General features: G+C 41.9%; 5 protein-coding genes across 6 annotated transcripts in view; 1 reads left to right on the top strand and 4 right to left on the bottom strand.

Annotated features, from left to right (window-relative positions):
• LOC122063044 (GTP-binding protein 4) overlaps positions 1-8,357 on the top strand; it is a 29,414-nt gene extending 21,057 nt beyond the window's left edge. For both annotated transcript variants that reach the window (XM_042626700.1, XM_042626699.1), the window contains 2 exons: positions 7,259-7,465; positions 7,933-8,357. In XM_042626700.1, the coding sequence (XP_042482634.1) occupies positions 7,259-7,465; positions 7,933-8,010 (285 nt within the window). In that variant the 3' untranslated portion in view covers positions 8,011-8,357. The remainder of the gene's footprint in view (positions 1-7,258; positions 7,466-7,932) is intronic.
• A 473-nt stretch (positions 8,358-8,830) lies between these two features.
• Positions 8,831-10,854, bottom strand: LOC122063042 (pentatricopeptide repeat-containing protein At3g29230-like). Its single transcript, XM_042626698.1, has one exon. The coding sequence runs from the start codon at positions 10,828-10,830 to the stop codon at positions 8,902-8,904; it is 1,929 nt and encodes a 642-aa protein (XP_042482632.1). The 5' UTR covers positions 10,831-10,854; the 3' UTR covers positions 8,831-8,901.
• A 14,742-nt stretch (positions 10,855-25,596) lies between these two features.
• On the bottom strand, positions 25,597-36,799 carry LOC122063047. The gene is made up of 3 exons (XM_042626706.1): positions 36,243-36,799; positions 34,651-34,704; positions 25,597-26,106 (listed from the first exon to the last, which is right to left on the bottom strand). Exons 1-3 carry the CDS (start codon positions 36,636-36,638, stop codon positions 25,924-25,926), a joined length of 633 nt encoding a protein of 210 aa, XP_042482640.1. The 5' UTR covers positions 36,639-36,799; the 3' UTR covers positions 25,597-25,923.
• On the bottom strand, positions 27,753-34,379 carry LOC122063046 (pentatricopeptide repeat-containing protein At1g32415, mitochondrial). The gene is made up of 2 exons (XM_042626705.1): positions 31,615-34,379; positions 27,753-27,882 (listed from the first exon to the last, which is right to left on the bottom strand). The coding sequence occupies exon 1, from the start codon at positions 34,091-34,093 to the stop codon at positions 32,057-32,059; it is 2,037 nt and encodes a 678-aa protein (XP_042482639.1). The 5' UTR covers positions 34,094-34,379; the 3' UTR covers positions 27,753-27,882; positions 31,615-32,056.
• Positions 36,800-69,435: 32,636 nt separating the features above from the next.
• On the bottom strand, positions 69,436-71,727 carry LOC122063048. The gene is made up of 4 exons (XM_042626707.1): positions 70,875-71,727; positions 70,774-70,784; positions 69,913-70,662; positions 69,436-69,609 (listed from the first exon to the last, which is right to left on the bottom strand). The coding sequence occupies exons 1-4, from the start codon at positions 71,725-71,727 to the stop codon at positions 69,436-69,438; spliced, it is 1,788 nt and encodes a 595-aa protein (XP_042482641.1).
• Positions 71,728-72,089: the final 362 nt, after the last annotated feature.

Raw genomic sequence — 72,089 nt, 5'->3', positions numbered from 1 at the left:
GCTTCCAGTGGTCACAAGGATGGATCTTCTTGACAACCGGTTTCAAAAATTTGAGCATGTTGTCATCACAGATATCCAAACTACACTAAATGCATGAACAGTCTTCTTCACCATCTATCCAAAATACAATCTTCCTCTTTGTGATCCACATCTTATCACTGCTCTGCAACTTCAAGTCTAGATCACAGGTGCTCTACAATCCCTTGATGCTAAGGCAGCAACTCTTTATTACCAGATGGTCTACAGGCTTCAAAATCATGCTTTTGACCTTGTTACAGGCCATTGTTCTGATGCTCTCCTTATCAATGTAGACTCCCAGCAGGTTCCTACTGTTACTTATGTTCCTAGACAGATCTCTCGATTTGACCTTGTGAAGTTATTACCTGAAGCATGGCTTACTACGTATGAGCAGCGAATAGAAGCTCAAAATTAGACACAGTCTCAACCCCTTGTGTCGACAGATCCTACCTTTTCTCGACGACCAGATGGTCAAGTTGAGATTCGTTTTCCTCCTCCAATTTCAGCCATTCTGCCTATTCTACCTCAGCAATACCGCACTGAAGAACTCCTTTCTGTTCCCATAGCAGCCTATAATGAACATGGAGATCCTGTTTATGAGTTTCAAAGTGCTTCTGGACATAAATGGTTTGATGTTTGTACCTGCCCCTCTTGCTCCTCTGAAGAAAGTGATGATGAACAGAGTAAGCCTAAAAAGTCTAGAAAGAAGAAAATCTCTCAGCAACGCCTCTGAGAAAGATATGAGCTTAGAGACCTTTTGTTGGTCCTTTGGGAGAGGACAGTGGTAAATATCAATTCCTTATGGAATATAGACATTCCTCCTCTCAGACAACAACAAAATTCCTCCCCTATCATATGATTCGTCCGCCATTATCACCAGCCTCTAGTTCTTCTTCTGTCCAGAAAGATTTCCCATCTACCATGGATTTTGAAGACAATGAACATAGACAGCATCAATGGAAGATCCATTCCAGAGTTATCTAGTCCAATGGACAACCATCTCCTCTTTCTCCAACAGAAGCTGCTTTGAATTGGCAAGCAGAAAATGCTTTAGTCCAAAATCAATACCTGCAGCAAATTGCCCAGAATCAACAACAGATGCAACAATCCCAAGGAGTACTGCAACAATCTGTTTCTACCAATTCTTGGATGATAAATGAGTTAAAGGCCGAGATAGAAGAAGTGCACCAACAACTATTGGGAATTGTGGCTACTGTTTCGGATTATAACCATGCATATCATCTTCTAGCAGAAAAAAAGGAGAACAAGTTTTTAGAGACCCAGCTTAGAACCCTTCAAGCATCCCAAGCTTTTCCACAAACCTCTTTTCTTCCATCCAAAACCACTCAAACTTTTACCCCCACACCCTTTGTACCTCCTTCCAAGCCATATGAGAATTTCTATGATGCTCATATGAGTATGGGTAACCCTAGTGTAAGGCTTTTGCCTACAACTGTTCCACATAACTCTTTTCCTATAGACATGTTAAAAGCTGTCCAAGATCAGCAGCGCCAATTAAAGCGGACCCTAAAACCTAAACCCAAGCCAAAACCCAGCTATTTAGGCCACCCTCCTTTTCGTATTCCCTTCCACCATATACTCCTCCTTCCTCTGGCCCTCCTTCATTAATCCCCTATGTTCCACCTCCTCCGTCATCCTCACAGCCAGCCCCAACTTGTGGTCCTATAGAAAACCCAAACATCCTCTCTTCCCTCCTAAAAACATTAGCCTCTCAACCTCCCCAGCCTCAGGTACTATCATCTCCAGATGTTTCTGATGAGGAAAATTACAAGCTTGCTTTCTTGAATGAGCCCCGAGATACGATGATGGTTTCTGAGCAACAAGATGGTGCTACAGTTATTGACATGGGTGAAGATGAAGAGGAAGGTGAGGGTGAAGCAACCGGTCCTCAACAGTACTCAAGCAGTGGTGGTGGTCCTAATCCTTATCATAACCAGGATCCCAAACATTTTTTCACACTTGATGATGTCCCCATAACCAAATGGCCGGATAGAATTTCAGAATTTCATGTTTGGCTCACTTCTGAGCTACTTGTTGAAGGGGCTACCCCAAATTCTGTTATCTCAAAGTTTTTGGCAAGAACACAAGGAAGATTGAGAGAATGGTTCCTTTCCCTTGGAGGATATTCAACTAGTCCAAGTTCCTATGGTTGAAGCTTTTTTGGTCATTCTCCATAATGAGTTTCTTGGTCCTCCTCAAAATCTTAAAGACAAAATGAAGGAAGAATTCTTCCAAATGAAGTGTTGTTCTTTTCAAAAGAAGGATCTTGATAAGCACTATAATCGAATGTCTTCCCGATTTTATCATATTGGTGGACCTGATGACTCAACCCTCAAACGGATCTTCCTTAGTTCCCTTCATGAACCTCTTGGAGATGAAGCAACAAAATTATGTGAACAACAAGGTATTACTATTGATCGCCTCTCTCTCTCGGTGAATTTATCAAAATGCTCTTTCTGCACTTGAAAATTTTTGCAATCAAAAGCAGTTTCTCAAGGAATGGGATAAACTTTCCTCCAAGCTGAAGAATGCTTGTGACAAGTCCCATTTGCAAATCAAGTGCAAAGATCCACATACTTGTGACTGCTCCACAAAAAAAAATAAAAAAATCACTACAAATCTTTCCGAACCTACAAGAAAAGATTTGGAAAAACTGGACGACAACCTTCTCACATGAATCAGAGATGGAAGTATCTTCGTAAGAAGAAGGTTCACAGAAAGAATAGTGATCGTTGTTATGTCTGTGGAAAAAAGGGACACTTTGCAAAAAATTTCCCTAATCGAAAGAAGCGGGACAAGCTAATTCATATGTTATCCCAATTCCAAGAGCCATATGAGGTCTCTTTTGATGAAGACATTGAATCAGTCTACTCTTTGGATGATGAACTTTCTCAGGATTCTTTATTTGCCATTGAAGCACTTTCAGATCTACAAGAGTTTTCCTCCTCCTCTGAAACTGAGTCCGAGGGATTTGAACCCCTCTACCAGTTAGATTTAGGGTATCCAACTCCTCCACCGGTATATACACCACCAGTTACCCTAGTCCACCCCAGTTATCTTCCATTTGCTCCAGTTTACCTTGTCCCTTCAGCCTATGATCGACCTATCAAAGCAATTGCTTTCTTTGACACTGGATCTGCAACAACCATTGTTAATCCAGACATCCTCCCATCTTGGTGTTGGAAGCCTCACAAACAAGAATTTCGGGCTGCAAATGGTCAAACCTTTATTGTTGACAAAATCTCTCGCGCTCCCATCAAAATCAAGATATTACCCACTTTGGTCATCAACCATAGAGTTCTAGGTTCTTCCCTTCCTGCCAAGGATATTCTTCTTGGATTTGATGTTTTAAGTCAACATTCTGCCTTAAAATGGACCCGTACAGGATTGAGATACAAACAGTATTTTCTTCCATGGACATAGGTTACTAACTTGTTTCTTGTAGAATCTCTGTCCACCTACAAGGAGCATCTTATAGCCACTTCTTGTGTGGAAAATCACACTGAATTCATGCAAAAATGCTCTTTTCCATTATGGCAGAATCCAAATTTCTTCATCCAGCTTCCTTTAAAAAAGAATGAAGATATCAATCCCACCAAGGCAAGCCATTATGGGATGTACCCTGAACATCTCGCTCTAGCTATTGGGGAACTCCAACAGCTCCAACAACAAGGGTTGATTGAACCAACCACCTCAACATGGGCATGTAAAGCTTTCTATGTGAACAAAAGAGCAGAGCAAACTAGAGGAAAGATGAGACTTGTCATTAATTATCAACCTCTTAATGCTTTTCTTGCAGACGACAAGTTTCCTCTACCAACAAGGCCAGTTCTTTTATCCCAATTACCAGATGCTCGAATTTTTTCAAAGGGTTTGATCTAAAAGTAGGGTTTTGGCAACTTGGTATTCATCCAGATGATAGATCAAAGATAGCTTTCTGCATTTATGGCTATCATTATCAATGGAAAGTCGTGCCTTTTGGCTTGAAAACAGCTCCATCCATCTTCCAAAAAGCTATGATGAAGATCTTCTCCTATTGAGAAATCTGCTTTGATTTATATTGATGATATTCTTCTCTTCTCCAAAGACATGGATTCTCATTCCAAATTGTTGCAAGAATTACACTCTGTTGTGCAAACCCATGGAGTTATGCTCTCTTCGAAGAAATTGACAATTGGCATCTCTGAAATTGATTTTCTTGGTGTCACCATTAGAGACGGACAATATCAGCTTCAACCTCATATTGGAAAATCACTACTCCAATTTCCTGATGACAATCTTACTAAGCAGCAAGTGCAGCAGAACTGAACAACCAAAGGCATGTTTGTGGTCATAAAAGTGGGCAGTTCACTCCAGCAGAAAAAAATTACCACAATATATTCAAAGATATTCTGGCTGTGAAAAGAGGCATTGAGAAATTTCAGTTCCACTTAATTGGTCATACTATTCAAATAGAGATGGATATGTCTTATCTCCCAAGGATGTTGCAGTTCAAACAGAAGGCCCTTCCTCATCCTCAGTTGTTACGATGGGCAGACTGGTTTGCTAAATGGTCTTTTACGGTCAGGCATCTTAAAGGCACCAATAATGTTCTTGCAGATTTTCTTTCACGACCAATCTAGCCACCCATTCTACCCTTAATCTTTACCCTTACCCCTGGGGAATCCTCATCTTCCCAATCCTCTCATTTCCCAGTCCAAGCCTCACTTCCTGAACTATTCTCATCCATTCTAACCAAGACTATTGTTTCCTATAGCCATGATATGTATAGACGTCTCTTGCCTACCCTTGTGTACAATTATGGTTTGCAGTATGACTGGGTTAAATGCCATCCCTCTTTGAGTTGCACTCTTGGACGTAGATAGTCCCTAAGGAGGGTACAAAAACCCCCCAAGTTGAGAGGATTTTGACGGCTGGTTGTGGAGTTACAAGCTTTCTTGATTTTCTGACCTAGGAGAGAAAACTTCAAGATTCTTCAGAACAGCTGGTCGATGTCAGATGGTCTTCAAGAGAGGATTGATTGATCTTCTAAAAGAGTAGAACCAGTCCCCAAAAGGATCTGCAGACTAGATCTCAGACTTTATGACTCCAACATGGAATAGGACTAACTAATAGTCCATATAGGACTTTACAACCAACTAATGGCCTAATGGGACTTTATTGAATTAAATAGCAACTAATTAAACTAATGACTTAAATCCTGTTTTCCTTCCTTCTACCCATATTTTAGGTCCATTAAAGTGGCCCATTTCAATGAAAACTCATGAGACCAAAGCCCCAACACATACATAACACAACCTAAGGCTTATTTACAATAAAATAAGCCCAAGTGACTTATCTACATCACATAAATTCAGAAATCTAGGGGAATGTCAGACAATCATTAAAGATTCGAGTTGTGCTCTATTTCTTTCTGAAATGATTCCCCCCCCCTCCCCACCAACCAAATAAAAAACTCCCCTTTTCCAATTAACTAGGTATATTCATTTGGAGTAAGTATTGGGAAAAGACAGCCAATGTTACTCACTGACCAAGATGTAGAAGAAATTAACAATCAGATTAACCTTTATGCTTTCTTTTGAAAAAATTCATTAGCCATCCAAATTAAGTAAATGAGAAATATTAATCATATCCATCTTTAACATGAATTGGATCTAAGCATGGATCAGAACCATCTTTATTATGGTCAATGGAGTTGCTGATGATTAAATTATGGGCAACTGCTTCCCTTCATTTTATAGACATATCTAGGTACCTGTATTTTATAGGGTGTATGAAACTTATGACATGAGGCCTTACTTTAAGTGAGCCTAAGTGCACAGACTTGTTAGCTCAACCCCTTCAAGTTCATCTGTGATCAACGGTCTTATGTAGGTAAGTGAGCCATTCGAACCAGCCAGGTTGGTTCAATTTTGATCTGGTTTTTCTTTGGTTCAGTCTTTCCATCAAACCAGACCAGAAACCAGCCTTTTAGGTTGGCTGATTGATGCTTCTAGAAGGCCTATTACTTCCATCAATTTTGGCACAGTTGGGGTTCCTTGTTTCTTGTGTTGACTGGTCAAGACACGGCTTTGAACAACTGTTTAGCCCTTCTAGAAGAAGTTCTCAGTCTGGAGAAGATTCAGCAAGGAAGATATTTTGTTTCTATTTTTGTTCTTTTCTTAGGCAGAAAGTCATTTCTTTTGTTAGGTTTCTTGTTAGGAGATTCTAGTTTCCATTTTGGTTTCTTTTATTTGTTAGACAAAGAAGTAATTTATTAGTTCCTTAATTAGCAAGAATAGGAGTTTTATCTCAGTTTGAAGTTCCCTATTTTAGAAGTTTCCTTTTTGTAATCAGTTGTAAGGCTATATATACGGCCCTATCGATTGCAATAGAGAGAGATTGATTAATGAATTTGTTTTGTGAGCTATGCTTACTACTTAGACCTGTGAAAAGTCTGTTCATCAACTAAGAGAGTTGAGGATGAGAGACCCAGGCTGAGACACCCATTCCTTATCCTCCTTTTTTTCTCCATCAATTCTCACCCTCTTCCCTTTCTTCCCTTTTCTATTTATCCTATTTTCGTGAGTGTGAGCGATTGCATTAAGCCTATTGAAGCCACTAAAGACCTGCAGCAGTTTGACTTGAAGAACAGCCCAGATTTCCTTAATCGACGGTACTGCAGAAAATTGGATTTCTTGGAGAAGGGTCGATCATCAGATATCCCTTATCTGAAGTCCATTCAAATAGCCCTTTTAGGGTTTTTTGCTGCCTCCAAAAAGTGGCACTCGACCAGCAGATAGAGGAGAGGCCTGGTTTGATCACAGCCAGTTTTCTCCCAAATTCTGGAAAAACCCTGATTCAGCCTTGGTTGTGAGTATATGAATATTATTCTATTTCAGCCCAGAATTTCAGATCCTGCCTGGGGTTAGGTCCCTTGTCTTAGCCTGACATCACGTGTGCTGTTTTAAAGTACAACCTTTTAAAATTGTTTTTTCCTTTGTTTTTTGAGTAGGATTTAGCTTGGTTTTCCTATCACTTCGTAATTGTGGTTCATTATTTCCATCCTAATATCTAATGATGTGAATTGTTGATGGAAGACCATTATTTATCATATGCAAATTAGGGGCCCTCAGGCTTGAGCTCCATGTCTTATACACTAATGCCTTAAAAGTTCTTTCCTTCTGATGCCACCCAGTCATGGATCTTTTGGTAGCTTATATACGACAATTGATTGCAGTTTATCATATATGAAGAGATGAGAGAAAGGTTCAGTAATCACCTTTGGCTTGATGTTGTCTCCAAGTGTGATCTGCTGCAAGAGTCGCCTGTCATCTTCATCACAGAAGATGATGCTGCTGACCACCAAGAGATGACAAGGTATAGGAAAATGGGACCTGATGGAGCAATCCGCGTATCAGTGAAGAGCGAAGTGGGGCTTGATGAGGTTAATTACATGACCACCTTTTTGGCTTTACTCATTTTATTCTTTTCTTTTAGTGACCTTCCCCTGACTTAATGAATATTCAGACATGAATTCCTTGCCTGATATTAGGAATGGGAAATAGGAGTTGCCTTTATGTACCAATGACATTGTGGTGAGAGAATGGGGTTGGAACCCACTATTAGATTGTTACCGGGAAGTACTAGGTCAGACTCTGTTTTGATGTAATTGATTATCATAGCAATCTGGCCTGTTAGTAACTCCTAGACAGGACTCTCCAACCTGATGGAATATTGGTACCTGGGATCTCCAGTGGAGGGACACTTTGATTTTTGGTCCCCTAGCTTCCTGTATTAAGCCTTTCATTCCTCGTGGGAAGAACAATGAGTGACTGTTTTCATAGTCTACCTAAGTCATATCAAGTATGGAGCACCAAATGTTGAAGTTGTGTGTAAACTTTTGATGTGCAGCTGAAGGGTAGAGTGCATGACCTGCTCCTTTCTCAGTTAACCAGGATCAAAAGCCAAAAGGAAAAGCAAGAATGCTAAACTACTTACGGGGGGGTAATCTTAATTCCTTCGAATATTGCAAGCTGTGGTGCAATTGAGTGAACAAGCAATTGACTGTTAAGATTGTCTGCACAGATAACTATAATCAGAAGCAGCCTTTCAATAATTTTCTCACTCAAACCCAAATTATCATGTATCCTCACCAACTACGCATTTGAATATTTAATTCAAATATGATTATTGACCAATTTCCTGGCAGTGCGCAAGAGTTGGTTGACCAAGTTTTGTATTCTGGGGACATGATCCCCTAACCAAATACCATATATTTTGGCAACATTGTTTGTGAAAACAAAAGGAAGAAATGAAAAGAAAATTGGTCTGTATAATTCTTTTTTTTTCCCCTCCACTTTTGTTCCTGCATTTGGATGTCTAAGCCACCTTGTTGAGACTCAAGAGGGCATCTTTCAAATATTGATGCCACCTTTTTAATCACATTCAAATATTCATTCTCTGTTATGGTACATGTAATCCAATCTGTGTGCTAGAAAAAGACACTGATAAACTGGATATTTTCAAGAATCTCTTAATCCCCCCCTCCCTCCTCTTGGATGAATATATCTTAATTTTGAAATAGTAATTTGGAAGCGAAAAGAGAGGCCTTTTGAATTTTTTTTACCATCAATAGCTGTGAATAGTATCCATATTCCACCATTGTTACCACGGCTAATCGGTTAGATCCTTTTGAACCCTAGGTCTTAGATCAGTCCTTGCAGGGCTAGACCAAAAGGTTCACATCCAGAAACTTTGGGACAATAATTAATTCCTATTAACTGATAAATAAATAAAATTAAGTGGTTAGTGACCAAGGAAATCCTTCTTTGGCTATACACTGGGACCAAAAATTACAGTTCCAGGTTAATTGTTAAGCCATTATAGAATTTTATATTTCTCTGTTTCACCATATTCTCTGCATGACAGCTTCATCTGAGTACCCATCTCAGTTAACATGGAGTACATCATGCTCTTCTTGTGGACAGAAGTATCATCCACAGTAGACTCATAGTCAGCTCCACCAAGGTCAACCAGGCTACACCCTGCAGCTTTGTGTAACCCTCTCTCCCTAATCATCTTCCTCACCATCTCAACTTCATCCCATTTACCTTCTGCAGCATAAATATTTGATAACAGTATATAGGGGCCAACATCCTGAGGTTCCAACTCAATCAGTCGCTTGCCCAAAATTTCTCCTAATTCGAGATTGGAATGTGTACTACACGCTGACAGAAGAGCACCCCACAAGGCTGGACCTGCCTTCATCGGCATTTTCCTTATAAGCACTTCCGAGTCTTTCATTAAACCTGCACGACCAAGAAGATCAACCATACAACCATAATGCTCAACCTTGGGTTCAATCTTGTAAACTCTATGCATCAGATCAAAATGCCACCAACCCTCTAATACCATCCCTGCATGGGTGCATGCAGATAAGACACATACAAAGGTAGCATCATTTGGTGTTTGTCCTCTCTTTTCCATCTCCAAGAATATCTCAAGTGCCTTCTCCCCTTGACCATGCATGCCATACCCCATGATCATAGAATTCCATGACACAACACTCCTCTCTGGCATCTCATCAAACACTTCTCTCGCAGAGTCCATGGCTCCACACTTCGCATACATTGTCAATAAAGAGGTAGAGAGCAACACATCAGGTCTGATCTTCCCATTCTTTCTAATGTAGGAATGCACCCACTTGCCTCTATCAAGCATACCTAAGCCTGCACAAGCAGTTAAAACGCTTACAAGAGTTGCCTCATTTGGACTTGTCTCTCCTCCACTTGCCATCCTATCAAACAGTCTGAGACACTCATTGTAATCTTTGATTCTCACATAAAGTGCCAACACAGTATTCCAGGAAACTATATTTCGATATGGCATCTGATCAAAAAGCTCTCGAGCGGGGAAAACATCTTCAGTCCGAGCATACCCATCAATCATAGAGTTCCAAGACACAACATCACTAACCGGCATCCTCTCAAAAATATCTTCCGCTGCCTTCATATCTTCAGCTCCTACGTAACCAGCAATCATCGAATTCCAACTCACTATATCTCTCTCAGGCATTTCATCGAAAAGCAAACGAGCAGCACCAACATATCCATTCTTTACATACCCATCAATCATAGAATTCCAAGTAACCAAATCCGAATCAGAACATCGATCGAACAACCAACGTGCATCTTCAATTTTCCCACAAACTGAGTACATATGAATCAAAGAGTTCCGCACAAAAAGATCCGATTCTAAACCAAATTTCAAGATCTGGGAATGCGCTCTCTCCCCTTGTCGGATCGAACCAAGCTCGGCCGAAATCTTAGACAAAAGAGGGAATGTGTAATGACTGGGGGAAACACATTTTCCGATCATATGCCGATAGTAGAAGCCAATTGCACTATCTGGGTCATTCAGGTTCACATAAGTTCTGAGAATGGTGTTACAGATAAAGGCATCGGGTTCGTCGAGGTGAGAGAAGATAGAAACGGCATGAGGAACCAAAGAGGGAGAGGTACAAAGCTTCCTAATGGCTCGGCCGGCGGCTAACGGGTGTTGGAAGAGGCCGAAGACGAGGAGTTGAGCGTGAATTTGGTTGAATTCTTTAATGGTAGAATTGCAGGAATCGAGGAAGCGTAGAATGGGGTGGCTGAGCTTCAAGGTGGACAAGCCTTCGTCGTCGAATCCATGGGATTCAGGTCCGAGTCCCTTCCAGATTCTTGAAGGAAAGGGTTTGGAGAGGTTTTGTTGGGTCTTAAGTATTTTCTCAAGGGAGAGGGATGTTAAGCGTACAGTGCTGACAGCCATCTTTGGATTCTTGGCGGGAAGGATTAAGCGCTTATTTAGGTAGCGTTATGCTGGTTTATATTTTATTTTTTATTTTTTATTTTTTATTTTTTATTTGAGGGTCTGCACCAGCACAAAGGCCAATGAAAGCACACAAGGAAACATAACAGGGTGGCATTTGTGGCTTTCATTGGGGGTGGGATGGTCATATTGTCCCATCCTAAGTCTAGGCGTAGGCGCAGGCACAAAGTTATCTGTCCAGGAGCTCAGCCCCTGCACTTGGACAGAGGCCAATGAAAGTGTATAAAAAAACATTAACAAGGGAGGGAAAATTTCGATGTGTCATGATAGTACGCTAAGTATTTAATGTTGTATTGTAAATCATGTCATAAATGCTAATCCTATAAATGGGAAAAGAGTTATGATCATTTTCAAGAGAGGTTTGAGGGTGCGTCTAGCTTTCGATAAATTAGAAACATACAAAAGAGGATAAGGAGGTTCTTCTAAAGAGAGAGGAGAGAGAATGTCACATGTTAAGGCACCCAAGGCGTGCCCAACCTTTTTCTGTTTTTCATTTTCAGAATTCTAGAAGACCATGGGTTGAGGTCATAGTTTATATATCCATCGGTCCCCGCTATGTTTCAATAGAAATTTAGTTTTTTGCGCTTCCAATTTCATTTATAAAATTTATTTTATAATTTTTTGCGGTATATATATATTTTTGGTAGAAAAAGACTCATGCATTCAAATCATTCAAAGGAAAATCAGTTACAGTAGTAGCCTCCCTGCTTAGCATAGAAATGAGCCAAGGGTCATTACAAGGAAACTCAATTACACTGGAGGAAGAGAGCGCCCTGCGACAAAGGGAGTGAGCAACAATGTTTGTTTCACGGTGGCTGAAATAGAAATTGCACTCCATAAACGAAGAAGAAATGTGGATGATGTAGTCCACAACTGAACAAATATCAGCATTGAAGCTTCTAGAGTTGATAGACGAGATAAGCCGTTGAGAATCACTCTCGAAGATCACTGAAGGCCAACCTTCAAAGGTTGTGCGAAGTATCGCTGACCATAGAGCAATTGACTCAACAATCAAAGGAGAGGAAAACAAGATAAGCTCAGAGACTGCAACCAAAACCTCCCCAGAAGAACCTCTTGCCACAAAGCCAATCCCAGCCTTCTGATGACTTTGAAAGAAGCAGCATCAGAGTTGATCTTAATCGTACCTGAAGGGGGGCAAGACTAGATATCATGACTTTGAGGAGAAGGATACTGAAATTGGCGAAGTGGGACTATTGTGGCATGAAGGAAGTCGTCAAAGGAGGTTTGAGCCTTATGAATAACCTCCTCAGGGGAGAAGACCACCCTATTGTGAACCAAAGCATTTCTCTCCTTCCAAATTTGGCAGAATAAAAAGGAGGCAGGGCCAGCAACCAACTTAGCCAAGAGTCAATCCAGCCCTCCAAGCTGTTAGGAGGGACCACATCAGTTCGAATTGACAGCAAAGAACCAAACCAAACTACTACCTTGGTGAAAGGGCAGGAGACAAGGACATGAAGAGGCGTTTCAAGAACATCACCACATCTAGCATAAACTGCGTCCAGTCGCATATGCCACCTTTGGAAGCCCTCCCCAACAACAACACCACCAGCACAACAGTGCCAAAGAAATGAATGGATCTTGGGGAGAGTCCTGATCCTCCAAATGAATTTCTAGGTTTTATCCTGAATTCTTTGATAACTGTGGGTGGAAGAGGACGAAGGCTTAAGAGCAAGAAGGTTGTCTACTTAATTTGAAGCCAGACGGTAAGTTGTATTAATTGAGAAAACCCCAGTACAACCTTCGCCCCAAATGAGCCGGTCTTCACAGTCCATAATACTAAGAGAGATACTTAAGATGGCCTCCTGGATAGAGCTAGGAAAAGTGGTAGCCAACAAAGCCCAGTTCCAACAGTGATTTGGATGATCAATAATGATTGAGACTCAATTCAAAGAACATCTAGGGGGTTTAGAGGGAGAAAGCATGTTTAAAGTACAATTGAACAAGTGAAAGAATCAATCCATACGATGGGACTGAGCCTTCCACAAGGATTTAGTTATCGGTATTGGTATTAATATTAGTATTGATATTGGTTTCAGCTGATACCAATACGATATTGATTCGGATCGGCTGTATTAGATTGGTCAATATAATCTCTATTTTTCATAAAATGTTAGGTTTTTTAAATATTTTACCCCTAGTATCGATACAATACCCGATCCTAGATCTACCAGGTATCAAGATCGGTCTTAATCGATACCAATACGATACAGCGATATGGCCGATCCATACCAATACTAAAACCATGGCCTTCCATGATAGTATATATTTTTTTTTCCTAGTAAAGAATATCAATAAATTTTGAAATGAAAACTTTTTTTCAAAATCATATATTTCAATAAAATAATTTGTCGATTTAAAGTTTAAACCATTACAATTTCATTTGCTGTAAAACATTTTCTTTGTAGAAAGAAATGAAGCATTCATTGGAAAACTTAGGAAGTATTTTCAAATGCCAAATGAGATTTCAATTTGGCAGATTAAGGCAACCCAGTGCGTTACGCTGTTTCGACAGTGGAAGTGATACGGTAGAATTTGTCACCCAATAAGGCAAAGACACGTGGCATCCGAGGGAGGAACACGTGTCACCCATCCGATGGAGGCCGTAAGGCTTCAAACGATGTGAGGAGAACATGCCTGAGGGAGGTTCCCAAAACCCTAGGCCAAGAAACCCTATAAGAGGGAACCTAAAAGAAACCTGGAGAGAGGTACGTCGACACCCACCATTACTCCTATAAAAACACTATTCTGCCGGTCACTAACTTGGGCATCGGAGGACTAATCCCAAAGATAACTCTGGGCCTCTGCCTTCTGTACTTGTGTAGGGCTGGCTTATACGGATTTTAGGCAGTAACAGATTGGCGCCTCAGTGGAAATGACAGTAATGGTGGGAAAAACCTACAATCGTAAGAAAACCAGAGCAAGGCCGAGTACAAACATGGATGAGGGGGAAGCTTTAGGAGGGCTCCTCCCTATACAGAAATTGAAGAAGAATGGAGAAACAATGATCGAAAAGGTTCCACGAGGGACTAGCGCTAGGCCAGATATTCGGTACACGGAGATTGTAATCTTCCACCCCCTCCTAGTGTACAGGAATATGTGACAAGGGAGCAGTTCGACGCCCTTCAGGAGAAGTATAACCGAATGGCCGATACAATGAAGGAGGTCTCCAAGGCCATCTCTCAAAGGACCGGTGGAGCACCGTGAGGCTCCCATGTCCATCCAGAGTGAGCCCAAGATGAGGGCCGGAGTAGTTCAGGATCGATAAGGTCTAGCCGAAATCCTCGAAACCAAGCCATGAGGGAAAGCCCCGCACCCAAAGAAAAGACGCGATGCACCACTGGGGCTAGGCATGAGGGACCACACCAAGGAGATGGATAGACATGTGAGGACTCGGGGTTGAAGCAGATGATCCTCGACCTGAAAGATGAGATCCGAAAGGTCACAAAAAACCAGACGGGAACTCATGAGCCGGACCTCACTAATGACATAGCTCTAGTCGATGAGGTCATGGGAGACCTACTCCCGGTCAGTTTTTGTCTACCCAAATATGACACCTAAGATGGGTCTGGAGACCTCGTCGATCATCTGGAAGGCTTCAAGGTTGCGATGCAGTTTCACCGAGTCTCAAAAAACATCATGTGTCACGCCTTGCCTTTAACGTTCAGAGGAGCGGCAAGGTTATGGTACAATCGCCTATCGACGAAATCGATTCACAGCTTCAGCAATTTGAGTTACTTCTTCGTGAGGGGATTCTCCAGTAGCCAACCCCTTCAGAAGACCACATTGAACCTGACCAACGTCAAACAACATGAAAGAGAGTCAGTGCGAAGCTACATGAAGGGCTTCCAGCAGGAGAAGATCACGATCAGAGGTTTGGACCCAAAGAAGAGTTCACGACCTTGTTAGGAGGCATCAAAGATAAAGAGCTAAAAAGGTCTTTGGCGAAGCATACACCGAAGAACCTAGCTGAGTTGAGGGCTCGGTGTGATAAGTATATTCAGATGGAAGAAACCCTCCAAGTTGATGAGGAAGCTGAAGCAAAGATGGGGAGTAAAAGGACCTCAAGAGATGATGACAAATCTTCCTAGGGTAAGAGACGAAAGTCTGAAAGTGATCGGACACCTAGTTTGTCGAAGAAGTTTGAGAGATATGCACGGCTAAACCAGAGACGGACAAACGTGCTAATACAGATAAAAGAAGCCTCAGACGCCGGAGTCATGAAGTGGCCTGGGAAGATGGGACGACATCCTGAGAGATGCAACATAGACAAGTATTGTCACTTCCACAGAGACCACGACCATGACACCTAAGATTTTTGGCACCTGAAAGGAGAGATCGAAGGAATGATCCGAAGAGGATACCTAGGTTGGTTCGTAGACCGTGAAAAGGAGGATACCCACGACGGCAATGACCGCAGGGACAACCGCCAAAGAGACGGTAGAGGTCGCCATGAAAGAAGGTGGTCAGCCCGCAAGGGCAATCAGGAACGGCAAAGGGATCGGACACCTGAGGAAGCTAACCATCTCCCTCATGACGATCATAAAAGCCCAACTAGGGTCATAGCAATTATCATTGGAGACCTAACCACTGGAGATAGTTCCATCTCGGTCAGGAAAGCAAAAGCCTATGCGAGAAGCGTGCATATGGCAGAATGGTCAAACAAGAGGGCAAGGATGGGGACGGTTATCTCCTTCTCAGATGACAACCTGGAAGGGGTGTAGATGCCCTATGACGATGCCCTGGTAATCACCATGACCGTAGCTAATTGCAGAGTAAAAAGGATCTTGGTGAATAACGGTAGCTCAGTTGATATCCTATTCCTTGAAGCCTTTCAAAAGATGGGTCTAGATAAAGGAAAGTTGAAGAAGGTTGAACACCCGTTGTAAGGGTTCTCGGGTGCCCCGATCAAAGTAGAAGGGTCGGTTGAGCTACCGATAAGGGTAGGCATCGGAGATCGCTAGGTAACAGTTATGATCAACTTCCTAGTAGTAGTCATCACTTCAGCATACTATGCCATACTAGGGAGAGTTGGCTTAAACTTATTAAAGGTTGTCGTCTCCACACCACACCTCAAGATGAAGTTCCCAACTAAGAATGGGGTTGAGGAGTGTCGAGGCGATCAGGAGACGTCCTGGAAGTGCTACGCCACTACCTTATGGGAAAAGGGAAAGGCGAGCGAAGCGCTCCTGATAGAAGATCTACGTGATGATACAAATTATTAGAGAGAAGAACCGGCTGAGGAGCTTTTAAAGTCAAAGTTGAAGCCGAAGAAGGGAACAGTACTTGCCAATTCCAAGTCGGGGCTACAATGCCAAGACAGCAATGGGAAAAACTCATCTCATTCCTTCGAGGCAATTCTGATGTCTTCTCCTAGTCGACCTTAGACATGCCTGGGATAGACTGAGAAGCAATAGAGCACCGTCTGAGCATCGACCCAACTAAAAAGCCGGTACAGTAGAAGAAGAGGACCTTCACCCCCGAGAGGCAACAGAAGATAGATGAGGAGATAGAGAAGTTACTAGAAGCAAAGTTCATCCATGAAATCCAATACCCCGAATGGATATCCAACGTGGTTATGGTCCCAAAGGTATATGGGAATTGGAGGATCTGCATCGACTTCACGGATTTAAACAAGGCCTGCCCAAAAGATAGCTACCCCTTACCAAAGATATACCTTATCATCGACGCTACTTCATGACATGAGGCACTGAGCTTCATGGACGCATACTCGGGATACAATCAGATCAAGATGTATGAGGAAGATGTCCCAAAGACATCCTTCGTGATCGAGGGAGGACTTTACTGCTACGAAGTAATGCCCTTTGGACTAAAAAACGCGGGGGCCAATTATTAATGGTTAGTAAACAAGATCTTCAAGGGGATGATCGGCAAGACTATGGAGGTATATGTGTATGACATGCTAGTGAATATTTGGAAGGGGGAACACCATATCCGAGACCTAGAAAAGGTGTTCCAAGTATTAAGGCAATACGGCATAAAGCTGAATCCAACAAAGCGTGCGTTCGGAGTAGCATCGGGAAAGTTCCTTGGATTCATAGTTTCAAAGAGGGGAATCGAGGCCAACCCAATGAAAATACAAGCCATCTGAGATATGAGGTCACCACAGAATGTGAAGCAAGTCCAAGAGCTCACAGGTAGAGTTGCCACCCTAGGACGGTTCATGTCTCGGTCAGCTGATAAGTGCCTTCCTATCTTTAAAACCCTGAAAGGGTAAAAAAAGTTTGAGTAGACAGAGGAGTGCGAAAAGTCCTTCAAACTATTGAAATAATACCTAAGATGCCCCCACTACTGACGAAGCCAAATACAAGGGATACCTTATAGTTATACCTAGTTATATCGGCTATGGCAGTAAGCACGGTACTGATAAAGGAAGAAGGAAGACAACAGTGGCCAATATATTACGTTAGCCAAACCCTTTTGGACGTAGAAGCAAGATACAAAAAGATGGAGAAAGTAACATACACCCTAGTGATAGCGGCAAGAAAGTCGAGGCCCTATTAGTCGCACACAGTGTGCGTGCTCACAAACCAACCTCTGAAGAAGATACTATAGAGGCCAGATATGTCTGGCCGCCTAGTAAACTGGGCCATAGAATTGGAAGAATTCGACATCTAGTACAAATCGAGAACCGTAATAAAAGCACAAGCCCTAGTGGACTTCATAGCCGAGACAACGCTCCCAGATGAACCCCAAGAGTCTGTCGAGGCTCAGGTAGAAAGGACTTGGACATTGTATGTGGATGGTGCATCCAACAGCGTGGGAAGCGGCGCTAGGATCATACTTGTTAGTCCCGAAGGATTCAAAATCGAGTTTGCAATACGGTTCGACTTCAATGCATCCAACAATGAAGCTGAGTATGAAGCACTAATAGCTAGAATAAATCTGGCACGGGCCTTGATGGTACAGGAGTTAGCAGTGCATAGTGACTCATAGCTTGTGGTGTGACAAGTCAATGGGGACTATGAAGCCAAGGAGCAAAGGATGATTGAAGACTTAAAGACGGTACGAGAGAAAGTAACAACCTTCAAGGAGTTTGAGGTAAGGCAGGTGCCGCGAGCAGAGAATGCCGATGAAAACGCACTGTCACAATTGGCCACCTCTGACTTCACGGACCTTGGACGATTGGTGTATTTCGAAGTATTATCCCAACCAAGCATCAAAGGACCCCGGGAGGTATTACCTATTGGCGAGGAAGGGCCTAGCTGGATGGATGCCATAATCAAATACCTGAAGGAAGGAATACTCCCCCAGGACAAGGATGAGGCAAGGAAGGTGCGAATGCGGTCATCACACTTCCTATTGAAGGACAAGACACTATACAAAATAGGGTTCACCACATCGTACCTCAAGTGCCTGAACCCTACCAATGGTGAGTACGCACTCCAAGAAGTACATGAAGGGATATGTGGCCAACACCTCAGAGCCTAGGCTTTGACCTATAAAGTGATGAGGCAAGGCCTGTTCTGGCTGACCATGAGGAAGGATGCGGAGTTGTTCGTCACGAAGTGCATTAAGTGTCAGATGTTCGCCCCCGTCCCCTCGGCGGCACCCTATCGAGCTTTCTTCTCTGTCAAGCCCAGTACCATTTGTCATGTGGGGAATGGACATCCTGGGCCTGTTTCCCCTGACCATGAGGCAAAGGAAGTTTGTTGTGGTGGTCGTAGACTACTTCACGAAGTGGGCAGAACCCGAAGCCCTGGCTACGATATCCGAAAAGAATGTAAGAGACTTCTTCAAGAGGGAGATAGTCTATCGATTCGGAATCCCCTGGGTGGTGGTAACAAACAATGGAACTCAGTTTGCCAACCTGACTTTGCGCTTGTTTTGTGATGCCCTCGGTATTGACCACAAGAAAACATCCTTCAGTTACCCATCGACCAACAGACTGACAAAGGTAACCAATCGTACCCTGCTCTAAGGGATAAAGAAGAGACTAGATGACGCCAAAGGGTTATAGGCAGAAGAATTATACAACATCCTCTGGGCTTACTGCACGATTGAGAGATCAGCCACTGGAGAAACACCCTTCATTTTAACCTAAGGCACCAAATCTGTACTCCCGATGGAGGTAGGAGCCACAACCCATCAGATTCAGTATTACAATGAAGAAGAAAATGGAAAAGGACTCTAAGCTAATTTAGACCTCTTGACTGAGGTCAGAGATGCCTCGCAAGAAAGGATCACAGCCTACCAGCAAAAGGTTACGAGGTATTACAGCTCCAAAGTTCGAAGGAACAAATTGAGAATGGGTGACCTCGTCCTCAGAAGGTCAGAGATATCAGACCCGAGGCATCAAGGAAAGCTAGCTCCAAATTGGGAAGGTTCTTACAGAGTCTCGAGGATAATACGACCATGGTCCTGTCACCTAGAGACTACAGGGGGAGAAAAGGTACCCCAATCATGGAACTCAAAGAACTTGAGGAAATTCTACCAATAGTGAAGTAGCATGCACATTTACATTTACATTTCGTAATTTTTTCCCTAAGCACTTCCGAGTTGTAACTCTCCATCCCAAACACTCCGAAGGATTTTCATTTCATAAATATATGAGCTGGCTTACGAAAATCGCTTCCCAATAGTTGCTAACACAAGGCATTCACTTCGGTTGGGTGCTCGGACCGAAGCCTAGAAAACATGGTCAAAAGAATAACCTTGGTTAGGAGCTCAGGCCAAGGCAGAGCAGACCTGGCCAGGAACCTTAGATAGGACCTTAGTTGAGAGCCGAAAATAGATAGGGATTATGAAGGAAGCACCTGAGGCGGGGGCTAAATGAAGACACCCCGAGATTCATGGGAGCCTCGGCCTTTATCCCCACACCATCGGACCAATGACTCAATAGGGCCGAACCCTGTGATAAAGGTTGGCTCCCACTGAACCACTTGAATGAGAGCTTCGGCCTTTATACCCCCACCTGTAGGTCGAAGATCTGGGACATCCCTTCGGATTCAGAATCGATTTTTGGGATTGCAAAGAAAAAAAAGAGGCAAAAGACAAATCAAAAAGACAACTATCTGAACAAAAATCATTTTATTCATAGAGATGCCCGAAGGCCAACATTACATTAAGACGCCCAAAGGCCAAAATTACAAAAAAGAAAAAAAAGGGGGGCCTCATGGAGCATCTGCGGGAGGGATGGCCTCGTCCCCGGCATGGTCGGTAGTGTCCACATTAGAGTCTCCCCTCTCAGAAGTAAGAGGGACCTCACGAGAAACTTGGACCCCCTCTCCCTCACTACCGCTATCCTAGCCATCTGCGACCTTGGTGGCGGAAGGAGCTGCATCGGTGTCCTCCTCGAAGATGAGGCCACTCCCCCCGAAGGATACCTCGGGATGATGTTCGAGGACCCAGTCTCGAACATCGGTGGTTCCCATAATGAACCTAGGGTCGATGGCGCGCTTTACCACCTCCCAAAAGTCCTCAGAGGACTTGCAGCTCTCAATGGCTCAGGCTTCGGCCTCTCTCAGCTTTACGGCCCTTTGCACCTCCAGTTCTCTGAGCTTCCTATCGCCCTCCTATTGTGCGTGGAGGAGGTCAGCCTCCAGATGTTCCACCTTCTCAAAGAGGACTGTGCACTCCTTGTCGAGGGCTGACTTTTCACACACGGACGCCTCGAGGTCCCTTGCAAGGGCTTTGGCTTGGATAGTCAGCTGGCCGACTTGGTTCTGAGCCTGAAAGAGATCAACAGTTGGAAAAAATGAATAAAAAAATACTAAAGGCCGAATGCTGAAGATTACCACTGCCGCAAACACGCAAGTGCTTGTAATCATGGCCTTGGTCCCTTGGCTTTGGGCCTCGGCATCTCCTAGTAGGCTCCCCTTCTGGACGAGCTCTTGGGCAACCCGCCCAATGGAAAGTGTCTCGCCCTCCTTGATGGACCACCGAGGGATGAACCCAACTTTGGCTCGAGAATGACTGCCTCTCGGGCTTCGAAAGTTGACACTAGGGGAGGAGGCCCTCGGAGGGGATGTACCCCAGCTTGGGGCCTCGAGTGCCTGCATGGCCTAGACGGTGGGGTCTTCAGATCTGGGCTTCTTCTTTGGGAGGGCATCGAAAGTTGAAGCCCCTCTTTTCTTACCATTCTTCAGCTGCCTTTGTTGGGCGTCTTGGGTCCTGGCTTCCTTCAGCTAGGCCTGTCTCTCGGCCGCGGCTGCTCTGGCTTCTGCTCTCGAAATTTACACTGCAACAAAGATGGTCAAGATCTGTATGAGAATGCTAAATCCAAAGAAAAAACAGTGGTAAACCTAGGACTCACCCGGGCTAAGCCCGAATAGGAAGAGAAAGGCATCCGACTGGAGGCTACTGGACTCGACGGGCCGTTGAAGTGTCTTGTCCTTAGCCATCAACAGTGACTCTGCATCTGTCCCGAAGAGGTTAGGTGCAGAGTTCACATCCTTCAGGTCTGGGATGTCCCAAGTATTACCGAAGGGGAACCCTTCGGACACCCTCACAAAAAAGAACTTCAACTTCCAACCATGTATTGAGATCGGGTATTGGTTCAAAAATCGGAGGTCTTTCCTATGGCTTAGTACCAGCCTGAGTCCCCCTTGCTGGAACTGAGAGACATACAGTTGAGGAAGAGAGGAAGGGAGAGCGGTCTCCCCATCCGAGAGAAGAAGATGATGAAACTAAGGACTTACCGCCACTGGTTCAGGGTCAGCTAGGCTGGAGAGATGCCATAGTGCCGAAACACCTGGCTAAAGAAGGGGTGAAGAGGGAGCCAAAGCCCGACCTTGAAGGCATCCCGATAGAAGCTCTTCAGGATTTTGGTAGTTCGCTCTATCTTTGGGCCTCGGTATCTGAAGGACGAACTCGTCTGGGATACTACATGATGCACGGAGCTCCATTAGCTCCTCCTCGATCATGGTCGACACTATATTCCTGGCTTTGACCTCCAGGGACTCATTTGCCTAGGCCCTGGAGTCGAGAACCCCCTCCCTAATACCTCCACCACTCATGTCACTGGCGGTAGAGGATGAGGAGGCATCCGAAGATGTGGATGTGGAGGATGAGTCCGAAGACATCCCTCAAACCTGACCAGGACTCTAATGCCTAGAAACACGCCCTCGGATGACAAGGGGCCACTACCTAAAGAGCTAGACATAACTTACTTCTCAGTGACTCTGGCCGAACCAAAGATCAGAGGAAAGTTAAGGACAAAGGACGAAGGGTTAGAGAAATGAGTAGAAGATGACAAAATGAGAGAAAGTGACACTATTTGTAGGCAACAGTGCATCGATACGACTCCCCAGCCTCATTAAATGTAGCACGCGTCATCTACGTGAGATTCTCGAAGTACACTTGAGCAAAAGCGCACGAGCGTAGTACCGCACCCAGATTCGAGCAGACAAGATCGAAAGTCACTACCTCGGAAGTGGCTCAGGCTAATGTCGAGTGGACCTAGGTCTCAACCTCGATAGGGGGCTCAGGAAGAGGCCGAGTGAACCTGGCCGAAGGTCACTCAGGCTATGATCGAGTGGACCAAGTCAAAGGTCTCAACCTCGGAAGGGGGCTCAGGCCAAGGCTGAGTGATCCTGACTGAAGGACACTACCTCGATAGGAAACTCAGGCCAAGGTCGAGTGAACCTGATCAAAGGTTAGAACCTCAGTTGGTGGCTCAGGAAAAGGCCGAGTAGACCTAGCCAAAGGTCTCAACCTCGGTACGGGGCTTAGGCTAAGGCCGAGTGGACCCAGCCGAAGGTCTCAACCTCTGTAGGGGGCTCAGGCTAAGGCCGAGTGGACCTAGCTGAAGGTCTCAACCTCGATAGGGGGCTCAGGCTATGGCCAAGTGGACCTAGCCGAAGGTCTCAACCTCGGTAGGGGGCTCAGGCAGAGGCCGAGTGAACCTGACCGAAGGTCACTACCTCGAAAGGGAGCTCAGGCTATGGCCGAGTGGACCTAGTCGAAGGTCTCAACCTCGAAAGGGGGCTCAGGCCAAGATCGAGTGAACCTGACCGAAGGTTAGAACCTCGGTTGGTGGCTCAGGCCAAGACTGAGCATAACTAACCGAAGATCGTGCTTTCAAGACGAATGTTGAAACCGAAGGCTGAAGGGGTACACGAAAGCAAAATTAAGTAGTTATTTCCACTGAAAGAGCGTCCTAGTGGAAGTAAGGGGGCTGTTGATACGGTAGAATTTGTCACCCAATAAGGCGAAGACACGTGGCATTCGAGGGAGGACACGTGTCGCCCATCCAATAGAGGCCATAAGGCTTCAAACCACATGAAGAGAAGATGCCCGAGGGGGGTTCCCAAAAACCTAGGCCGAGAAACCCTATAAGAGGGAACTCGAAAGAAACCTAGAGAGAGGTACACCGACACCCACCATTACTCCTGTAAAAACACTATTATGCCGGTTAGTAACTTAGGCATCGGAAGACTAATCCCGGAGATACCTCTGGGCCTCTGCCTTTTGTGCTTGTGCAAGGTCGGCTCATACGGATTTTCGGTAGTAACAGGAAGTGATAGTGGAATACATAGAATCTGTTGTAGTAAGAAATGAGGGGAAGAGTCTATAGGAAAGCAAGCTAAGCCGTAAGAGGCCACACGCAACTTGTAGATGAGGCAGAGGCACATATTGGTAAAACCTAAGCATAGAGCTGGGAAAATAAAGCGAAAAGCTAGCGATAAGTGGTAAAGGAAGCGAGTTTGTTTGGCTGATCCTATTATAGTTCATCTGATTACACCAGTTCTGAAGTACCCATTTAACTGCAACTTTAGTACTAAAAGTTCCAAATCTACTACATAGATAAAATAAAAGAGGAAATTACATTTTCCTCTCCCGTAGTTTGCTTTAATACTACTTTCTCAACTTGTACTTTCAAAATTGCCACTTCCCTCCCCTGTAGTTTAAAGATTATATGAAGTGTAACCCTTCCATTAGATAACCCACGGACTTAGATCCTTTGTGGTGCAACAAGGTGTCTAGCATGCATTCAACGCCTAGAAGCGCCTTAGGCTGCATACGACCACCTTGGGCTCCGTGCCTGATTAAGTGATGACATCAACCCAAGGCGTTTTTGGGCGTTGGACACACGCCAAATGCCTATTGCATCACAGAGGATCCAAGTCCCTAGGTTATCTAATGGAAGGGTACGCTTTATAGAATCTTTAAACTACAGGGTTGGGAGTAATATTTTTCAAAATATGTGGGGGAAAAAATGGTATTAAGACAAACTACAGGGAAGAGGAGTAATTTCCTCAAATAAAAATCCTCAAAAATAGTTTAATGAAATGTGTAGAATAGCATTAGTGACATCATTAGGGAATGAAGACACCAACCACATTAACATTCCACACCTTATCATGAATGAGCTCATTCACGTAAGTATAATGTGGACTAATCGAAAGTGTACAAGGAACTCTAAATTTGACAATGGAACAGACTAATTTTAAAAAGGAGAAAACAATTTTAACAATACTATTCCATGCCACTGACTCACGTTTAGTTAAAGTGGACAATGAAGTAAACAATTATGAGGGAAATGCTTCCCTTTCAAAATCTCAACCCAAAGGCAAGCAAAGCTTATTATGAACCTCCAAAACCTAATTCTCCTATTGCGAGTTGCGAGTTGCGACTTGCGACTGGAAATCCGTTGGTGATGAAATGCCCACCAAACACAGTGAAGCAAGAGGTAAGAGGCTCGTAGTGAACTCCGGTATAGACCTTCCAATGCCAAGTTAGGAATCCGTGCAACATCAGTAGAGTAAGGAGAGTAATAGTATACAAGTATTTCAAAATACAACCATTCTCTTCTACAAGACTAATCCCTAGGCTCTACAAGTCACCATGCCCCTGATTCCCTCCCTCACCCGTCAACAATAATTAATACCACTCACTTAGAATTAATTTATTGGTGAGACAAATCTTGACATATATTAAAAAATAGCGTGTAGAATTGAAATATTATTTTGATTAACTCTATAAAAAATAAAAGTTTCATCCGCAAAATTAGGCAAGAAATTTCAGGACAATTGCTACCTATTCTTGAACAAATTTTTCTCTATAGACTTTCCAAGGTACGTAAAAACCATTCCATGGCTATAATAAAAAAGATAGGGAATAAGTGGATACTTTTAAAAAATGCATCGAAAAGGTTCGGAAAGACCAAAACTACTAACCTCCATCTTAGTAGAATAAGATACGAAAGATTATAAGTAACTAATCATATCACACCAATCCTGACTAAAACCTAAAAATTAAAAAATGACCCTTCACACTATCCACACTATAATATCATAGGCTTTTGACATATCAAGTTTAAAAGCAGCCCTACACTTTCTTTTAGGAAATGAAAGATTTCTTGCACAATAATCACATTATCAGTATTCTGCTCTTCATTAATAAAAACAACCTGAAAGGAGGATGCAAATCTATGAAAAAAAATTATTTAGAATAGGATTCTCCATTTTTATTTTAATGCAAATATATATATATATATGTGTGTGTGTGTGTGTGTATTTAAAACAAACTTGCTATAAGCATAATTGACTCTTGGTTCATGATGTGTAACATAGAAAGCATAAAGCTTATTTCTTCAATCCTCTCTCTTCCCTCCAACTTTTTCTTGTTTGGATATCCCAAAAACTGACAGATATTGTTAAAAAGAAGACTTGTTCAGAGCGAAAAATAAAACCAGAAACTATTCATTTGGGAAAATCTTCCGAGTAATTCATAAAGAGCAGAACTTCTATTGAGAAAATCTCAGCTCTTTCATATTGCTTAATTTTAGAGAACCTTGTGTAGCCTTTTATACAAGTTCCCCACATTCCTTTAATTCTCAAACTAAAAAGCACAATTATACAAAATTAACATATTGATCATTCCTATATTAATTTTATAATTTACAGGAGAAGCAGAAACTAGAAACCTATCATGAACCTGAAACAAGGAGGCAAACAAGATTGTCAATTACACTCTTTTCTTTTCTTTTTTTCTTCCTTTCTCTGTGGACCAGATTTCAAGAAATGACTCTCAGCCACCTATGGATCTGTTTCATTTCTCCTCAAAATCCACATCAATAATATCAGGTCCTGAGCTTGATGACTTAGTGTCCCTACCACCACCTCCGGAGGAAAAGTTATCTTTCGGCTGCCATACAATGTTTCCACAGCTCACGCAACGAACTACTTGGTTCTTGTAGCCCATGAACTGCTGTTTGCATGCTGGACAAGATCCCTGCTCAAATAATTGGGAGGAGACATGACAAGCAGAAGCACATTATTTATGCACCAATTTGTTCAGTTTTAAGTAAGAGCAATTGTCAACAAGTAGGTGAAAAGGTGATGTCACTAACGTGGAATTTAATATCTGGTTCTGCATGCAGGACCTCAAAAAGAGCTGATTAGGGGGCAAGGATCCATGTAGCCAACCCCATTTAGTAGGGATAAGGCTGAGTTGTGCATGCAGGACTGAGAACAACCTAAAAGGCTGGGGATCATCTCATTGTCCAACCAATGAAAATTGTTGGAATGATGAAAATTTAGGTACATGGCCCTGTTTTGATGTCAAAAAATGAGCTCACAAGCGAACTAGTACTAGTGCTACTCATTAGCACCTTTAATCTTCCTAATAATTTGAACTAAAAGATGGTAAATTAATAATAATCCCAAACCAGTCAGTCATGTTCAAAGCTTTAAAAGCTTCTCTTTACCATCCACTTGTGGCAACTTACCCCATACTAATTGAGGTGGATAAAATCCAACTGCTGGACACCTTAATACGGGACAATTGGAAGCTCAGATGTAGGCTGAGGCTGATTGGAGGCTGGTAGGGCCATGAAGGTCAAAAAGTTTTAAATCTGGGGCTGCTTTGTTGTCTAGTGCCTTCATCACTATACACAGGTATATATTTATCAAGACATGTTAAGCAAGTGTTGAAGCAAAGGTTGCTATATGAACAATCTGTGATTTAATAGCTTTTGTTTTGGTGATCACACACTATTTGTGCGTGTGAAAAAGTTTTTTGCTCTTCCTAACGTTTTAATTAGTAACAGGTTCCAAGCAATGAGAAGTATGTCGTTGGAGCCCGAGGATCAAACTGGAAGATATCAAGCTGTTCAAGATACTGTCATGGAGTGGTGGAGCATAAACTTATAGGTCAAGTCAAGCCATCTATGAGGATTCAAACAACTCAAGCCAAAACTTAAAGAATATTTTTGTTGTTTGCTTGAATGTATTCCAAGGAGATATGTTCATCTAAAATTATCTATATGATCCTAGGATATAATAATCCCGGATGCTCAAAGCTCAGCTAATCACCTACAGACATAACAAGGGAAAACCTAAGAGAGGTGATTTATAGGTAGACTATGGTAGACTGACTAAGCCAAAATGGACCAAATGGTGGACATTCACATTGAACCTTGACTTAGCCCTCTAGTAACCTTTTTGGACCTAATTTTGGCTCAGTTGGCATGGCATATGCATTAACTGGAGAAATTATCCAAGTGACTTGAGCTAAATTTAGTTAAAGGCCATAAATTGTTGTGGTGGTCGATGGGACCGCCCAACCGGTTGAAGGATGAGTGATCCACTAGTGAAGAAAATAGCAACCAACCAAAATGGGAACCGTTGGTTACTGAGAACACCTACATGCAGATGGAGGATGCAAGGTTTATCTAAATAACCAGAAATTGTAAGATACATATCAACCATTTATAGCACCTCCTAGATGACTAAAGCCAATTATACAATATACAAAATGTATAAGAGCCTCAATAGCCAACTTGCATAATCGATCTCAACTCAAATTAGGAATAAGTTGGGAGAAGGCATAAACCCCCAATGAGAAGAGTAAAATAATGCAAGGTTCAGAGTGGTAAAATACCTGGATTACGAAATTATTTGCAACAGTTCCAATTAGAAGAGGAGCAGCAAAGGGCAATACCAATGTTGCAAAAATCATGAACTGAAATAGCCATCCGGATAAAGCAAACCAAAGGAAGAAGATCGTCTACAGACAAGAAAAAAATGCAAAGTGAGCTGAAAAATTTTATAATAGCTGAGGCAACAGTAATAACAAAAAAAATTAAGATTCAAAAAACAATACTCGAAAGAGGGGAGATCTAAGATCTTCAAGAGTTGCCTTCTAGTGATAGGGGGTGCCATAACGTAAATGGAAGGAGAATATCACATACTGGTAATCAAAATAATGCAAATATTATCAAAGAATAATATAAATTAGGGAAAAAGAACCCTGTGCACTTGCATTCTCCACACCCAGACACATGGGGTGGGCTGTGAAAATACGCCCCTGCCCATGCCCCTGACAGCCCACCACATGTGTCTGGGCATGAGAGAATGCAAGCGGACAAGGTTCTCATGCCCTATAAATTAAATATGAAGCACCAGACATTAGGGTTTCCACATTTCTAATTGTTTAATTGAGATGGTCACTGAGAGGGGGTGAATCAATGAACACCAAAAACTCGTACCCTCAAATCTCACAATCTTAGGTGATTTCTCTAGTGCTCAGTAACACAGTCACAATGTCTGGCAGCCCTCAATCAAGCACACATACACACGTACCAATAATCGGTTAGTTGGCGGCTTGGCGCTGGCCTTTTTGACCAATCACACATACACAACCATATGACACACCTTATCTCTCAACCACAAACACACACAACCCCATGGCAAGATCTACCCAACGTGCACACACATCCTATGGAAAAGGGTCTCCATATGTCCACACATACAACCACAACACAGAATTTTTACATGACTTGGTAGTGTGCCCACTGCCTACATCCACAGTGCAAATGGCTTAACTTGGTGATTATCGGACTAAATTACCAAGGGGTAAATCAGTCCCAGTAGGATCCATCATAACTAAAACACAAATCAAGTTCAAACCTGGAAAATAGGGCTTAATAGAGGAGATTTTGATTACTTACAAACCGCAGCTTTGATGGAGCTGAATTTTGGATCGAATTGAGATCCTATATGAAGGAAAACCCATCAAAATTTGGACAAATTCTAATGGCTGGATTGAGCTTACGCGGGTTGCAAGAAAAAGGAAACTTTTTGTAATTCTTCAAGAATTTGAGTTGGAACTTCGGATGATCCTCAAATTTGGATTGATTGGTCTTCCTAAGGTCCTCAACAAACCCTCAAAATCCTCCAGCAATCAGAAATCTGGCATGGGAGATACGTACTTGAAAATTCCCCCCGGGAAAACCTTGTAACTGGATTTGGTAGCCTAGTTGTGTGCTCTTCTGTTCAACAATAGTTGGGACTTTGTTCTCACAATAATAATGAATAAATAGAAGTAGAAAAAGAGTACAAGTAGAGAAAAGAAGTATAGAAGGGATAGATGCGAGTGGGGTGGACTCTCTCAGTCCTGGGTCTCTCAACCACAGCTATCTTAGCTGTTGAAACATCCTTTCCTAGGAAAAACCAGCAATCAAAGCTCACAAAATTTCATTAATCACCTTTTGCTTAATTCTTACAAATAAAGGCCTATTTATAGCTTTGGCCAAGCTCATTTTACAAAATGAAAGTACTAGAAAAGGACACTAAACAAATAGGAAACTTAATACTAGGAAACAAAAAATTCTTATGCTAACTAACTTGTTTGCTAGGAAACAAAAACTTCTTATGCTAACTATCCTCATCCACTGCCATATCCCTATTCCCCCTCCTGCTGCCTCTGCCCTCAAGTTACTGAGGACATCCCTTACCTCGTCTTCTCCTACCCTTTTTCCTCCTCCGTCTAGAAATTGGTTCTCTCTAAATGTTGGCCCTCTGTCAAACCTATCTTCCCTTTGACAGAGAATGGATTTGGATTGACATGACTTTTTCGGGTTCATCCATTGGCGATACCATTGGGAAGCTTGCTTTCTCTGCTACCATTAATCATATCTGGATGGAGCAAAACATCCGTAAATGGTCTTCCAACTCCCGCTCCTTGGACAAGATTTGGAAAGCCATCTACTATGATGTTACCTCCAAAATCCAATCCCTCCACCATAGGCATGTCCCTAGATCCACTAAGAACAGTCACATCATTGCCTCCTGGAACCTTCCTTTGACACCATTACCCATACTTGAGTCCATCTCCCTTGCTTGCTGCCCCCCCCCCTTTATTTGTGTTTCCCCTTTCCTTTAGGCTGGATCTAGTTGGGTGTTCTTCTAGTCTGCTAATCTAGTTGAGAATCTAGCTTGGTTGTAATTGTTTGTATGTTTTGTTTTGTTTGGCTTTGCCTTGGCTTAGCCTCCCCCCCGCCTAGCTTCCCCCCCTGTATATTCTTCCCTTCTTGGTAATGAATTTATTTATTCATCCAAGAAAGAAAAAAAAAATAGGGTGTCGTTTTCACGCATCCATTCATCATATTCTTTTGAATCAGAAGGTGGAGATGAAGATACAAGATACTTAAGCTAGCCTTTAGCATGATTCTTGAAATATCCTTGTTGGAGAACTACTCTTCAAACGACTGCAGAAATAATAAAGAAAAGAGATTCCACAACTGTATACTCACAGCAGACCACCAAAGAGAAGGATCAAGAAAATCTTCAGCTACAGGCCTGAAATCAAGGCTTCACATATGGGCAATTAATCATCCCTATTGCAAGTGAGAAAGCAGTAGCAGCAGTACCCCAAGTGAGAGAGCAGCAGCAGCAGCAGCAGCTAAACAAACAGATCGCAGACCATATACCACCATCCACAAGTTAAAGAGACAATGTCCTATCGCAGGACATGAAGCAGCACCATAGGAATACTAATCACAGGACAGGAAGATAAGAGAAAATCCTTGTTTACATTGAATCAACAAGAACATTGACAGAAGCAGATGCAGCGATAGGTGGATGCACACCAGGAACAGAAAACTCTAGAAGGGACTCCCAAAACAAGAGGGAAGAGATGCACGCCACTATGGAGAAACCAGCTCTCAGTTAGAGTGAATGAACTTATGGAGAGAAATATAATATATTTCTAGTAAGGGAGAAGAACAATTACAAGTGTACCCCTGCTGAACCATAAACAGTACACATAATTAAGAAAATATAAATTCCAAACTAACCATTGTGATAGAATAAACATAAGAATCTCAACATGTTAGATAGAGGAAGAGCTCTAGATATCTATATGATTTATGCTACATACATATATTATAGAGTCCAGTCTAGAAAACATCAACTCAGACCTGCCATAAAAAGAAGTGTCAAGTGATTTTTCACCGAAGTGACATAATAATAGCATGGAGCCATGGACACATCCTGGCATGCAACAGAGATAGAAGGTATCTGATATGGTAGATAATAAATCCATATACACATAGTCTCTCTCTCCTTTTAAGTGGAAAGAATACATGAAGTTTCAAAACAAGTCAGACAGACTCGAAATTATAAAAACAAAAAGGCAGGTCCTAGTCATATAGTGTCTGATCCATTGCAACCCTAATTTTAATTGGATCTAAGTAGCCTTGACAATAAGAGGAAAATCCCAAAAGCCTAAAATTTTAGGGTACCCCACCCTTAGCAGTAAAAATGAATATAAATGCTACTCTCAGTCTAGGTCCCAGGCTTGATGGCAATGCATCTTCTTAGGGGAATGCATTTATACAGCAACAACTCAGCCTTATCCCCACTCAATAGGGTCGGCTACATGGATACGATCAAAGATAATAAGGGGAAAGAAAAGTAAAAGGAAGAAGCATAACACAAGAAGTCAGAGAAATCTCACCTAAATGGGGTGAAGTACATGGATCCTTGCCCTCCAATCAGATCTATTCGAGGTCATACTTGGGGGCAAGACCTAAACTATGCATGTATTTCCTTTCTATTTCTCCTATGGTCATTTTAGGCCTGCCCCTAACTCTTTTAGCTTCTTCAATCTGAATCAGAACACTCCTTCTGGTGAATCCACAGACCTCCTTTGAACATGGCCATACGACCTCAAACAACTTTCTCGGAGCTTATCCTGAATTGGGGCAACTCCCAAAGCAGATCTAATAGTGGAATGCATATATAACCCAGGAAATTATGGATATGGACCTTTTTAGAAAAATATGCTATTGAGAAATAGCAGCATGAGGCAAAGAGCAAATACCCTTCATCCCGGATTTAATCAACCAAGAACAAAGCTACCACTGTTGCCTTAACATCCCTTCATACTCTTCCTCCAACTAAACTTTGCTTCTCAAATGATCACCAGCCAAGAGAGAATATATCTCATCAGACTGTGTATGTGATTTGTCCCCAGACAAGAAAATGTTAACTTCTCCCGTTACCATTATCCAACTGCACCCAGGAACTTTTCTTATCCCCTTTTTTCCTATTGTTTTTCTCAGCATTCCCTCTTCACATTGCATACCAATAGATGCATATATGTTGCAAAGCAATACATGGGCCGGGGCATTAAATGGGTCAAGCTGAAGGACCTGTTCAGCAGCACGTATAGCAACTGCTGGGTTCATCTTGCCAAGCCCACATATACCAAGCAGTGCCCCCCAAACTTCAAGACCTGGCTCAAAAGGTAGACGCAAGACAAGCTCCTCTGCTTCCTCAACTTTACCTGCTCGACCCAATAGGTCAATCATAGATACATAATGTTCCACCCCTGGCTGAATTGAGTGCTCCTTACTCATTGAATCAAAAACCTCCAAACCTCGATCAACCATGCCAGCATGGCTACATGCTGATAGAATACCCAAGAATGTAACAGAGTTTGGGCAAGTCCCTGAATCTTGCATTACTTCAAAGAGCTTCAGAGCCTTGTTAGCTAGCCCATGATGTGAAAACCCCACAATCATTGTATTCCAAGTAACAATATCACGGGATGTCATGTCAGAAAATATATGATGTGCAGTATCAATCTCTCCACATTTTGCATACATTGAAATCAAAGAATTCTCAAGGATTGTATCCAGCTTGTATTGTGTTTTCATCACCATACCATGTAACTGCTTGCCCTGATCAAGATAAGCCATTGCACCTGCAGCTCCAAGAAGAGAGGAATATGTGGAATCTAGAGGCGTTACCCCATTAACACGCATTTCTGAGAATATGAAGATAGCCTCAGCAAAGAGTTCATTCTGGATGTGCCCTGATATCATTACTGTCCATGTAACGGCATCTCTCCTGGGCATTTTGCTAAATAGACAACATGCCTCTGATACATTGCCAGCACTAAAATAACCAGTGATCATAGAAGTCCATGATATCTCATCTCGATAAGGCATGGTGTCAAATAAGTATTGGGCTCTCCGCAACTCTCCAATGCGAATGAAACCATTTATCATAGAATTGTAAGACTGAATAGTATAGTTGTTTGAGTTCTTGGTGAAACTATGATCTGCAAAATCCATCATACCAAACCCAGAGTACATGTGAATTAAGCTCTTCGACAGCCGCCCATCATAGTCATCACAGTCAAACCCATTCAAAATTAGGTGAGCATGTACCTGCTTACCAAGCCGAGGAAAACCAACACCTGAACAGGCATAGATCAGCGAAATGAACGTCTCTTCATTTGGTTTCATGTCTTGAGAAGTTCTCATTTCAAGGAAAAGCAACAATGCCTCCTTATAGAAACCATTCCAAGCAAACCCTCCTATCATGGCTGTCCAAGAGACGACATTCCTCTCAGGCATTCTCTGAAAAATGTAATATCCCTTATGAAGATCACCAGCTCTACAATAACCAGCAGCTAAAGTAGTCCAAGTGACAACATTACGATCTGGCATTGCATCAAACAGAATTCTCGCTTCTTCCATTCTACAGTTTTCTGCATAACCTGCGATCATTACATTCCAAGAAACCTGATTTCTAATCGGCATCATATCAAACATTCTTCGAGCCTCCACTAGGTCACCACTTCTGATCAAACCTGTGATCATTGAATTCCAAGTGACTACATTCTTATCAGGCATAACATTAAACAATTTTTTAGCAACAGCGATTCTTCCACAATGTGTTAACCCACACAGCAAGGAAGTCCAAGACACTACATTTCTTTCAGGCATTCCTTCAAAGAACCGACAAGCATCAGCTACCCTACCAGAATGCACATACGCAGACAGCATTGCATTATAAGTGACAAGGTTCCTTTCCGGCATGACTTCGAAGAGTGCTTCAGCTTCATCAATGAAACCTTCTTTAGCAAATTTAGAGAGCATTGAAGTCCAGCTAACAACCCCATGACTACTGCCTGTTTGAAGCATTCTTTCAAGCAGGAACCGTGCTGCTTCCAGTTTCCTTTCATAGAGGTACTGGAAGAGAAGTTCAGAATCACTACTCTCAGACTTGTGGTGATGAACAGCCGGAACTGTAAGCTGGTGTTTAATAAAGCCAGCATGTAGGGAACGATGACACTTTTGGGAAGTTCAGGAATGGTATTGAAGTTCCAAATCCCAGCAACGGGCATAGAATAAAAATGGCAGTTAGAGAATGACACTCACATTATTTCTTTAATGTAGATTAGAAAGTTCTATGTATCTTTTCCCCTTCTTGTTTACTCCCCCAATCCCCACCCACCCCACCCCCACCCCCCCCACCCCAAAAAAAAAAAAGAGTAACCAACACCATGACACAGTGGAGGTTTGACCCCTGCAGACCACACTCCAGTGAAACATGCTTTAACTGCTCCATAACTTTGGCTACTATAATTAAAAGGGGCCTCATGCATAGAACAAAATATATTCAAACAACAGCATTATACTTGAGGAAAATCAGAAACAATAACACAATTTTACAGTAAACAAGTATAGTGTCTACTCACAGAAAAAGTTCTGCCCAGTGGAGTATCCAGAAAATCATTCAGCTGCCTCCTATACTGCAGGAGAAAAGGGGTAAAAGAATTTAATTCACTAAGCTTACATCTATAAACAACAACAACAAAAAAAAACATTTCTGATAAAAAAATTAGATTTTCCAACTTTAGACCATACAAAAAGAACAAATCACTGGGGACCCAATGGATACTTTAATAATCACTGGGGACCTGATGGATATTTTAAGTTACTCTAATAATAGTAACCATAGGAAAGTTTTTAGCCCGACTACAAACACCAAATGCATTTTCTCAGCAGAGTTTGTAGATGATGAGTTTAGCTGTTGAATTTGTTAGATGACAGCAATACCTTAGTAGACTTCATAAAAATAACATAATCCAACCCAAAATCAGGCTCAAATTAGAATATATTGAGGAAAAGGAAAAAAAAAAAAAAAAATCATCAATTACCAAAATTGTAGGCAGAGTAAAAGGTGAAAAAACAGAGTCAAACAGAGGCTCCTAAGGTTAGAGACAACACTGAAATATCCTATGTATCAAATGTATAGCAGTTGCTTCCTAGATTTTCCAAGAATAACCCACAAATTATATTCATAGTGACTCACAGAATTGCAGTCTTATTAAGCATATAAAAAATTAAAAATAAATCTGACCTCTGAGGTAACTATCTTCACTGAAACCTAATCACTAGTTATTTAACAGCCCTTATTCTGTTTTTAATCTCACTAAAACTCATAATGGACCCTAATCAAACCCTAGACAATGTATTGCTCCATGATCATTTTCTTTTTCATCTCACTAAATTGGCCAACTTAGAATAGATAATTGCTAATTCAAAACAACCCAACTACATGTCTCCATTGGTCCTTCCCTTCAATCCACTAGGGCTGTTGGACCTCAGTCCAACTCAAAACCTAAATCCCCCCAATCAGCCCTTCAACCTTGCGATTTTGGGTTGATTCTGATCACTAACACAGACCCTCCTTCAAACGCTTTTCAACTCTTATTCTGATCACTTTATTAACACCTGTTTGGTCAAATACCTAGCATAATTGCCATTAATGCAGCCCAGAAACACCATGCTTTGCAGGAAATCCCAATCCATCCTACGCCAATACCACATCATGCCTACTAAAATTCCAACTGCATCCCAAAAAGCAACAATCCATGGATGTAGCCCATTTTCTCCTAATTCGCCAAAGCGGTAAAAGGCTCTCCTCAACCTACTGATTAAGAAGAAAATACTTTCTAAATCATCTTACATACAAAATGAATTTGAGCATCCCTGCATCCCCCCACCATTGCAGGTCTATGTCTCAATGACATAAGAACAAGAAGTCAAACAAAACAAACCCAAAAAATATGGGATTCAAGGACTGGAGGGTCCTAAAGCAGTGTTTTAATTTTGTATATTTTAGTATCAATTTTATGTTTTAAAACAATCCAAAAGGGTCAGTGAAGATATCGAATTACAAATATGCATGCAACTAATTTAGCCATGATATAAAAATTACTTGAACAAATAATCATCTAATTAGTCACCACATTCGATACGATGGAGAGAGAGATAGGGAACAGACCCTGGGCCAGTTGCGGGAGAAATCAAGAGTGAAAGTGCGCCACCTGCGTTCGATTTCAAGCTCACGGTCAATCTCGCGAGCCTTATCAGTGGCAGACTGGACAACAGAGCTGAGGCGCCTCGAAACGGAATAGCGACGGTCGAAACGCTCTGCGGCCTTTTTAGCGTCGAAGAGTAGCAGCTCGAATCCATCATTGGCGCTCCTCCACGCTTCCTTCCAGGCCTCACCTGATACCACTCGTTTACCAAACCTATCGAAGTCGCTCCGCCGGAACGCCTGTATCGTCAGCACGCGGCGCGTCGATATGGCTCGTCGTTGGCTAGACAAGCAGTGAGACGAAGGAGACAGTAAAGGATGCCATGGCAGGCTCGTCGCCGTAACCTGACCTGACCACATCACACACAAACACAGACCCACAAAGACAGACGGTGCCGACAGATGAGACACGGAAAACGGGAGAGGGAAAGGACCTCTGAGTGCACGGGGAGGATGCGGGTTATCGCGCGCCTATGCCTTTCCGATTTCTAAATTCTCGAGTCATATCGAACAGTGACGGAATCGGACTTCATTAAAACGGCTATAATCGACCCGCTGTCGGGTAACACATCATTAAAACTTTTGACTCACATATGAATGCAAATATGTTGGCAATAAAATTACCCCATTATTATTGGAAATTTGAAACACAATGGAATGGAAGTAGATTGCATGAATTATATAAAAAAAAGTCAAATGTGAATCCAGTGCACTATTGCAGCCCGTGCTTGTAGAGCAGGCATCAAGTTTGTAAAACAAAGTCAATCCCATGCATAAGCCATTCGCATAGCTATTATATATTTTAAGTTCATGTCCATTTGCAATTTAAGGCATAGATGTAATTGGACAAATTGTCCCCAAGTCATCCAATGGTTAGCCATATGCCAAGGTGGCTAAGTTTATAAGTGATAATAACTTCATTTGTAATTAGAGTATATCACAAGAATTGATATTAGATCAAGGGTGAATTGGGGATTGTGTGGATAGGCGCATGGTCCCAGGTTCGATTCCCCATCTATAGTGGTGGGTTGTTGCTCAGCCTGCACTAGTTTCCCTGAAGATTAGTCGATGTGCGCGTAAGCTGATCCGGACACCTTGGTTAACAAAAAAATAAAAATAAGATATAAGATCAAGGTTCACACTTTCAAAAAGAAATGAAAACCTATATGACCGAAAATGGAGCTTCTCGGCCTCAGCCTATGCCACAGAACTGGAAAGCATTAGGGACAGCTTGCATCTTACTTTAGCCTGGGTCTTCAAAGGATTGTGATCTATTCGGACGGTCTCTCTGCGGTCGCTTTCCTTAATGGCCAGTCAAATTCCCTTGACTAGGCTGCGAATGCCATTGCTTTAGACATCACTGATCTCTTGTCGTCCTTCTTGCATGTTCTATTCCATTTCATTCGTCTGGACTTCAACTCCTTGGCGGATTTCTTAGCCTCGGGAGCTCTAAAGCTCAAGCTCTCCTTCGTTTGGTGGTCGATCCCACCCCCTTTCATTGTAAATTAGTCACTTGTCTCTGGTCGCCGCTTCCAACAATCGTCTTTCTTCTAATAAAATTGCTTTGTTTTCCGACCAAAAAATAAAATAAAATGAATGTTCACAAACTTACATCTTATCTTTTGGGGCAATGGAAGGTGCAAATATAAATGTAAAACGAATAGTAGAGAAAATGACAGAAAGAAATGATAATTGAACAAACAAGCTACATATTATGCCCTATGGACTCATAGGACATCTCTTCGTACCTCAATTGGGACAAAGCTACACTCTTGTATTCATAATAGAGGTTGTGTTTCCAGTAAAATTGACAATCATCTCTTTTAAAGTGCTAATTGATATTGAACTCCTGGAGACTGAATGGATGAAATCAAGATACAAGGAACTAAACCTCATTGATGAGAAAAAAAAATGTTTCATGGACAATATAAAAAAGTATCAACAACGGATAATGTGAGCATTAAAGAAGGTCGTATCATGCCAACTAATGTTGGTGATTTGGTACTAAGAGAGCAAAAAACACCCATACAAAATCAACAAGTGAAGTTCAAGCCCAATTGGAGTTGTCCATTCATAGTAAAAGAAATACATCCCAGAAACTAATCCTGGTAATGGATCTAGATGGGATCGACCTACCATGTTTAGTAAATTTTGACCAATTGAAGAAGTACCATAGCTAAAAAGAGAAAAGACATCAATGGGAACTACGTTCGACTTGATACATTAGATCCAAAGAGTGTGTAGGCAGCTTAATAAAGTTATCACAAAGTTCGGTCTGATCGACAAAATAACAAAGTACCATGCAATCATCAAATTAAAGGTTCAGTGCAACTAAAATATAGTTTCCCTTTGGTAAGTAAAGAAGTCCCAGATTAATGAGCCAGATCACGAGAAAAATCTTCTAACCGTCTTAGCAATTTTGCAATCTTCTCTCTAACTTGATTCCTCCTCAATATCTCGAGGCCTCTATAACTTGATTCCTCCTTGTGAACCCAAACAAATTAAGAGTTCTAGTCAACTTTATATTGAGTCTAAATCCATGCCAAGTATTCTACAGTCACCTTAGCTTCAATTGGAAACTCTCTGTCCTTCAGAAGGTTCTTTTGATCGCCAGGGTCTCGCAATCCAATTATTCGGGAGTGATGTGCCAATATATGCCACGCCCTCAAATACAGCACTAACAGCCCCATTTGTTATCTCCGAGCTCTATCCTCGTCTCACCCTTGCCAAGCTCTCACCTTGGTCCATAATGGATGAGCTCTCTCCTCATCCAGTCTTCGTCGAGCTCTTACCTTGGTCCATTGCGGACGAGCCCTCGCCTCGTCCCGTCCTTGCCGAGCTCTCGCCTCATCTCGATCGCATCGATCTCTCACCTCTGCCCATCATGGATGAGCTCTCGCCTCATCCAATCTTTGCTGAGCTCTTTCCTCGGCCCATAGCGGATGAGCCCTCGCCTCGTCCCATCCTTGCTGAGCTCTCGCCCCATCCCAATTGCATCGAGCTCTCACCTTAGCCTATCATAGATGAGCTCTCGTCTCATCCAGTCTTCGCCGAGCTCTTACCTCAGCCCATTGCTAATGAGCCCTCGCCTCATCCCGTCCTTGTTGAGCTCTCACCTTGGCCAATTTTGGATGAGCCCTCGCCTCATCTCGTCCTTGCCAAGCTCTCGCCTCATCCCGATTGCGTCGAGCTCTCACCTCGGCTTCCTTGGACCAAGAATCTTTATAACCCCTCGTAGCAATAGCTTCTGCCACCTAGGCAAACTTCCTCCCGTAGGTCACAGAAAGTTTCATGTTGAGTCAGTGCCATGACATCGTAGTTGACTGTATACCATGTCATTACGGTTGGCATGGTCATCCACACAAGACATGGATAGAGATGGAACTCCGAAGGAAGTGGAACGGCCGGTGGGAGCACTCCCTCCAAACGTTATGCACGTCTTCCCGTTGAGACTCCTAGTGCTTGACGGCACCCTAAAAGTGGGGAATTTCTAGAATATTCCCCCTCACATGCGTAGGCCCGTGAGAGCGTGAAGGAGTACGGCACTACGGAAACCAAGAAACTCAGGCTCTATAAATACAAGAGGTAAGCCCCTGAAGAGCGGGATCGAAAACTTGGAAAAGAATACATACCTGTTGCTTAATTCTGACCCTGACTTTGTCATCAGAGGGTTATCGCATCGGCCAACCTGGTGCCCCTTTGCTGACTTGTTCATCTTTGCAGTAGGAGCACAGAGAGTCCTTCGACCACTTGAAGGTCGTTTGGAGAATCCGCCTTTGGTTAGAATTTATCGCATCAAGGAGTGTGAAATTTTTAAGGTGGCCGAATACAAGTTTTGAAAATTTTAAGATTATGAAAGAGTGCGCGCATAGTATATATATGTATGGGGGAAAAAAAGATAGGGTACCTGTCAACACATGAAAGGATAATTGATTGATTTATGTTCTAAAATTGACACATGGTTTTATGTGGGATGTTATGATTGGATGATCAGCTCATTTTGCTTATTGGGGACCATAAAGGAAGATAGACTTTGATAGTCTTACTGGACCAAGTTGGACCATGAATTACGGCATCGATTACATGTTAAGTTGACTATTGATCCCTCCCCCCTCCCTTTTCATCATAGTAAAAGGGTGAGATTAAAATGTGAACTAGATATGGCCAAAGCATATGACAGACTATAATGAGGTTATTTAAGAGATCTTCTTTTGATTTGCTGGGGTTTGATGATAAATGAGGAGGCTTAATTAGCTCCTCCTCCTTTTCAATCAAATGGAAGAGTTCTGCTTTTGATTTCCTTGAACCCTCGAAGGGTATCAGACAGGAATGCCCTCTTAGCCCTTTCCTCTTCATTGTCGCTATGGAAGGCCTTTCCCATCTTCTCACCACATACAGAGATTTGAATCTCTTTAGAGGCATCAAGATCTCCATACATGCCCTTGAGATCTCTCACCTATTCTTTGTTGATGACAACTTCATCTTCTGTAGAGCAACCCTAGAGGACATTTCTACTATTAAATGAATTTTGAACCTCTTTTTTGACCTCTTGGGTTTGACCATTAACTTAGATAAAAGTGGTCTTGCATTCAGCTCTAATATAACTGCTGAGGTCAAACTTGACGTATGCAAAATTTTAGGAATTAAGGAAATAAGACGCGACTCTACTTACTTTGGGACTAACTTCTTCCACCACAGAGCCAAAGCTCTCTCTATCAACCATGTGGTCAAAAGAGTAGAGAAGAAACTCAGCTTATGGAAGGCTAATTTACTCTCTTATGTGGGAAGAATGGATTTAGTTCAATCTGCTCTTTCCTCCATACCTTCTTATTTGATGTATTGTTTTTCCTTCCCTAAAGTTGCCTGCAGGAAACTTGATTCCACTTACCTGGATTTCTAGAATGGAGATACTAACATTTGAAGAAAAATCCACCTCGTTGGTTGGCACAAGATTTGCTCACCCAAATCACATGGAGGTCTTGGGATAAGAGACTCGAAAACTCAAAACAAAATTTTGCTCTTGATGTTAGCTAGTGCCTTCTTAATAATAATGAGCATTTCTTATGGGCTCAGACCTTGAAAGCCAAGCACTTTCGTGATAGGTCTATTTTCATTCTCAAAACTCCGAATAAAAGATGGCCACCTTGTTGGAATAGCATCGTTAGTATTCTACCAACTCTTCAAAAAACGATTTTTGTCAAAATTGGAAATGGGTCTAGTATAGATGATATGACCATTTGATTCTTCATCTTGTGCTTCCTTTGTATCATCAATATGTTGGGTCACCTCCTAAGAGACTTGAATGTCTTCCCAATGAAGTTCTTCCTATTCTTGTTGTTCCTCTTCCTCTTCCTCTTGCTCATTCCAGTCTGAAATATGAAAGAAGGATTTTCCCTCATCAATTTTCAAACTGGCTCTATAAGGAATGAGATTGTTATCCATATACTTTGAAAGCTCCTCAAAAGAATCTGTCACACCCCGTTCACACTGAACCGGGCTAGTGACCGAGTTAACACCGGTTAACCCAAACCTGCCAGGATCATCAGATACTGTATTCCACCACAGCATATACACAACTAATATAAACTCATTAGATCAGCGGAAGACTAAGTTTTACCTATGAATAATCCTATAATACTTGATACCCGGATAGTGATACAATAATTATATACATTTGGGCCCGAAGGTATGATATTTACACAATAAAAATAAAATTCAAATATCAAGTACATAAGAGAATCCACCAAAACAATCAGAGTACACAGCTCGACTCGGTATCAAGGCTAGAGCTCAGCTCGGCATCAAGGGTTGAGCCCAGATCGGCATAACATAGAAGAGCTCAGCTCGGCCTCAAAAGTGGAGCTCAGCACGGCCTCAAAGGTGGAGCTCAGGTTGGCCTCAGAACTGTTGTCCCGCAGCACAGCTCTCGCACGAGCAGTCAATGCCGTGTTCTAACTCCTCAGGGGTCCACCAACCCTCTTCAGGAAACTTGACTGTGGGACCCACCCCATGCTCCTCAGATGTATAACCTGCGAAATCATCTTAAAAGGGGTGTACACGTGGGATGAGCTCACTAGCTCAGTAAGTGGTAAGATGGACCATACAGTAGTCCACACATCAAAACACATCATATGCACTACATGCCATCCTATAAATTTTAAATCACATCCACCTAAGCAACATTACTAAGTCCTTGGTTTTAGTGCTACTACAACCACAGTGCGCGTATACTCCGGGTACTAGCCGCAAACTCCCTCCCGCGATATGCCCATAGGGCTGTCGGAGAAGGCCCACCGTGAGTACTCAGAAAAGTAAAGACAATATCGTCCACCAGCTCTCAACAGAAATGTAAATGACTGAAAATAAAGGTGCTGACTCCAACAATTTAAAAGCAGTACGATTGGCCCTCTTGAATGTACCACCGGGGTTGCCGACTGTCCTACATGACCCGTCGGGCATTATGTCTAACCGCCACAGTGACCCGACACCCGCGACCACTGCTTCCCCCCAAATGATAACCCAACACCTTAACCCCTGTTGGGAAGGGTCGTAGCACGGGATGGTGAAAATCCTAATACCGCATGCTCCTATATGACAATAGTACGATTGCATAGTGCCTCCATGTCCCATTCCACGGGCCACCAATGCACTCGTTTCCAAGCCAACTATGGCATATAGTCTATCAATGCATCATGCCCCATGATGTCCACATTCAACATATAAACATCTCATTCAATTGGCATTTAGAAAGTAAACATAGCACATATGCATAACAATGTGAGGAATGACTAATCTACATAGCATATTTATGATGGCATGACTAGACTAGATATAATTAAATGAATACCAAACAATGCCTTCAAACAAGGCCAAACGTCCTCTCCCCACTTACCTTTAGTGTACAAGGATTCCCGTTCGGTACGGGTGAGATCCGGTGCGAATCGGGTAGGATTTGGTGAACCTAACATAATTGAGCGGGGTTAGTACTTCACCATTTTAGGATCAAAATTAATGAGATCCGATGACAAAATCATGTTTAGAACGTCAAAATAAAGTCACACGTTCGATTTGGGTCCAATCGGACATAAGGATCACCTTCGGGGCCACACGGGTGGGTCAGACAGGTGGGCTGTCTGGCCCACCGGTCCTACCCACCGGTTTGGACCGATGGGTAGGGGCCCGTCGGTTCCACCCACCGGTTGGGCCAGAAGGCCCCTGCCCTCTCAGGTGGGTGCCCACAGGCGGGTAGGGGCCCACCGGTGCCACCCACCGGTCTTAGCGAAAAAGACACTGTTTCTTCCCAACTTCCTCCATTCTTTGGGGATTCAAATGGGGCTTTTCCCAACCCATTCTTCACACCTTCAAGGTCCTATAGGATGGTTCTAACCTAGATCTAGGTTAGATTCAAGGGATGGGAAACCATCTTACCTTCTTTGCTTAAGAACAACTTCAAACCCTCCAAATCACTTCAAACCCACAATGCTTCTTCCACCTTGTCAATACCTCTTCAAATCCTTCAAGATCAATACATAAATCATCTATTAAACCTTAGATTCATCATTTCAAAGGGGATTTACAAGATCTCAAGAAACCCTACTCGAATCAAGGGTTTTAAGCTTGGGTATGATGTACGTTCAAAGAACTCAACTTTGCTTACCTCCAAATGTAGATCTAGAGTTGAAGATCACTCTTTCGGCGTCGGAATGGGAAGATCAAGCTTCGGCGCCGCTGAAATCCTTCTCTTATTCCTCTTCCTTCTCTTCCCTTCTTCTTCCCTTTCTTTTCTCTCTCCTCTTTACTATCCTCCCCAACGTACGGGTGTCATAAATGGAAGAAAAGAAAATCATAAAGCTATATATATAATTCCTAAATAAGTGAATAGTGCACATGGATGGGTCACTCAGGTGGGTGGGTGCACCCACCTGTCCGCCCACCTGAGGCCAAAACTTGGGATTTTGACAAGGTTCGGGCCTCGGCACGAACCCCACCCCTGGCATACGATGTAGCATACGTATATACCTTAAAATACGGCTATAATACCTGCTTTATCCGTACATGGCCTTATGGTAGGCGCATGTACATGGCTTGGGCACTCCCGTCTCTTCTGGCACTGGCTCGGACTTGTCGGGCCAGCCGGTGTTTAAGGTCACCCTTGCCATCATAGCCCATAAGGAGCCCGCTCTAACTCCCTCTGGTTCGGTTCCTGAATGGTTAAACCGGTTCAACCACGAAATCAGACCGGGTTTAAGAAGCAGGGTATTACATTACCCCCCCTTCTGAAAAATTTCATCCTCGAAATTACGTACCTGGTTGATCAAAAAGATGAGGGTACTTGGCTTGCATTTCATCCTCTACCTACCAAGATGCTTCTTCAAGTGAATGATCAGCCCATCGTACCTTTATATAGGAAATGGAGCGGTTGCGAAGGGTCTTCACCTTCCGGTCCAAAATTTCAGCTGGCTGTTCTGTATAGGTCATATCAGCTTTTAGGTACTCTGGTTCCACGGGTAGTACATGAGATGGATCATGCACGTATCTCTTCAGCATGGATACATGGATTACATTGTGAACATCCCCAAGTGAAGGTGGCAGAGTAAGCATGTAGGCTACTGAGCCAACCCGGGATAAGATCTCAAATGGTCCAATGTATCTTGGGCTCAACTTCCCCTTTCTGTGAAACCTTTGCAACCCTTTAGTAGGAGAGATCTTGAGAAATACCTTTTCTCCTGGCTGAAATTCAATATCTTTTCTGCGGGTGTCCGTATAGCTCTTTTGACGGGACTGAGCTGCTTTAATCCGTTCTCTAATAACGTCAACTTTGTCACAAGTCATTTGTATCATCTCAGGTCCTAACATTCGATGTTCACCTACCTCATCCCAATACAAAGGAGTTCTGCACTTTCTGCCATATAACGCCTCATACGGAGCCATCCCAATTGTAGCTTGGTAACTGTTGTTATATGCAAACTCCATAAGAGGTATATATTCTTCCCATCTGCCACTCATCTCCATTGTACATGCCCTGAGCATGTCCTCTAATATCTTTATGGTTCGCTCCGACTGACCATCGGTCTGTGGGTGAAAAGCAGTACTCAAATTCAGCTGTGACCCCAAGGCACGCTGTAAGCTTTTCCAAAATCTGGAAGTGAACCTTGGGTCCCTATCTGAAACAATGCTCACTGGCACTCCATGTAAGTGCACTATGTTGTCCAGGTAAAGTTGTGCTAGTTTGGTCATGGAGAACTTGGTCTTGATAGGAATGAAATGGGCAGTCTTGGTAAGCCGATCCACGATTACCCATATCGCGTCCATTCCCTTAGGTGTACTTGGTAGTCCGGTGACGAAGTCCATTGTAATCCTTTCCCACTTCCATTCTGGTACTGGGAGCGGCTGAAGAGTACCATAAGGCCGATGCCTCTCAGCTTTTACCTTCTGGCAGGTAAGACAAGTCGCCACATACAAAGCTATGGTGACTTTCATGCTTGGCCACCAGTAACTTTGTTTGAGGTCTTTGTACATCTTGGTACTTCCTGGGTGAAGTGAGTACTCGGAGCTATGAGCTTCTCGCACTATCTTGTCTTGTATGTCCAAGTCGTCGGGTACACACAACCTGTCTCGAAACATCAATGCCCCATCATTGGCTAAAGCAAAATCTGGGTCATTCATTGTTTGCTCTTGAACCTTAACTCTGATCCGCTGCAATTCAGGATCCAAAGGTTGCTTCATTATCACCTCTTGCCTAATTGTCGGATGCACCTGTAGAGCCACCAAGGATACAGTCAACCATTTAAGGTTTTCTGGTTGAGGTTCAAGCTCTACAGCTGCCCCTTCATATAAGAGGGTTTCATCCATTAGCATCGCCTCTTGCATGAGTGGTGGGCTGACTGCTAAGTATAAGAGCGACACCGTCTGTGTCTTCCGACTCAATGCATCTGCCACTACATTTGCCTTGCCGGGATGATACTAAATGTCGCAGTCATAATCCTTCATGAGTTCAAGCCATCTCCTCTGTCTCATGTTTAGATCCTTCTAGGTGAAGAAGTACTTCAGGCTTTTGTGATCACTGTATATCTCACACTTCTCCCCATACAAATAATGTCGTCAGATCTTAAGGGCAAAAATGACTGCAGCTAGTTCCAAGTCATGAGTGGGGTAATTCTTCTCATACTCCTTTAGTTGTCGGGATGCATACGCTATTACCTTACCGCGTTGCATGAGAACACAACCCAAACTAACTTTGGAAGCATCGATATAGATTGTCATTCCACCTGTGGCTTCAGGAATAGTCAGCACAGGGGCAGTCACCAACCTTTCTTTTAATTCCCGGAAGCTCTTCTCACATTCCTCTGCCCAGTCGAATTTCACACCCTTTTTAGTCAACTTGGTCATTAGTGCTGAGATCCGAGTAAAATTCTCGATGAAGTGACGGTAGTATCCAGCCAAACCCAAGAAGCTTCTAATTTCGGTGACATTCTTGGGGCTTTCCCATTCCACTACCGCTTTCACCTTTGCAGGATCTATTTGATTCTGGATTTAGACACTACGTGCCCCAGGAATCCAACTTGTTCAAGCCAGAATTCGCACTTGCTGTACTTGGCAAACAACTGTTGCTCTCTCAACCTCTGTAACACCATTCTCAAGTGTTGAGTGTGCTCCTCTTCGGTCTTAGAGTAGATCAAGATGTCGTCAATAAAAACAATTACCCATTTATCGAGCACATCCTGAAATACTCGATTCATTAGATCCATGAATGCTGCCGGTGCATTGGTTAACCCGAATGATAACACTAGGAACTCATAGTGGCCGTATCGAGTCCTAAATGTTGTTTTGGGTATATCACCGCTCTTTATCTTGAGCTGATAATAGCCGGACCGAAGGTCTATCTTTGAAAATACTCTGGCTCCCTGCAACTGATCAAATAAATCATCAATGCGTGGCAATGGATACCGGTTCTTAATGGTTAACTTATTCAACTCCCGGTAATCGATGCACATATGCAAACTGCCATCTTTCTTCTTGACAAACAACACTGGGGCACCCCAAGGTGAAACACTTGGGCGAATAAACCCCTTTTTCAATAGTTCCTGCAACTGCATCTGCAATTCCTTCAATTCAACTGGTGCCATCCTGTATGGAGCCTTAGATACTAGAGCTGCTCCAGGAGTCAAATCTATGGCAAACTCCAACTCTCTATCAGGTGGTAAATGCATCAGATCATCTGGGAAAACATCGGGAAACTCTTTAACCACCTTTACCTCTTCTAGAGGTGTAATCCTTGCATCAACATCAAGTACCGATGCCAAGTAACCATGACATCCACTTTCTAGCAATTTTACCGCTTGAAGAGCAGAGACAAGGACCTTCTTCACTCTTTTCATGGGATCTGCTCGGTATACCAATTCTTTCCCTTCGTCATCTGTCACCCTAATCAGCTTTTCAGCACAGATCACATTAGCTCGATGAGCCGACAACCAATCCATACCCAATATAACATCAAAATTCTGCATATTAAACTTAATGAGTTGTGCATCAAGATTCTTCCCACTAATTTCCACTGGGCACGGCCCATACGCTTCCTTCAACTGTGCAACTTTACTAGTAGGCATACTAACAATCATTCCATGGTCTAGGATCCTGGGTGACATCCCAAGTTTCTCTACAAATCTCTTAGATGCGAATGAATGAGTAGCTCCTGAATCGAATAAAACATAGGCTGGTATGCCTGATATGGGTAGGATACCTAGTATAACAATGCATATAATTTCAGCAGGTCATCAATATTAATCATAATGAATCTTCTTAATTTAAAATGTACCTGCTACTACTTCGGTACTGGCCTCAGCTTCCTCGGCTGATAGAGCATACATCCTTCCCTGCGGTTGATTCCCTCGAGGTAAGGGAGGTCGGTACGTAAAGGGTTGACTGGAGGGCAAGGCTGGTCTGGCCCGACAGTCTTTCACATAATGTCCATATGAATGGCAGTTGAAGCAACGAATCTGAGACGTCGGAACTGGGGCGGGGCCCCTCTGCACTTGACCCGTTGCAGATGGAGGTCGAGGTGGCCTTGGAGTTGTAGGTGCCACACTAGTGTTCGGGCGAAAAGAGGTGGAACCCGAACCACCAACTGGTCTAGGAGGGTAGCCAGATGGCCTATAGGGCTGCCTATACATAGGCCCAGAACTGTACGATCCGCGGTATGCCTTGGAGGAATTTTCCATATCCGGAAATGGGTTTGTTCTCTTCCACAGTCCAGGGGTGAGGGACTGTTCTCCCTTTTGCTTATCCTCCATGGTCTTAGCCTTCTGCACAATCTGACCATATTCGGTCAAATCCAATACCTCAAGTACAGACCCAATAGATGCTTTTAGGCCTTTTAGGAACCTCACTGCCTTCTCTTCAGCTGTCCTCGTATGCCTTGGGGCAAAATGGAACGAACTCTCGAATTGTTGTTGGTACTCAAGGACAGTCTTACCTCCTTGAGTTAAGGCCATGAACTCTGTCTCCTTTCTGTCCCTGAAGCTGCGCGGATAATGATTGTCTAAGAACAACTCCTTGAACTGCTCCCAAGTGGGTTCTGGATGGGCTGCCAACAATATGGGCTTGGAGGCTTGCCACCAAGAATTTGCCTCTTTCTTGAGTTGTAACCCAGCACAAATGAGTTTCTGTGCATCCGTGCACTCAAGCACCTCAAATATCTTCTCTAATTCTTGGATCCATTGGTCCGGTTCCAGAGGATCACTCCCCACCTTAGAGAATACAGGTGGTAAGTTCCTCTTGAATGACTCCACTACCCTTGACGTATTACTCGTCGCCGGGAAGTTAGGAGCATAAGCAGGATAGTAGGAGTATGGAGGAGGCATCCCATACTGAGGAACACTGAATGGTGGGATTGGAGGTGTACCTCCCACTTGTGGTCCCGTTCCCAACCCTACAGGCGGGTCTTGTGGAGTGAGTACCCGGGGAGGTTGACCGGATTGAGAAAAGTCCAACTATTGCTGGATAGCAGTCATAAATGCTTGCTGTTGCTGAAGCATTTGTTGCTGAAAAGCCTGTTGGGACTGCTGAATTATAGTAGCAACATCTCCCGGTGTGATAACCGGTGGAGGGTCCGGGAGTGTAGTCATAGGTGGGTCCCCATGTGCCCCACCCTGACCAAGGGTCTCTGGAGGTAGTGGAGGTGAGGTTTGCCCCACAGAGCGGGACCCCCTGGGATTTTGTGGTCGATCGACCGGACGAGGACCCCGTGAGGTACCTCGGGCATTACTACCGGATCTAATACGTACCATCGTATCCCTGTACCTAGAACATATCACAAACCATATTGGTTAAACACCGGAGAATTGATTTCGGCACACAATTATATGCCATCACATAAGGTGCTGTAGTGTATGACAACCTGCAATTTACCGCAACTTAATTTCCAAGATGCAGGGCCAATGCCCCAACAGGTGTGTCAATGGTCCCACTTGACCATAACACATTAATATAGGAATAATAATCAATAATGAGAATCAATGTAATCATGCTAGGAGGAGAGAAGGGAAAAAAATCTTCAAAATTTCCCAATTTTCACAACCGGTGGGCTGCACCGGCGGGTAGGGGCCCACCGGTCGAGCCCATCGGTCCTAGTGCCTCAAACCGGTGGGTGGCACCGGCGAGTAGGGGCCCGCTCGGTCCTGCCCGTGTAAAAACACGAACAGGGCCTGTAGGGCCCTGTTCTGTCTTGTCTGTTCCCCAACTCCTTTCTCTCTCTCCCTCTCTTCCTTGGGCGATCTTGGAGGTCTCCTCGGCACTTCTACTCGCGAGTCTACTCATCAACTCAGCGCTTTTGAGAAGGTTTAACTCTCCCTTTTCCTCAAGTAAGTTTCTTCTCCTCTTTTCTCCATAGAATAGTATTTCCACGTGATTGTGATGCTTTTACTGTGGTCGTTTGTAGTTTACAAGAATTTTATCTCTTCATTTGGAGAAAACCCCAATTCGTGCCCTAGGTTTCCAAATTTGGGGGTTTCTTAAATTTTTGATCCTTTTCTACAATTGATGATTCCTTTGTGATGCATTTCACTTGTTTTGTGCTTGATATGCTTTAGATTTCATGAATCATCCATTATGCTTAGAATCCCCATGTATTTCCATGAAAATCCCTCTTTTTGTATTGGTTTCCTTGATTTTCATCCCATACTTGTATTCATGGAACTCCATAGTCTATTTGGGTATGTTCTTGCACTTTCATGATCCTGCTACTATGGCATTTCGTCTTAGTCCTATGGTTTCCGGTTGTTCTCCATTATGTTCGAATTTGCGCATTGGAATTGAATCCCCTCGTGTTATTTATGCTCTTTGCTTTTGCTGTCATTTTACTGTTTTGGCATGTTTCTCTGCGTTGTCACCTACCGTGCATCATGTCCATAGGTTCCCTATCATTCCTAGCTTGTCGCCGTTTCCATTTTGCGAGTATTTGGGTTTTGGATTTCCCCTTTTTAGTGCTGTTGTCATTTTCCTTTCTGTACTCACCCTATTTTCTTTTCTTCTTGCCAGGATGTCATCTCGCACCGGTAAAGGACCATCTTCCTCTGGCGTACGACGCAAGACCACCGCTACTAAGCGGAAGAGTGCGGAGACCAGCTCTTCAGCCCCTCGCACAGGGAGACCTGGACCTGCCCAGTCTGACCCTACAGACTATGATGAGGAGCACTTCCTTAGTGTAGAGGCAACAGCCAACTGGCCTATCTTCCTGAAGAGGTCAGTGATGATGGAGAAGACCGTGGTGGTCGATGACTTCCACAAGGCTCAGCTTTAGGAGAGGTTCTCAGCATTTGGCTGGGATTCTATCCTTCACGTAGACCGACCATGCTACGAGCAGCTAGTCCGTCGGTTCTACTACAACTTGGAGGTGTCTTATCCATACGGGGAGTTCACCATTAACAGCTTGGTGAAGGGGGTAGACATCCAGCTGACGGTGGGTACCTTGGCTAGCATCCTAGGCATATCGACGGCTGGGCACCATTACTACAGTCCTCCCAGGAGTAAGCCTCTGGGACCGTTCATGAGCTTGGAGACGTCAGACTTCATCTACGAGACCATCTGCAGCAGCAATACCCGTCCGGAGTCCGAGACGTCCTTCTACCCCGAGGTTCGTCTATTTGCCCGGTTGGTCCAGTTCAACCTGCTCCCAAGAGGAGGTCATCGGAACCAGGTGGGTTTCATGGCGGCTTTCATTGCGTTCTGCATCTTCACGGCCGCAGAGGGAGGTGTCGAGCACTTGTGCCTCCCCTACATCATTCTCAGGACAATGGAGCACCACACTTCCCACCCTGAGGATGGAGGATTCCCTTATGGCAAGATCCTCACTAGGATCTTCGAGTTCTTCGGGGTGGATCTGAGCGGCGAGGAGGGGAAGACTCCGACTGATAGGTTCGACCGGAGTAACCTCTTGAGGATGGGTCTCCATACCCTCATGGATTCACCTCCGAGAGCAGGGGCTCAGAGAGGTAGGGGTAGGAGGGATGCCCCTATGGAGGACGTCCACATGGAGGAGGAGTCCAGCGAGGAGGATGAGGATTACATTCCTCAGGACGAGGAGGAGGATCTAGTGGGTGGTGGCATCCCTGAGGAGGCACCTCAGGAGTCGAGAGGTCCTGACCCTAGTTCTTCCAGAGCTGCAGCCTCACCACATAGAGCCCCACCACCTGGGAGTGGTGCCTACGACTTCGAGGGCATGATGTCCTCCATGCGGGCCTTGCAGGATGGCCAGGTTCAGCTACTGAGACGGTTGGACGAAAGTGCCTCCAGGGAGGAACGCATTCTGGAGAGGTAGGCTACTTTGGAGAACTCCTTTCTCCAGCTAGGCCAGGACTTGAGCACCACGGCTAATGCCATGTCCGCCGACTTTGGCCGACTATGGAGGGCGGTACGACTGGTGAACGCGAGGTTCGATTACTACGACCACCGCCTCGACGTCAACTCTAGGCCTCCGGCGAACGTGGTGATCATCGATGATGACGACGATGACCAGTGAGGGCTTGGCTCGTCCACACCAGCTGTTTGTCCACTTTCTCTTTTTGTAGACCTTATTGTATACTCCATTTATTCTCATTCCTTGTATTTGTATTGTAATTGGGCTCATTTATGGAATAATATCTTTTGATAGTGGTTTTTGTGGTGAATTCATTTGTGGAGTACTTGTGTGGTTTGGTTGTGGTGTATTTTTCTATTTGTGATCTTTGTTGTATCATGTTATCTGTTGTTTATCAGGTGTTTGTGTATAAATTTTTTGGAAATCCCATTTTACGCCGTTATGCTGCCGAAATTTCGTCAAACTAGTACTCTATAGGTTATATCACCAACCTAATTACCTTTTATCTATACTCACGCATGCCATGAATACAACATATAATGCAACCCTTTTTAATACTCCATTCTTTGGCTTTTACTCTTTAAAGCTTTTACATTAACCCAACCCCATTTCCCTATTATAGAGTCTACGGGATTCTAATGGTATGCTGTGGGTGAAGCAGAGCATCACGCTCTGATACCACCGTTTGTCACACCCCGTTCTCACAGAACCGGGCCAGTGACCGGGCTAACACCGGTTAACCCAAACCTGCCAGGATCATCAGATACTGTATTCCACCACAGCATACACACAACTAAGGATTAAAGTATCGGTATCGGAAGACTAAGTTTTACCTGTGAATAATCCCATAATACTTATCGGAGAGTATCGTATTATATACATGTGGGCCCGAAGGTATGATATTTACACAATAAAAATAAAATTCAAATATCAAGTACATAAGGAAATCCACCAAAACAATCAGAGTACACAGCATTATGCATAAACACTAAATTGAGGGTAGAGCTCAGCTAAGAATTCAAGGGTTGAGTTAGCTCGGCATCAATGTAAAATCAGCTCGGTCCCAACCTTGATTTCCACTTTAGTTGGAGCTCAACTCGGCCTCAGAACTGCTGTCCCGCAGCACAACTCTCCAAAAAATCAGTGTGTTTTCTGAAAAATTCACCCATCTTGGCCATTATATGACCGATACGTATCGATACTCACCGATACGTATCAATACTCACCGATACGTATCGATACTCCCCGATACGTATCGATATATATCGATACTCACCGTAAGTAGAAAGATGGACCACACAGCAGTCCACACATAACAACACATCATATGCACTACATACATACCGAAACGTATATTTTACCTCAATTTTATAATTTTCATAGTCGTATCGAGGTATATCGTAGCGTATCGATGTGTATTGGTGGTGTATTGATGCATATCGGTATGTATTGTAGGATATATGTCGATACGAAAGGATTTTAAAAATTTCATGTATCGTATCGATGTGTATCGTATCGGTTGGCTAAATTTAAGATACGTATCGGAGGGTATCGTATCGGTATCGGAGATACTTAAAACCATGCACACAACTAATATAAACTCATCAAATAAGCGGAAGACTAAGTTTTACCTGTGAATAATCCCATAATACTTGATACCCGGATAGTGATACAATAATTATATACATTTGGGTCCAAAGGCATGATATTTACACAATAAAAATAAAATTCAAATATCAAGTACATAAGAGAATCCACCAAAACAATCAGAGTACACAGCTCGGCTCGGTATTAAGGCTAGAGCTCAGCTTGGCATCAAGGGTTGAGCCCAACTCGGCATCACATAGAAGAGCTCAGCTCGGCCTCAGAAGTGGAGCTCAGCACGGCCTCAAAGGTGGAGCTCAGCTCGGCCTCAGAACTGTTGTCCCGCAGCACAGCTCTCGCACGAGCAGTCAGTGCCGTGTTCTAACTCCTCAGGGGTCCACCAGTCCTCTTCAGGAAACTCGGCTGTGGGACCCACCCCATGCTACTCAGATGTATAACCTGCGAAATCATCTAAAAAGAGGTGTACATGTGGGATGAGCTCACTAGCTCAGTAAGTGGTAAGATGGACCACACAGCAGTCCACACATCAAAACACATCATATGCACTACATGCCATGCTATACATTTTAAATCACATCCACCTAAGCAACATTACTAAGTCCTTGGTTTTAGTGCTACTACAACCACAGTGCGCGTATACTCCGGGTACGAGCCGCGAACTCCCTCCCGCGATACGCCCATAGGGCTGTCGGAGAAGGCCCACCGTGAGTACTCGAAAAAGTAAAGACAATGTCGTCCACCGGCTCTCAACAGAAATGTAAATGACTGAAAATAAAGGTGCTGACTCCAGCAATTTAAAAGCAGTACGATTGGTCCTCTTGAATGTACCACCGGTGTTATCGGTTGTCCTACATGACCCATTGGGCGTTATGTCTAACCGCCACAGTGACCCGACGAATGCGACCATTGCTTCCCCCCAAATGATAACCCAACACCTTAACCCCTGTTGGGAAGGGTCGTAGCACGGGATGGTGAAAATCCTAATACCGCATGCTCCTATATGACAATAGTACGATTGCATAATGCCTCCGTGTCCCATTCCACGGGCCACCAATGCACTCGTTTCCAAGCCGACTACGGCATCTAGTCTATTAATGTATCATGCCCCATGATGTCCACATTCAACGTATAAACATCTCATTCAATTGGCATTTAGAAAGTAAACATAGCACAAATGCATAACAATGTGAGGAATGACTAATCTACATAGCATATTTATGATGGCATGACTAGACTAGATATAATTAAATGAATGCCAAACAATGCCTTCAAACAAGGCCAAATGTCCTCTCCCCACTTACCTGTAGTGTACAAGGATTCCCGTTCGGTACGGGTGAGATCCGGTGCGAATCGGGTAGGATTTGGTGAACCTAACATAATTGAGCGGGATTGATACTTCACCATTTTAGGATCAAAATTAATGAGATCCGATGACAAAATCATGTTTAGAACGTCAAAAGAAGGTCACACGTCCGATTTAGGTCCAATCGGACATAAGGATCACCTTCGGGGCCACACGGGTGGGTCAGACAGGTGGGCTGTCTGGCCCACCGGTTTGGACCGACGGGTAGGGGCCTACAGGTTGGGCCCACCGGTTCCACCCGTCGGTTGGGCCAAAAGGCCCCTGCCCTCTCAGGTGGGTGCCCACAGGCGGGTAGGGGCCCACCGGTGCCACCCACCAGTCTTGGCGGAAAAGACACTGTTTCTTTCCAACTTCCTCCATTCTTTGGGGATTCAAATGGGGCTTTTCCCAACCCATTCTTCACACCTTCAAGGTCCTATAGGATGGTTCTAACCTAGATCTAGGTTAGATTCAAGGGATGGGAAACCATCTTACCTTCTTTGCTTAAGAACGACTTCAAACCCTCCCAATCACTTCAAACCCACAATGTTTCTTCCACCTTGTCAATACCTCTTCAAATCCTTCAAGATCAACACATAAATCATCTATTAAACCTTAGATTCATCATTTCAAAGGGGATTTACAAGATCTCAAGAAACCCTACTCGAATCAAGGGTTTTAAGCTTGGGTATGATGAACGTTCAAAGAACTCGACTTTGCTTACCTCCAAATGTAGATCTAGAGTTGAAGATCACTCTTCCGGCGTCGGAATGGGAAGATCAAGCTTCGGCGCCGCTGAAATCCTTCTCTTCTTCCTCTTCCTTCTCTTCCCTTCTTCTTCCCTTTCTTTTCTCTCTCCTCTTTACTATCCTCCCCAACGTACGGGTGTCATAAATGAAAGAAAAGAAAATCATAAAGCTATATATATAATTCCTAAATAAGTGAATAGTGCACATGGATGGGTCACTCAGGTGGGTGGGTGCACCCACCTATCCGCCCACCTGAGGCCAAAACTTGGGATTTTGACAGGGTTCGGGCCTCGGCATGAACCCCACCCTGGCATACGATGTAGCATATGTATATACCTTAAAATACGACTATAATACCTGCTTTATCTGTACATGGCCTTATGGTAGGTGCATGTACATGGCTTGGGCACTCCCGTCTCTTCTGGCACTGGCTCGGACTTGTCGGGCCAGCCGGTGTTTAAGGTCACCCTTGCCATCATAGCCCATAAGGAACCTGCTCTAACTCCCTCTGGTTCGGTTCCTGCATGGTTAAACCGGTTCAACCGTGAAATCATATCGGGTTTAAGAAGCAGGGTATTACAGAATCGATAGATGAATTTTCAGCCTCGAGGCCCAATGTACATTGAGGGGACCTAGAAGCAAAATTCATGTTATTCTTCTTGTTGGATGTGTCCTTAGGAGTTTATCCCTCTTCAACAACGCTATCACCCAACATCTTTCCTTCCATATCCAAGTTGAGATTAAAGTTTCCCTTGCTTAACAATAGATGTGTAAGTCAAACTTTCCTTAAACACCAATGTCTCCTCGAAGTAATAATTGTTGACATTAGAGATATTGTCATCATGACCTCAAGTCTCCTTTTCTCTTCCCATCTCCACCTCACTCAAGATGGTGGAAGGGATAGATTTTTTCCTTTTAATGCCTCCCATGCATTGGATGGCCAATGTTCTCATCAATTTCTAAATCAGCCTCCACATTTGACTTTTCAATCAATCCCAGTGCATCATCATTCAGAATATCTTCATCCTCCAGGTTTTCAAGCAACGAAAAAGAATTTATATTAGTAGCCGAAGGCCCACCAATTTTGTCTGATGTTTTGGATTTGAAATTTGAATTTGAAATTTGAATTTGAAATTTGAATTTTGAGATTTTTCCACTGGATTTCCACCTTCATGGCAGTCACTATTTACCCCTACCACCAACTTCAGTTGAGCGCTACTATTATTATTTGTACCATGACGATCAACATGAACAGATTTTCTCTTCCATTCCTTGCGAAGCTCCTTCGGCCTTTGCTTAGTTTTTAATCAACCCCAGCGAATAATCATTCAGCATATTTGAAACCTTCCCTCTTAATTAGCCAATAATAATCATTATCATTATTATTTCTGAAGACTTCTGCCTCCTTAGATTGAGTTTACCTTCACCTATTTATATAACAAATTGTATGGTAAATGAAGGAAAGCACGATCAAGGCCCATACAACAGAAAAAGAGATCCTTTCATAAGGAGTGAAGCGAATTTCAAGTTGAGAAGTTCAAAGAGAGTCTAATGGCAGTGTTTAGAGCAACAAGTTCTATGGTTGTGATGGACTGTCATCATCACACAAATGAATGATAGACTGTGTTTCCCTTCACCTACGATGGAGGAGTAATTCCTTCACGGATGGGTGTGAACACCTTTGGGATGGGCATCGAGAATAGTCAAAGGAGTATTTTATAGCCGTATTATAAGGAGTAATTAAGACCCCAAGACAATGGTTTAACCCTCCCCCATGGGTGGCAGAAAACTTTCCCTTCCTTCTTGTTTATAAATTTGAGAAAAAATGGCTTTTACTCCATCATGCACACTGGCAATAGAGAATTCAATATATATATATGAAAGAGCTAGTCTTTTTTCTTTTTTTTTCTTTTTTTCTTTTTTTCTTTTTTTATAAGAATAAAAAAACATATCATTAAAGAGAAAGGAAATGGGTTACATCCATGATAGAGTTAAATTTATAAAGAGCAAGTCAATTTTGAACCTGATTAGTTCCTCTCTCTCTCTCTCTCTCTCTCTCTCTCTCTATGCAAAGTGTACAGATCCTCTCTATGAGATGCACTTCATGCATAACAGGCTACCATAAAACTATTCTTTCAACTCTCCGAGCTACTGAACTTTGGTCATCGTCACTTTTATTGTTCTTTGAAGCTTGTGTAACACCAACCTCTGCTGGTCGTATAACTCATTCATACAGTGTGTAACCCGACTGCAACATGCAACACAAGGAAAAATTAGAAATTGGTTATGTACACATTAACAAATCCGTCATTTTAGGTTGCAAGCATGGAGATTCCTTCATATTCATGCAATATATGTATGGCAGTTGAAAAACAAAGCTATTTGGAATAACTAGTTAGAGAAACATTTGAATATCAATTCAATACCTTCAGAACAGTAGCAACTATGCCAGGAGGCATAGAATCATCAGGCATTTGGAATCCTGCATTATGCCTATTAGGATTAGAATCCGGATTAGGTTTACGTGTGAGAACAATCTCGTATGTCCCTGGTCTGTGGATTTGAAATCCACTTTCTCTCTCCGCATTTAATGGATTCCAAATCCATGGACCAAGGACGAACGAGATTGTTCTCGTACATAAACCTGATCTGGTCTCGATCAGAATCAAACGGCTTATCTATTGGATCATATTTCTCCATACCAAACTTTATAAACACCTTAAAGCATTTAATGTCCATCAGAATCCTTCAACCTACCAACTCGATTGCCAATAATTCATTCCAGTGTCATGAAAATATTTTGTATTCTGTAGACATGTAACATATACCTTGAGAAGTTTTTTAATTAAAATAGAAAAGCCTACACATAGTATTGTCATAGTGACTACAAAAAGGACAAAAAAAAAAGTCTGGCATGGAAAGAACAGGAAAGAACTTATCAAGTGAAAGAATTTCTTAGAAACGAGTAAAAAGGTATCTCTTGATGAGCATCCCTTTGGCACTTCAGTTCTGTCAGCTACATGCAAGCTTCATTGGTGCAAAAATTATATGGAGAAGTCATCAGAATCACCCTCAATTCAGATGATCAGTTTCAGCTAAGAAAAATAAACTGTGTAACTGTCCACAGAACAAGTTTGGTTATATTTGGATAGCTACACAAGAGAAAAATGTTGAATCCAAGCTTGCCATATGAATGTTTTGTCACCAAAATTTGACACAATATGGTCCCTTAAACTAAGAATCACTTATTACCAATAAAAAAAAAAAAACCTTTGAATCATCCCCCATTCATTTCATCGCTAAAAATATGAAGAGGATAAAGCTCGAATGGATGGTGGGCCATACAATTGAGACAGGCCACAGAATTTAACATCTGTGCAATCAAAGAGGTGCTCTATCTAATGGCCGGAGTGATTACATCAGCCCTCCACGTGGCAGGAATAACCTGTTGTTGTAGCTAGCATTGCCATGGTTGGAGCAACACAACCCACTGTGGAAATCCAAGCTGAGACAAAACCGGCACAACACAACTTTTGGGTCTACGTAAGGAATGCAAGCAAAGAAAACTACAGGGTGGTCGTAGATCATCTTTTTTTGTATTCTTTTCCGTAGGGAAACACTCTTTATAAAGCAAATCCACAATTTCAGAGCCTTAATACTGTCGTAATATAACCCGCAACTCACCCTATTTCTGTGCCAAAGGCTTGCTGATGCAGAAGGATCCGCATTACTTATGACTTCAGTAGAGTTGGCCAATTTCCCTCACTTATAGGGGCAATATATGTAATATTTTAGAGCAATTTACATCCCCTTCCCCTGTACTTTGCTCTTATTACAAATCCCTCCACTGTGTTTTCAGAAATTATATACTCATCCCTTGTAGTATGTTAGTTTTTACTAAAATGCTCACACCGTTAAGTTAGACTAATATTTCGATAATACCCAATTCTCCCTTCAATATTGTTAAAAGACTATTTCACTCTTCAATCACAAAACCTTGAGATATACATGAAGACTTCCCACTTTAAGCCACCCCCTTGCATCTCTATCATCTCTGGCGAACTTAGGCTACTGATGCAGGATTCCAGCGATTTCGATTGAAAATCAACGTTAATCGATTACCATTAAGGTTTTGATTTATTGCTCTAATCAGATTGCTTTGTAGTCTACAATGAATTGGCTAGGATTGTGTGTGTGTGAAGATTCTGCTTTTCTTATTATCCTTTATAGAAGGCAGACAATGTGAGTCGCTATGTTTTGTAGAATGCAAGCATTGACTAATCTGAGGTCAAATAGATTGAAGAAGAGTAGCACTGTGATATCAGATCCAATGCAACTTAATGAACTTTTACCCATATAAAATACACCTTCAAAGCATAGTTCGAGGCTTCCCTTGCTGAACTCCACAATTCAGTATGAGCTACTAGCGCAACTATTTCCCCTCTATTTTAGCTGGAATAGATAATTAGATAAAGCAGTGAGACAAAATTTGGCAGTTGTTTGCTTCTACAATGATCATAGGTGTATCATCCAAATGAGGTAAGGCTATGGAGGTGTTAGTCTGTTACCCATTTTATCGAGGCACAAGTTGATCATCCTAAGCTAATTTGATGAGGGAAGATACCACGCTTGTCCTTGCCATGGAATGCATCAGTCTTGGATCCCAGCTTCATACAAGCCATTCCAGAAACTAGAAATTTGGAAGCTTCTTTGGAGTTTGTCTAGCTTTATGGCATACAGTTTGCCTTTGCCTTCACCGTCACCTAATCACTACCACTACCTCACCTTCCCCGAAGATGGTGAAAACCTCTTTCACAATACTTAGGTTTTCACTACCCTAAATCTTCTCATCTCAATTTGGGGGAAAATGGTTTTAATAAACAATAAGAGTAAAATAGGTATTTGATTTGTGGTTGAATTACATAAGGTTAAAATCTCCTTTTACAATTCAAAACTAACAGCGTCATCTGATAGGGCAGGAGTATGTATTTTCTGAAAACACAGGGAAGGATTTGTAATAAGAGCAACAAGGGAGGGGGATTTACATTGCTCAATATTTTAGTTATCTTTGATTTTATTTAAACCATTGAGGCATCAAACTAATTAGTCACACTATGAAATTATGGGAGTGGGTTCTTGAAACCCACCTATGAAAAGAAACTACTATCACGGAGAACCAATTTGAATAAATGACAGGAAGATCCACTACAGAAGCAATTTACTTACTTAGGAGACTCGTGGAAATATTTAGAGATTACAAGAAGGATGTCCATATGGTTTTTATTGACCTAGAAAAAGCTTGACATAGTCCCAAGGGATTTAATTTCTTTTTTTTTTCCCTATAATTTCATTAAGTACTAGAGAAGAGAAGATTTTCAAGTAAATATGTGGGCATAATTAAAGATATATATATGATGGTGTGGTGACTAGTGTAAGAATTATATTTGTGGGGGGTGTCAAGGTAGTAAATTCTCAATTACAATTGGTGATGCGGTCCTGGTTCCTAAATAGGAAGCGGGTCACGTCTGGGCCCACACAAGTATTAAACAAGTCAACTATGAGATATGATGGCAATTTTGTAAAGATATAGGAGTTACAAGGGGGTGGCAATCTAGTAAATAATACGAACAATATAGGGCTCCTGATGAAGAGACAAAATACTTGGGAACAATGTGGATTTAAAGTGTTCAATAAGGTAACTAAAAGGAGAGATTTGATAAAAGTATTTAAGGGTCAGGGGCTTATTATTAATAACTAGAAGTTAAATACATGAAGCAATATAACAAAGACCTTTCTTCTTCCTCTCGACAAAAAACCTAACAGTAAACCAATGTAGACCTTCAAAGGAGAGAACTCCCCCACCAAAGGTTGTTCACTCTGCGAGCTTGGGACAAGGATGAAAACCTCAAGCCCTATCGAATGCACGTGACAATCAACAGTGATATATTCCACCACCAACAACTAATTTGTCTACAACTCAGTCCAGCGCAGGTACAGAACCAATATGAAGTTCTGGTCAGATCTTCCACTAGAAGTCAAGGATTGACTCAAAACTGTGTAAGGTGAATCATTTCTAGGAGAAGAATGAACCCTTAAAACCTCGAACTGATTCAATGAGGATTAAGAGAGACCAATGTAAAAAACTAGGGCTAGAAGTATCGCCTAGGACAGAGTATTCCCGTGTAAGGAAAAAATAGACAGTTAAATAGAAAAGAAGAATAGAAGTGGATCAGGGAAGGAGAGGGAGCATCACACAACTCATGCCAGCCATTGCTTCAACCAAAAACAATCATTCAATTCTCTATTACTCAAAACTAAATAAGGGTACAAATTGCTATTTAAGGACTAAAATTAACCCTACTTTCCTATTCTAGAATTGAAACAAAAGAAGAATCTACTCTAAAAATGGAAATAGGATCTAAATAGAACTTGGATCTCCCAACTAACATGGCTAACTTCTACCTCTAAATGATTAAGTAAATAAATTGGAAAATAACCCAATTCCCAACTACATCAATTGGGTTACATCAAGGATTAAATTTTTGCCTTTATTTGTTTGCACTTATTATGGATGATTTACCCAGAGGCATTTAAGAAGAGGCTCCTTGCTGTATGCTTTTTGCTGATGATATTATTTTTTGGTGGATGAGACAAAAGTAGGTATTAACGTCAAGTTAGAGTTATAAAGATCCAGCTTGGAATCAAAGGTTTAAAGATAAGTACAATGAAGATGGAGTATATAAGGTGTAACTTTAGTTACACTAGAAAAAATAATGTGATGGTGAAAATTGATGAGAGGGAGATTCCACAAAAAGATTATTTTAGGTATCTGGGTTTAATCATAAATAAAGAATGTGATATAGATGACGATTTTTCTATAGAATTAAAATATGATGGATGAAGTGGAGAGGTGGGTCTGGAGTGTTGTGCGACTAACATATTCCTTTAAAACTTCAAATGAAAACTTTATAGAATAGTTATAACACCAGCTATGATGCATGGCATGGAATGTTCAGTAGTTAAGAACCATCCTATAAATAGACTCTACATCCTAATTAAACACCCCAAAGTTCTTTGAGAAGGATTTTTTGTTATAAAATTATGAGGTTTGCAGTGGAGATGCATTGTGAAGAGCTCATCGGTTTTGGTTCATTTTTTCAGATAAGTTGAGCATTATTATTCCATGAATTCTCTGTGACTATGAAGAATAGGAGAAGGTAGGATCTCTGACTTGATTCCCACCATTTCTCTGCAGTAAGAATTCTTCAGGTTTCTCTTTATCAAAAGCCCTAGAGAATTTCTTGGTAGCCATTGGCAGAACTCTTCTTAGTTTTTACTCTCTTAGATAAGGAAAGCAAATTCCCATCCTCGATTGTCGCTTACCTCCCGCACCCCCAACTTTCACTCTCTCAACTCAAGTGAGGAAAGCAAACCCCCATCCCCCAACTATCTCACCTCCAGTCGTCTCTCCCTCCATCTCTCCCTCCATCTCTCCCTACCCCTGGGCTTCCCATTTCTAAAGAATCTCGCCCCATCCCTCCTCTCTCTCTCTCTCTCTCTCTCTCTCTCTCTCTCTCTCTCTCTCTCTCCAAAGCCCCGACTCTCTTGCCTCTAGCCCCATCCCTATCCCCATTCCCATCCTCGACTCTCTCCAATGATGAGATGAAAAAAAATCCCCACCCCCTCTCTCAATAGTCCTTGTATTGGGGTTATTGTCGGCCATTCACACACAATCATTGAGGTAAGGTTCACTAGACACAAATCAGTGGAGATTGGTCGATTACCCTTGTATCTTCCCTGGTAAGATCTTCCTTGAGAACCCCTGGTAACCACTTGCTTCTTTATGGCCTATTGTGTATATTGTTTTTGAGCTAGATATTCCTTCGTATGCACATAAAATATTGAGACATGTATTTATATGTGATACAACATTATCTCCTTGCTTTGCTTGATTATGCGCCTTATTCTAAATGTTGAATTAACTATTTAGGCATTAGGTGACATTTCAATACACTTTATATATATATATATATATATATTGGTGTGTCTTTTAAGCAGATAGCATCTTATTATATTTAGCAAATCTCCTTCTAAATGGATCCTAATGATTTTTTAGTACTTTTATATTATAGCATCATCTCTTATCGTTTGTTTGCTAGGGCATCCCAAGTAAGTGATGAGCCACATCGAAGCCCGGATATGATGACAAGTAAGGGCTCTCATACAATGGACAAGTGCGAGTAAAGAAACTAGTCCATAAGCATAGAATAAAGATTAGCTTCTTAGAACAAAGGATCCTTAACAAGTAAGAGTTTGGAGTCAATAAAATGGTAAGAGGAGAAGAAAAATTAATATTTCTTGAACTCAAGAGACTAGATGGAAGGGGAAAAAAAAAAAGCTAAGGTGTTAGACGACTTTAAACCATGGTACTTGAGAAATTAAAGCTATAGAAGCAGAGTGAGTATAGTAGTGGACAAAAATATAAATAATGATGTAATGATGTTAAAAGATTTGGAGACAGGATTATCCATCAATCTTGTGTCAGAGAAAGAGGTGGTCAATATAATTAGTGCTTATGCACACCAAGTAGGATAAGATGGAAGTAGTAAGTTACAATTTTGGGAACACATGGATGGACTAGTGCAAGGTTTAGGTCAAAGTGAAAATATTATTATTAAAAGTGACCTAAATGGACATGTTGGGAGAGATCATAGAGTTGTTTTTTTTTTTTTTAATGAAAAAATATAATAAAGGAGAATAATATACAATAGGGAGGGAAGGAGAGAAGAGAGAGGGGGAAGCCTCACAATGATGCAAACAAAAGGGCAAAGCCCAAAAAAAATGGGGGCACTAGATGGGTGTTATAATCCATCAGGAGGAGCAGTAGATATGATCAAGAGAGGGAGGCCCCAAGAGATAATAGTGAGCATGTTCCTTGGGAAATCTCTAACCGAGTGGTTGGGGAGGTAAGCAAGCTTGGTGCTGATGTCGAAGTAAATGACATTCCAAATCTTGTCATAAGAGTGAGAGTTGGAAGCCCATCTACGAAGATTTCGTTCCATCCAAAGGTGGTTAATGGTAGCATAGAAAGTAAGTTTCCCAGCAATGTCACAGATGGTGGAGCCCTGAAACATCATGCCAACTAGGGTTGTCAAGCGGTCGGGCCAGGCCGGTCTCAGTTTGGCCTAATTGGGCACGGTCAATTTCTAGGGTTTAGTTAAACAGGCTTAGCTAGCGTGGGCATGGTTTGGTTAATAATTGGGCCGGTGGGTCTTGAACTTTAATCAGGTTGTAAATGGGCCTTAATCGGGCCTTAACCGAGCTATAGACCTACTTAACTTTAAACGGGATTTAAACGAGTCCTCTTTAAAATTGGTCTCCTAAATATGCTTGAAGAGGAATACCAATAAAAAGCGGCAAAGATGGGCATATCAAAGAAAAAGATCACATAGTTAAAATGGATTAAGCCAAAGATGGGCAAAGTAACTAAATTACTAAAGTACTCGATCTTTAATCCACAAAACTCAAATAAATTAACCTATGCCTACATAACCTAAGTTTGGTAAGTTCAAATCAATTAAATTATGCATAAAAAAGATGAATGTTCATATAACAATTACCACCATCTCAATTGTACATATCACATAGCTTAGCACTAAATACAAATAGTATTAAAAAAATGGAAATTTACCACGCCACCCCCTGGAGAATGCCATAATGTTAAGACCACCCCCTCTGTTTCACCAAATTATCTTCAGACCTCCTACCGTCAATCAATGTTAAGTGTGGAGGAAAAATGACCATTATACCCTTACCACTAAAAAACTCTTGTTTTAACCCTTAGCCATTAAAAAACCTAGGGAAATTACCTATCACTTACCTTCACCGAGAGAAATCAAACTCAACCTTCGTTCTCACCGGTGCGTTCATCACCAGCGAGTGTCTCTCTCTTTATCTCACTCTCATTCTCATCCATCACCGGCATTTAAAATAGGGATTTGTAGTCGCCGGCGAGGTCTCTCTCTCTCTCTCTCTCTAGATTTGTGTTAAGAATATGAATAGGGCTTAAATAGGGATTTGTCATCTTAGAGCACGAACAGGGTTTGACACATGTTAAATCCTTCTCTAATATGTGTTCGTTGAGGTGAGCTAGGTGGATGAAGTTCTTTTCTTTTGTTATCTTCTCTAGAATGGGGTTTTTTTTTTTTTTTTTTTTTTTTTTTTTTTTGAGTTTGGTTTGGTTGTTGAATTGTTTGAAATTAAGGCTCACAACTACATGAGATGGGGAAGCAATGGTAGAAGCTTTTGAGTTTCAAAACTACACTGGACCCTTTTGTTTTCGCATCTTATCATTGTGTTTGAAATCTTTTTTTTTTCATTTATTTAATGAATTTCTTTTCTTTTCTTGTATCATTTTCTTTTATTTGTGTTGTGTGGCTATCTATAGATACTAAAATATATAGGAACATGGTCTCTTTGAGCTGACATGAAGATTTGTGATGAGTTATCTTATTAGTCTCTATAGTTTCTTTTCAGTTCGAAATGGATGTCTCATAGTTTCTTACTGGATCAGTGGTTATGGCTAGTTCATTACCTAAAATTACTCCTTGCTTTTGCACATATTCCCACTTGTCTTGCAGTAGATAGAGGGAAGCAAATTAGCAAAGTCCAAAGTCTTGTACTTACCTAAAAGAGCTAACAATTGCACATAGATGTGTGAGACATGTAATACCCAACCAAAACAGTGTTTGCTGTCTTTCCACACAGAACATGACACATGATGCTCATGGAATGAGCAATCACTTGATATATGATATCTAGTCTCAATACATTTTGTATTCCAATTTAGTATTTTGATATAAAACTCTTAACTTCTCTCTGGGTACCAATATAAATGTAGATATGATGTCCAGGGTGCTTGGATGCGTCATTGTTACATGTGAAGTGTGTGGTAAAGAGTGTTCAATTTTCACATCAAAGTCAGGATCGCATTTCGGAAGGAAATATTTCAAATTTCCAATGAACTGCCCATTCTTCATGTGGGTTGACCACCTTAGGATTTGTAAGTGTGGTAAAGGCCAGTGTAAAGTAAGAACTGCGAAGACAAATGCAAATTATGGTCGATACTTTTGGTGTTGTCCCCAATCAAGTAGGGTATGAATTTTTGACTTTTTGATATAATTAACATACCTATCAGTATTTATTTCTTTATGTTCATAGAACTGATTATCTTTTAGTTTGAAAGTCAAGGATGTCGAATGTTCGAATGGATACCAAATTCAAGTACAAGCTCCAATATTACCAGACTCCACCTCGGATCCAATGTTCGGAAACCTTAACTTCATCATCTCCTTTCCCATCAATAGACTATATCAAAGGATATTTGAACCGTGCAATTAAAGAATCTGAGGACAAGACGAGGACGATGAGAGATGTGCTAGAAGCAGTGAACAAGCTAGACTTAAAAGACTACATTTAACTTTGATAGGAAAGCTTGTTATGTTTTCTAAAGAAAGAGGTCGTTCTGATTTCTTGACTGAATAGCTATTTTAACTCCTTTATCTACCTATTATTACATTGCTATATTCTGATCTATAACCCCACAGACCTGCCATTGAATTCTGCAGTTTTTTTAACTTTCCTAGTCCTAATATGATTACTTCATACTCTGAATCTGTCCAAATTTGGATCAACTTTCGTATATTTGTTATATTGGCTGATTACAGTAACCTACCAAATTTTATGCACATCAGATTTTTTATGGTTGAGTTATTCAATTTTCTCCTAATGCACATCAGGTAATGTGTCTATGGTTGTGTATATCTCTCTGTTTGACTTAGAAATGTTATCATTTCTTTCAAGCCATAAACTCCAACTCACCACAACTAGTATAAAAGAACATAGTTTCTTCCCCCATCTAGATAATTTCTACACTATCTAATTCATGTACCCAAAGTTGATGTCTTCTGAGATTGCAGGTACATCACTTTGAGCCTTGGATGTTCAGTATCATGCTAGCTCTCTTGCCATTGATGATATAGGTCTATCATAGAACAACTTTAGAATGAAAGGGGAAAAGCACAATCCATTAGATAAATGGTAGATAAGAATTAAGTTTAAAGATATTTGGCCTCATATTGTCCTGGAAGATATAAGAAATCAAATAAAATTGGGAGAAGGCAGATAATACACTGCTGAATAGACTCTAGAAATCAGTTAGAAATTTGAGGTAACCTTCTTAAGAAATCATCAAACAGAACCAGCCTAATTTCCAGGTTACTAATTCAGATTTGGTACTAATCAGTAGCAAAGAATCAATATCTCAGGAGTCAAGACCTATATAAGTATATAAGAAAGAATTTTAAATGCACCAGCTTATGTGAATTTCACAAAGACCACATGATTTCCATATCATCTACTAATGCAATAAGTTTCATTGAGATAATCCTCTCCCACTTGATAAAATAGAACTCCCATCTTTGAGCCTTTTTTCAAATTAAGAATGTTGAAATGTTGATGTATATGACTAGGCAATAGTCAAATACAAAATATGGTTTATAGCATGATGTGGGGGCATGTAACAGTTTACACAATCCAGCCTAGATGGTTTAAAAGGTCTGGGTTGGCCATATTATTCCTCAACATGGCCAAAAGAGAAAGGATCATTTGTTAATACCTTTCCCCTATATAGAAAAGGCTCTTCTCTCTATGGATAATTATACATATTTTTAGAGAACAGATACTGAATTTGTGTTCTCATTGTAAACAGAGGATAGTAAAATCAAAGAGGGGGTGGAATTAAAGGCAAATAAATCATAAGACATGGGATGAGAAATGGAACCATAAATCAGACACAGAAGAACTATACTTCTATAAAGCGTGGATATTACTCACCCTCCAACTTATTGAAGCAGCTCTATTGGTAATGTGCCTGTGGTTGTGTATATCTCTCTGTGGTTCCTACAAAGCTGTTAATTTCAGTTTATTATATTAGAAGAGCCCAATTAATTGTGTTAGTTCATATGAACAGATTAATTGTGTTAGTTCATATGAACATGGTCTCTAGATACGTGCCTGCTAGACTCTAATTACATAGGAGATGGCATTTCAGTCATCAACTCACTCAGAATTACCATAGACAAATGGTATCTTAGTCCATGGTGGCCATGAGACCTATATTAGAAACCTCTATTTGGAACCCAGGAAAGAGGCAGTATTAACTAAAAAATTGGACATCATAGACCTGTTCCATTAACAGAAATCCCATATTCATTTCACTTGTTCAAACAGTACAATTTACATCATCCCATCTAGAGAATCAAATATACTAGTAGGATATCAAAAAATCAATTGACATGTACAATATAATAAGGATACCAAGTAAAGAAAGTAGCATCTACATCCAAAATAGAAGCATCTGTCTGCTCTCCAAAAAAACAAACTATAGTAGCATCTACATCCAATACAAAAGCATATGTCTGCCCTCCAAAAAAACAAACTAAAGTAGCATCTACATCCAATTTACATTCTTCCACCAAATACATAAAACTAATCCCCAAAAGGAAATTCACTGTCATATAACCTAAAATAACAGCTCATTATCCAAAATTAATCCTTGATTTGCAACTTCATTGCTTCCTTTTCATGTCGCCTTGCATGAGTTGCTGTCATTCCTGCTCTTCTCCTTGCTTGAACACTATCCATTTGGTCCATTGCTTCATTATGTAATCTAGTCCTTTGAGAAACATTGACATTAGTTTGAGTGCCCACTATATTTTGATTCTGCCACACAAACAAAACAGAGAAACACATTCATAGTGAAGATAATGTGAACAAAGTAAAAATAGTTAGGAATGTTTTAATTCATAAAAATAGTACCTACATGTTCTATTTAGATGTTCGTTTCCTCTTCCTTCTAACGGCACCACTCATACATGATGTCCTATTATGACCCTCAAGCTTGCATATTTGACATATTACTGAAGAAGACTTCTTCCTATACTCCCCAGCAACTGGTTCACCAACCTCTCTTTTTGTAACCTTTTTAGGTCTCCCTGGTTACCTTCTCAGAGGTGGTGGCTCTACCACACCCATAACACTAGTATCCTCCAACTCTGAAATATTAGGAAGTGGATGTATCATGTTTTCATATGCTTGAATATATTTACCAAGGGAGTAAAAACTATCACAATGATCTTTAACTCTTTCCCTCTTGTACGCCATACAACAAGTTACATGTTTACATGGTAGCCCAGTTGCTTCCCACACTTGACACCCACACTTCCTTGTATTCAAGTTGACCACAAACCTCAAAGCCCCATCATTCACCTCAAACTCATTGTAACCTGCAGATAATGCCACACATGATCTTGACTGCTGGTAGATAACATCCAATTTCTTCTTAATATTTGGTGTCAAGCTCCCCTTATACGAACATGCTTGCTCAAACCTCTTGTGTAATTTTTCCATCAATAAAATCCGTAGTTGGTCGATGAGATATAAAATTGGTTTGTCTCTATATGGTACTATACAATTATTGAAGGACTCTGTCATATTGTTGGTGATATGGTTACTCTTTGCTCTATGATCAAATGCCCATCTGGACCACGAATTGGGAGGATTTGCACTTAACCAATCATGTGCATCATTTCTAATGCTCTTAATCTCAGACAATGCCTCTTTAAATTTAATTTCTCTGTAAGCCCTTGATGGAGCCCAAAATAATGACCTCAACTTATCTCTTGCAAACTTGCTTCTAAAGTTGGCATACAGGTGCCTACAATAATGTCTGGTATTTGAGTCAGAGAAAACCTCTTGTACTGCCTCAGTTAGACCCTATGCATCACAAAAGAAGATAATGAGATCAATATGTTCAAGTAAAGACATAGTATATGAATTTCAAAAAAAAAAATTATATATATATATATATAAGTCATCAAGTGATACCTTCTGCTTATCTGATATAAATGTTTAGCATCCCATGCCATCTGAGCTAGAATGAAATGCAATATATAGGTTGTTGAGGAACCACAACCAGCTATCTTTACACTTAGATTCCACAACTGCGAATGCAAGTGGAAACAATCCATTGTTTCCATCTATAAAAACTATTGATAGTAAAATGCCTCCATACTTTTCCTTCAAATGACATCCATCTAGCCCAATAAATGGTGTACAACCATTGAAAACCCCCACTTTACAGGCTTCATAACAAATAAAGCATCGTTTGAAAACAAGATTAGCAGACATGTTATCTCTGGAAATGAATTGTAGCTTAAACACAGAACTTGGGTTTATCTGTCTAATCATCTCTCCATACTTTGGAATTTTGGCGTACGACTTGGCATGATTACCCTCATTGGTTTCTTTGGCAATAACTCGTGCCTTCCAAATTTGCCTATAACTTGGTTCAATCTTATACTTCTTCCACAATATAGCTCTTATACTTTTAGTAGAGAGCTCGGGATCTGCCTTGAGTTGTGGACCAAGTTTCTTGGCTATCCATTTTGAGGTTGCATCTAGGTTTCTATCTTTCCTCCTAGAGCAGGTATGCCTAGGATTAAATGACTTAATTATAAAAGTCACTTTATCTTCAGTAGGGGAAGCATGAATCCTCCACTCACAACCATCCTCCGCACAAACATAAATGACCCTAGTCCTTTCATTTTTCAATCTTAGCAACTGAAAACCCTCTTGGATTGCAAATTCTTTCAATTCATTCCTAAAGTGATCTACGTCATCAAAAATCATGCCATCCTCTATCTTCACTTTGCCTTGATCATCAAACACCATTCTTGCCGTACTGACTTGTGGTGCAAGGAACTCATTAGAGTCATAATCTGATAAATCATCATTAGTTACTTCATCGCCTAGTGCAACCTCCACATCTTCTTCAGTCATCTCCCTTTCTCATCACTCCTACTGTCATGTTCTTCAAACCCATCGTCACTTCCCAATTTCCAATCTTCGTCCTCATAATCAAAATTACTACTATCAATTCCACTAGAAAATTCCACAACTACATCATCTTGAACATCCGGAACATCATGAACCTCTTCTTCTAGAATGGATTTGCCTTTATCACTCCTGCCTACATTAATACCTGAAGAACCACCCATCCAAACAGTCTTCTTTGGCAATGTATTTGTATCACCCTCTAGATCAATAACTAGCACATTACCAATAGCAAAATTATGTATCTCATTTCTCTGTCTCCTTCTTGGAGTGTCTCTACCAACAACTTCCAATGGATTGTCATTAAT

Source organism: Macadamia integrifolia, unplaced genomic scaffold (genome assembly GCF_013358625.1).
Source record: "Macadamia integrifolia cultivar HAES 741 unplaced genomic scaffold, SCU_Mint_v3 scaffold1185, whole genome shotgun sequence".
In the NCBI taxonomy this organism is placed as follows: Eukaryota; Viridiplantae; Streptophyta; class Magnoliopsida; order Proteales; family Proteaceae; genus Macadamia; species Macadamia integrifolia.
This window is presented reverse-complemented; position numbering and strand designations above follow the sequence as displayed.

Bases quoted from the DNA above. Each gene is read 5' to 3' on its own strand.
- LOC122063042 (XM_042626698.1), bottom strand. From the start codon at position 10,830: ATGGCTGTCAGCACTGTACGCTTAACATCCCTCTCCCTTGAGAAAATA.
- LOC122063046 (XM_042626705.1), bottom strand. From the start codon at position 34,093: ATGCTTCAAACAGGCAGTAGTCATGGGGTTGTTAGCTGGACTTCAATG.
- LOC122063047 (XM_042626706.1), bottom strand. From the start codon at position 36,638: ATGTGGTCAGGTCAGGTTACGGCGACGAGCCTGCCATGGCATCCTTTA. The intron at 34,705-36,242 runs GTCTGTTCCCTA...TTTCTCCTGCAG, and splicing joins TCTCCCGCAACTGGCCCAGG to TATAGGAGGCAGCTGAATGA. The intron at 26,107-34,650 runs GTGAGTAGACAC...TTATTTGAGCAG, and splicing joins CACTGGGCAGAACTTTTTCT to GGATCTTGTCCAGCATGCAA.
- LOC122063048 (XM_042626707.1), bottom strand. From the start codon at position 71,727: ATGACTGAAGAAGATGTGGAGGTTGCACTAGGCGATGAAGTAACTAAT. The intron at 69,610-69,912 runs GTAGAGCCACCA...TTTGTGTGGCAG, and splicing joins ATACTAGTGTTATGGGTGTG to AATCAAAATATAGTGGGCAC.